At 39.0% G+C, this 63103-nt stretch overlaps 1 protein-coding gene across 1 annotated transcript; it reads left to right on the forward strand.

Annotated features, from left to right (window-relative positions):
* The first annotated feature begins 43529 nt into the window (after positions 1 to 43529).
* On the forward strand, positions 43530 to 44656 carry LOC103008286 (polyadenylate-binding protein 4-like). Its single transcript, XM_057547129.1, is given in 2 exon segments — positions 43530 to 43805; positions 43808 to 44656. Coding segments are annotated over 2 exon segments (1125 nt in total).
* The last annotated feature ends 18447 nt before the right edge of the window (positions 44657 to 63103 follow it).

Genomic DNA, 63103 nt, shown 5'->3' on the forward strand with positions numbered 1-63103 from the left:
TAATCTCCAAAATACACAAACAGCTCATGCAGCTCAATATCAAAAAAACAAACAATCCAATCCAAAAATGGGCAGAATATCTAAATAGACATTTCTCCAAAGAAGACATACAGATGGCCATAAAGCCCAGGGAAAGGTGCTCAACATCACTAATTATTAAGAGAAATGCAAATCAAAACCTCAATGAGGTATCACCTCACACCAGTTAGAATGGCCATCATCAAAACATCTATAGGGACTTCCCTGGTGGTCCAGTGGTTAAGACTCCGTGCTCCCAATGCAGGGGGCCTGGCTTCTATCCCTGGTCAGGGAACTAGATCCCGCATGTCTCAAATAAAGATCCCTCATGCCACAACAAAGATCCTGCGTGCCACAACTAAGACCTGGCTCAGCCAAGTAAATAAATAAATAATTAATGAAAAAAATTTTTAAAGTCTATAAACAATAAATGCTGGAGAGGGTGTGGAGAAAAGGGAACCCTCCTACACTATTGGTGGGAATGTAAATTGGTACAACCAATATGGAGAACAGTATGGAGGTGCCTTAAAAATGAATTACCATATGATCCAGCAATCCCACTCCTGGACATATATCCGGAGAAAACCATAATTTGAAAAGATACATGCACCCCAATGTTCATTAGAGCACTATTTATAATAGCCAAGACATGGTAGCAACCTAAATGTCCATCAACAGAGGAATGGATAAAGAAGATGTGGTATATATATACAATGGAGTATTACTCAGCCATAGAAAAGAACAAAATAATGCCATTTGCAGCAACATGGATGGACCTAGAGATTATCATACTAAGTGAAATAAGTAAGACAGAGAAAGACAAATATCATATGATATGTGGAATCTAAAAAAATGATACAAGTGAACTTATTTACAAAACAGAAACAGACTCACAGACTTCAAAAACAAACTTATGGTTACCAAAGGGGAAAGGTGGGAGCGGGATAAATTAGGAGTTTGGGATTAACATATATACACTACTATATATAAAATGGGTAATCAACAAGGACCTACTGTATAGCACAGGGAACTCTATTCAATATTCTGTAATAAACTATATGGGAAAAGAATCTGAAAAAGAATGGATATATGTATAATTGAATCATTTTGCTGTACACCTGAGACTAACAGAACATTGTAAATCAACTATACACCAATATAAAATAAAAATTAAACAAAAAAGAATATATTTAGTAGTTAAACTCTGTGGAATATTAAGTGTTCTTTTAAAGTCAGAGGGCATGTTCAGGCAACCTACACACCCTGTACTATTAGTTGGAAAAGAGGTCTTAATAACTCTACCTGGTAGAATGCTCAGTAATAAGTGTATTCTACCTCTAGATGGTATTGCCAAAATTAATTTGTAGAAGAGCTCCACTTAATTGGCCTAAACAAACAAGCACTTATATTAAAATTCTCAAAAATATAATAAGAACCCAAAATTTTTTCAAGTTCTAGGATAATCTTTGATAAATAAAAGCTAATTTTAGGTTTTTTGGTTTAATTAATACACGTATGTCTTCAGAGTTACAAGCATTAAATACAATGCAGATAAAAAATTTTGTTCTACCTAGTTTTGCTAGTCAAACGGGCTTAATGTTGTCTCTGTTGCAAATTTTGCCAGCAAAAAAAAACTGAAAGAAAACCTTAAGATAATGAATAGCTGCTTTAATGACTCATGAAATTTTCATAAGTAAACTAAGTATGATTGTTAAAAACAAGTGAATTAAATAGATGTAAATTAGATAAGAATTTTTAGCTGAGCCTTTTAACAATAATTGTTTTATGATATGTCTATTTTTCTAAATTCTTTGGTAATTTAATTTACAACCTTAGAGTTTTGCTAAGTTAGATTAAATGATGGGAATTAATTGAGTGTCTATATCATTTCCAAATAAGATAAAATACAGAAACATTAACTGCTAAACAAGTTTAAGTTTACCTACTTTTGATGTGTTATGTTTGGGTCTATTATAGATATAGCTTGTGCTTTATTGAAATACTGTGCTATGAAGTGGCATATATTTCTAGAAATTATGAAATGTATTTATGTTTGCCAAGCTGCAAAATGTTAATACAGTTCCCAGTTGTTTACTTCTTTATTTCCCCCCAAAATTAAGGATTCAAAGGATTAAGAATTTTAATTAATATATGTAGTTAAAGGTACCAGAAATAAAAAAAGAAGTATTATGTGTTTTGGGCTAAAAAAAGGTAAAGAGGTGCTTTTGTTAAGGAAAAAGAAAGCGATTTTGTCCTAAAGCTGGCTATTTCTAAATGGGAAAGAAAACAAGGGACAAATAAAATGAACATAGAAAATTATAAAAGGTTTATGAAAAAAAGAATCTTTAGGAATTTTATGTGTGATCAGGACTGGCTAAGACTGAAATGAATTTAATTAAGTAAATGAGTTTTAATATCAAAAGTAAACTTGTGCAAAATTAAAATTTGGTGTTTATCTCTGTTAAAAGGACAAAGTTTTCTTAGATTATTGGTCTAGTCTTAATAAGAAATTGTAAAAAAAGTTTTCTTTACCTTTAATCTGTCTAGAAAAACAGATTCTATATTTTGTCTTTATCAGATTTTTGATCACTTAGAAGACACACACACACACAAATCTAAGTCTTTTCAATATTAAAAGAACTAAGGCTTTTTACAACTATTTAACTTTCTGTATTTGCCAGGGATGTCTTTGTCACTTTGATTAAATGGGTAGCTCAGTATTCTTTCAGTGACCCATGATCCTATTTGACCAAGTGTTTTAAAAACGTTTGATATTTTTGACAAACTGCACAAAAAAACAAATTCTAAATGAAGTCTTACTGAACTGGAAATAATTTTGGGGTTTTCCAGAGGGCCCCTGGAACACCTCAAAAATTTATTTTCTCTCCTTATAAAAGAGATACTAAATTAATTAGGCTTACTTTGTATGTTAAATTACATAGGAAGCATTGTCAAGTAAATGATGATAAACCTTCTTAGGTCATATTGTATGGGTAAATGTTATTAACATAAATGTTCTAGAAAATAACTGAAATTCCTAAGCTTTGGATATGTCTTAGTATAACGTTAGCCATAATTCTAGTTATTACCTTAAAATGATATGTGTCTCACAGATAACTAAATTTCTTTATCAGTTCCATTATAATGAATCAGATCTTCAATAATGGACATTTTAAAGTCTTTTATCATCTACACACAGTTACTGTTTTACTCAGATGCTTTTACAAAAGCTTTCTGCAAATGTGTTTTATCTTGAGGGGAATTCATGGAAAGGAATCTAACAAGTATTCTAGAATGTAAGTTTCTGATGACTTTCAAATCATACTTGGGTAAGAATTTACAGAACCCTAATGGAGAAACTGATGGCTTCAAAAAATTTCTAACAGAAGATCAAGTGGAGCAAGAATTAATTATGGGACCAAATAAACTGAGGAAGATAATTATAATTTTTTATGATTTATTAAAATTTGAAACATTGCTGATTTTTAAATTTTTTTGTTCTCCAGATATAAGGAGACTTTTTTCTGTTTTATCTTAAGCTGTGACTTAGAACAATTTGGTCCATTATAGGTTTCTAAGCAGCAGTGGAACATTTATCTTTTTCTCTCTACTGGATCCCTCCAGAATTCAGAAACTCTTCAGTGAGTACTCTTATTTTCTTGGCAATATAGTTATTTGCATAAGTTCAGTAAGAATCTGTTTTTCTTATAACAAAACACAATTGGAAACATTGATTATATAATATTATCAACGCTTTGACTGGAATGTCATATTGGAGAGAGACATGCATAGACTCAGATATGACCGGACAGCTTTGAGAAACTAAGGTTGACTTTATGTAGCCAATAAAGCCTCTTGGAAAAACAGCCTAGTATCTTACTTTCAGGGTTCCCAGCAGCCTTACCAGGTGAATAAGGAGGGTCATTTCCTGGCAGACCCAGGAAATAGTTTATTTTTTGAGGACCTCGTGAAGAGAGGAATTCACCCAAATCTATACCTATTGCAGGGCAAAGTCTGTTGGCGAATGTTTGGCTTGGCTTCTTAGCCTTGAGAGGCTATTAAAAATTCAATCTGAGGGACTTCCTTGGTGGTCCAGTGGTAAGACTTTGCCTTCCAATGCAGGGGGTGTGGGTTTGATCCCTGGTCAGGGAGCTAAGATCCCACATGCTGCACGGCCAAAAACCAAAAACAAAAACAGAAGCGATATTGTAACAAATTCAATAAAGACTTGAAAAATGGTCCACATCAAAAAAATCTTAAAAAAAAAAATTCAATCGGAGATTCCTCATAAAGAGTTCCAGCAAAGCAGATTTAAAATAGTCTATATGGTCAATCACTATTCTTGCTGTACTTATGTAAACAACCAGGCCAAGGTTATTGAATCTAGACTTATTTTGCAAACAAATTAGTCTAATTTGGCTATCTTTGGTAAAACTGGGGTAATTGTAGAGAGAAAATTATGTTTCAGTAGAAACTATAATACACACTTGTAGACACCAAATTCTAGTTCTGTTCATTGTCTTTGAGGGTTTTGTTATTTACCTGTAAACTAGATTATATCCTGAATTCTTCAAGTTTCCTCCTATATCCAGGCTATTACTCTCCAAACTAACCTTTCCAAATTTGTCCTATTTGTTTTTATCTGAAATCACTGAAAACTAAAACTGCCTTTTCTGAAGCCCTACAAACTGAAGCTAGACAACTTGATATAAACTTCAAAAGCTCATATTTAAACAATCTTTGTGCCTGTTGCTGTATGAGCAACTCAGAAAGTTTACCTGAACACCTGATGACATCATCAGACATTTCAAATTGCAAAAGATGCTTTGAACCTGACATCTAGAAATCTTAACTGACTGCCCCCTGGGCTCAGAAACTGGTTTATAATCGCTCCAATCATTAACCTCTGTTTTTCTTTTGTTTCCATGGACATGTCTCTTATTTATTTTTTTAAATTAAATTATTTATTTATTTATTTTGGGGCTTTTCTCTAGTTGCAGCGAGTGGGGGCTACTCTTCATTGCGGTGCATGGGCTTCTCACTGCAGTGGCTTCTCTTGTTGTGGATCATGGGCTCCAGGCACACGAGCTTCAGTAGTTGTGGCACGAGGGCTCAGTAGTTGTGGCACGAGGGCTCAGTAGTTGTGGCTCATGGGCTTCAGAGTACAGGCTCAGTAGTTGTTGTGCATGGGCTCAGTTGCTCTGCAGCATGTGGAATCTTCCCTGACCAGGGCTCGAACCTGTGTCCCCTGCATTGGCAAGTGGATTCTTAACTACTGCGCCACCAGGGAAGTTCCGATATGCCTCTTATTAAACGCCTGATTGCTTGCAGCATGGGCCTAACTTTGGGACCCCACCTGCATCACCTGTAATGAGCTTAACTCATCTGACTTACTGTCAAGTCTGAGAGACTGGTTTAGTGGGATGGAACACTCTATCAGCTTGACTTTTAATATATGAGATTGCCAAGGAAGTTTTAGAAGAGGGAACTGTTGAGGCCCAGGGCAAGCCACCCCAAAATATGCCTCAATGCCATATTAATTATTTTGAATTAAATTTACTTAAGAAAGAGCCTATGCAAGAGTTACACTTTGACCCTCCTCTCTGTCTCCCTGAGAGGAGGAAATAAATCTATCGTATGAAAGATGCATTCCCTGCATCTGGAGGTAGAAGGACACTCTTATCACCAAACATAGGGAATTCAGAGCTGAAAAGCCTGTATAAACAAACCTTGTTACTTCTTTAATTTACTACCCCAAGCCAAAGCTTTTAGATTCTTTACTAATTAAGCTCCCAGACCCTAAGTTTCTTTGTCAATTCCTCACAGATTTGTTTCTTTGCTAAAAAGTATAAAATCTGCCTGCTTTGGTCACTTATTAGGTCCCATTTCTATGAGACCTCTGTGCACAAGAATGAAAATTTCTTTTTCTACTGTTAATCTGTCTTGCGTCCATTTTATTTTTAGTTCAGCCACAAGAACTCAAGATGGGTAGAGGGGGAAATTTAATAATAAATGTGTTTTTATGGTTGTTCGATTTGCAGGGACGATGGTCATGATATTAAGGTAATCCGAAGTGGACCATGCTGATGGACCAGAAAGGAAATTGGAGAAACCACCTTCAACTGCACACTAGATGAACTTCGTTTTTCCCTTTTTCTCTTTTCCTATGTTTCTATGCATGAGATTATTTAACCCATATTTCCTGAGATGAGTTGTGTAAGTGGGCAGTGACTGATAAAACAACAAAATCCTTGTTTTTTGGCTTTTGTCCCTTGAGTTAAGCTTATTGCCCAGGTGACCTATGTATTGCTTTATTTGGTTGGAATAAAATCAGCATTGTATTCAATTACCACTGTTCCCTGTTGAATATCCATTCTCACTCAGCAGCCTCATGTGGCTCATTTCTTCTCAGGCAAAGGTGAATTTCACTAAGGAAGTAGAGTCATTTTTGAGAGGGCAAGGTTTATTCTCCTTCCCCATTTCCCTAAATTTTTTGGATATATAATGTATGTGTAACTGGTACAGTGTTCTGCACAGAGCATATAATGTGAGACACTAGAGCTGACTTTAGCCAGAGCTGGTAGAGTCCAAGAATCATGCAGGTAAAAATACAAGATTCCATATCTCTTTTCAATACAATTTTCCTCCAGGGTTAATGCAGGAATTTGCCTTTTCCCTTCTTTTAGAACACTGATTCTCAACCCTGGGTGATTTTCCCCCAGGGCACATTTGCGACTATGTCTGGAAGCATTTTTGGTGTCACAACTTGAAGGGTGGGTGCTCCTGACATATAGCGGGTAGAAGCCAGGGATGCTGCCAAAGACATCCAGCTCCCAACAACCAATAAATTTTCAGTCCAAAATGTCAGTAGTGCTGAGGTTGAGACATTCTGTCTTAAGAGTTTGATGTAACATAAAGAATAGACATAGGGACTTCCCTAGTGGTCCAGTGGCTAAGACTCTGTGCTCCCAACGCAGGGGGCCCGGATTTGATCCCTGGTCAGGGAACTAGATCCCACATGCCGCAACTGAAAGAATCGGCATGCCGCAACTAAAGATCCTGCATGCCACAACTAAGACCTAGTTCAGCCAAATAAATAAATAAAACATTAAAAAAAAAAAAGAACAGACATAGCAATAACAAAAGTGACCTAAGTTTAATTTAGAAAGATAGCGTTTTCCAGATAGAGGATTTTGAGTCAAGTCCTAGATTTAAATGTATTCTAGGGCCAGGAAACTGTGAGACGTGAGGCAAGAGGTGGCTGGGAGAGTGTGTAGTGAAAAGAACATGGCTTTGGGGGATGGGCTAAACATGAATTTGAATTCTGATTCCAACACTTACTTGAGCTTCTGTTTTCTTATCTGGAAAAGGGGGATAATGCTCTACCCATGGAGCTGCTGTGAGGAAACTGCTCAGCACAGCACTTGGCACATGGAAACCACTGAAATAGTAGCTACTGTTACTTAAGTACCCCTCTTAGGGAGGAAGAAACTGAGGCCTGCAGAGGCAAACCAACTTGCCCAAGGTTATAGAATACATGCAAAACAGTCTGGACTAGAAGCCTTGTCTCCAAATTCCCAGACCTCTGTTCTTAAATGGAACAGAGGCAATGAAGTGGAAGTTGTATAACATAAATGTGCCACAATTACATTATGTCCTGTAGTTATTTTTGGCTTAAAAGTTTTATAAAAGTGGTATATGATTTTCAGAAAGTTAAAAATATTACACAGAGGGCTTCCCTGGTGGCGCAGTTGTTAAGACTCCGCCTGCCAATGCAGGGGACACGGGTTTGAGCCCTGGTCTGGGAAGATCCCACATGTCGTGGAGCAGCTAAGCCCGCGTGTCACAGCTACTCAACCCCGTGAGTCTACAGCCCGTGCTCCGCAACAAGAAAAGCCACTGCAATGAGAAGCCCGCACACTGCAATGAAGAGTAGCCCCCGCTCGCCTCAACTAGAGAAAGCCCACGTGCAGCAACGAAGACCCAACGCAGCCAAAAATAAATAAATAAGTAAATAAATTTATTTTTAAAAAAATATACAGAAATATATTTAAAAAGTGAAAGTCTTTCCCATACTAGCCTCCAGAGGTAACCAATATTAACCTTTTGGAACACAGTCTCCGTAACTATGTGGTATATATAAAATCACACACACACAGAAACACACCCCTGTCCTGTAAACTTGCTTCTCTCCTTATATTTGTGTTTTACGTCAATATATGTAGTTTGTTCTTTTTAAAAGCTACACTTAAAAGTATTTTATTGTGCCATAAGTTACCCAGCTCTATTGATCTGTATTCAGATATTAGGAGTCTCGTGGTTGAAACTGGAAGAATCCCAATTCAAACTAGCCTTAGGTAAGGAGGAAATTGGCCCATTTAGTCATATTTGCAGAATAGTGGAGGGACGGGGGGGGGGGGGGGGGGGGGGCGTTAGCCTCAGAGGGTGCCTGGGACCAGGGCCTCTAACCCATCAGGACTCCTTGTCTCTTCGTGTCTCATCTCTGTTTATTTCAGCATAAACAGCTTCCTTCATAGACTAGCTTTACCCACTGTGTGGGAGGCAGAATTGGCGGCTCCAGATCGTATCCTAGCAGCTTCCTGACCTGACAGGAGATGATTCTTTTGTAACAGCTCCAGGTGAAAGTCTGCCTGAGTCACAGCCCCACCATCTCACTACCTGAAAAAAAAATGACCCTTTTCTGCGCCAAGACAGATCGATTCATGCTGGATCACACACCCACCCTTCAGGCCAATTGCTGTAGTCACAGAAAGTAGGGTGATATGTGATTGGTTCAGCTGAGATGAGCACTTGGGTGCAATGTTCCCAGAGGGAAAAAAGGGAAAAGTTCAAGAAGAAAAAATCAGTAGATGTTAACTATAGGTTGCTTACAGTTTTTAAAGATTATAAAACTATTTGAGAATATCCTTATAAATACATTCTTGGCACTTGAATGTATATATGTATACATACACATGATGAAAATAACTTAAAAATATTTAGAAGAAAGTTATGCTCATGCAGCATACACTAATCATCTGTTTTGCCCAGCAACTCTTCCTTCTTCTGCTCCAAAAAAGCACTGTTTCTGCTTCCCACTCTCCTTCTCCACTCCACTCCAGACTTCTGGCTGAATGGAGCTGCTGCCTTCTTACAGGATCCTGTATCCCTGACCCTGGTGACAGGTTGAAGGGTGAGCACCTGGTCCAAATTAGACCAGTCATGACCAGTAATAATTCCCCCTACCCTGGTCACAGAAGTTGGTCTGCAGTGGGTTTCTGACCATTCAGAGTCCTTCCTCAGAGAAGAGCCCTTTTCCTTTTAGGTGGTGGGATTGAGAGTCTGTCACTGAAAGTTGCTGGAAGCCATGATCCCTCACTACAAAGAAAGACTGCGGTAGGAGAGCATGAGGCCAACATGCCACGGGGAGCAGAGACCCGAGACCCAGAGAGTCTTGGTGGATCCAGCTCAGCATTCCGGTTCCAGGCCTTAGGGTCCCTGGGGCACCCCAGTCGTCTACCTTGCCACGGCTTATGCTTAGTTGGTCAGTTTTTCCTTTGATTCTGTGAATTGGCATGCTGTCCATTCAATATCCACCCCCCCAACACATCTTTTGTTTGTTTTTAGCAGTTTAAGTTGGGTTGTCATCACATAAACTTGGCTACTAATAAATTCAAGCAATTCATAAATGTGTGAGGTGAAATAGTTTCCCTGTTCTAGTCCCATTCTCCTCTCCTAAGTAAACAAAACAATTATTGCCTACTACAGTGAGCATGGAAGACCTTTATGTTCAGGAAAACACTGATAATAATGGTATTTCAAAAAGAAACTCGTATGTGTAAACTTGTATTATAAGGATTTTATTGCAGTATTGCTTTTATGACACTGAGCTATCACTACTTCTGTGTTTTCCATACAAACTTCTATTATAAAACATATACAAATATATATTCTATAAACTTGCTTTTCTCCCTTGTTTTCATGTTAATATATGTAGCTTCCTCCTTTTAAGAGCTACATAGTATTCCATTATATTACTGTGTCATAATTTATCTAGTCTCTATTGATCTATATTTGGATTGTTTATGAGAATTCCCTTGGTTGAAAGTTGAAAATCCCAACTGAAACTAGTCTAAGCTAAAGAGAGAATTGTGTAATTGGATCCTGGATATAGCAGAGTGACTAAGCACATGAGCTCAAAGTCAGGTATCTGTGTTCATTAAGCAAGTTACAATTTGACCCAGTTTCCTCACCTGGAAAGTGAGGATGATAATAGTACTTATTTCATAGGGTTGTTGTGAGATGTAAATAAGATACATGTAAGGAGCTCAGAACACCTGAAATGTTGGCTATATTATACAAAACTATACCTTTAAGGAAAAAAACCCCTGCTTTTTGGCCTTATTCCTGATCCTATAACAATATATCATGGATATTTTCCCAAGTCTGTACTTCATTTTAAAGAGAACAGTATTGTATTCTATTATATGGACATACAATTACGTATTTATGCAATACTCCAGTGATGGACATTTCAGTTACTTTTCATTTTCCACCATCACAGATTATGTTGCATATATATATATATATATATATATATATATATATATATATATATCGTTTTTTATTTGTGCAAGCACTCTGTAGGATAAATTCAAAAGACTAGAATCAGTTAGAAGATTAAAAAAATTTAAATATTGAAAGAAACTGCAAAATTTCTTTCTGAAAAGGCTGTGCCTAATTACATACTCCCTGTGGTAAAGTAGTGCCTAGTCTTCTTTTCATTTTGTGCAATGGAAGCAGTGGTGCCCAAATATGCTCACTCAGAGTTATACTAAAAACTCAGATTTATATCTGTACTTTGTTCAACAAGTCTCTTTTTTTACCCTCTTAAAAATGTTCTCATTATAAAAGTGATATGTAATCATTAGAGTCACCCAAAGTAAGTGGAGAAAAGAAGAGCCCACCAATCCATGGAGAGTTCAGAAATAGAAGCTCCCAGAGGACAGAGATCTTGCCAGTCCTGCTCATCATGGTATCTTCAGTGCCTGGGACAATGCCTAGCACAGTGCGTATTTCTTGATTAAAGGAAGAAAAAAATAGCCCAGGAGGCTTCACAAAATAATGACAACAAAACCACTAACCTCCCCGAATTCCTTCCTTCCCCCCACAACAGGCAAATAAATACACAACCCACACACCACAAAGGAAACAAGGTTCTGACTCTCGGCCAACAGTGAATTGCAATTTTTTTCCTTCATTACTCTGAAAAAGGGAATGAGACTGAATGTCCAGGTGATCTTGAACGATTCTTGGAGCATACCTCAAACTTGGTTTAGGTCTTTTGTTAAGTATCCAGTTTATATCTGATCATTCCCTCAGTTATGCCATGAACATTTGTGGATCTCTATTATGTACCGAGCACTGGGTCTACAGTGATGAACGAAATGTTCATGCAGAGCCTATAGGACCATACTCTTAAGTTCCTCTGAAAAGCAAACAACTCTCACTTCTGGAAACTAAAAACCTGATGTCTGCTATAAACTATAAATCCCATGAGGCTAGAACATTTACCTGTTATCTTCTCTACTATATTCCTAGCTTGACATACAGTAGGTGTTTAATACCTATTTGTGGGCTGGCTAGCTTAAGTCAGTTCTGTTGGCTTCTGTATTGTATGGCCAGATTTAGGAAAGTAAGAGTATTCTGAACAGCAGGAGAGTCTGAAATTCAGGAGGTAAAGCAGGTTGCAATGGTCAGAAAGAAATCACTGTCATTCAACCTCCAGGGACAGCCACTTCCTCACCAGGTGCAGGACGTGCACCAAGGCCATGAGTCTTGACATAAGTGATCTACATCCTAGTTTATTGGAATATTTGATCAACAATATTTATTTTTAAGAAAGTACTGTTTATTTGTCTTTTTTTAAAGGTATAAAGTTATTTTGACACACTGGGTTTTGTTTTGTTTTGTTTTTCTTGGCTAAACCAAACACTTTTTCTGTCTGTGAAGCCCAAGTATAAAATACATATTCCTAGAGTTTGAACTGGTACAGACTGAGGTATAACTGGCCCAATGTCCTTTACAGATGAGTAAACTGAGGAGCAACTGGGTTGAGAGTTGCCCAAAATGGCATTGTCTCTCTGGATCTGATCAGTAGACATCAAGTTGGTAATTATCGCTAATCACTGGTTTGGCATTAGCTTTGTTCTGTAATTTCCCCTTCCCCCTTTAGAAGTTGGCAAGGATGGCAGAAAGCTGGAGTAGATAGATGAGAGGTAAAACTGACAAATTTCCTTGGGGCATGAGGAATTCTTTCCAATAGTCTCTATCACAGTGAAGGTGTTCAACTGAGATGGTAAGAGAAACCACAGGCCAGAAGGATTAGATCTGTGAACCTGACACAGGTACTTGTGGCCTTGGTTGGCTTTCTGCATCCTCAGCTCTGATGAACTGCATCTTGAGAAATGTGGGCCCTATCTTTTGCTCTGCCTTCACATGCCCTAGAGTAGAGCACCCTATGTTACTACTTTTATAAAAAGCTGGTGAAGTAGATCTCTCTGGACCCTTCAGATCATCTCCATAGATGAGTCTAAAATGCAAATCCCACTAAAATATAAGGAATACATATTTTCCACCACGAATTAGATTTGAATATTACATATTTCAAAGAATAAAAGTGGATTTAAGGGGCTTCCCTGATGGCGCAGTGGTTGGGAATCCGCCTGCCAATGCAGGGGACACGGGTTCGTGCCCCGGTCCGGGAAGATCCCACATGCCGCGGAGCAACTGTGCCCGTGAGCCACAACCACTGAGCCTGCGCGTCTGGAGCCTGTGCTCCGCAACAAGAGAGGCCGCGACAGTGAGAGGCCCGCGCACCGCGATGAAGTGTGGCCCCCGCTTGCCGCAACTAGAGAAAGCCCCTGCACAGAAACGAAGACCCAACACAGCCATAAATAAATAAATAAATAAATAAATAAATTTATTAAAAAAAAAAGTGGATTTAAAAAGCAGAGCACCAAAAAGAGGGCACAGATTACAATCATGTTAACATATAGAAATGTATAATAACAGTGATCAGAGGCTTTGAGGTATTATACTTAACTATTTAATATTCAGCAGACTTTTTTGTGAAATTGTTTATACAGTATTGGGGTTTCCCTGGTGGCGCAGTGGTTGAGAATCTGCCTGCCAATGCAGGGGACACGGGTTCGAGCCCTGGTCTGGGAAGATCTCACATGCCGCGGAGCAACTGTGCCCATGAGCCACAATTACTGAGCCTGCGCGTCTGGAACCTGTGCTCCGCAACAAGAGAGGCCGCAACAGTGAGAGGCCCGAGCACCGCGATGAAGAGTGGCCCCCGCTCGCCGCAACTAGAGAAAGCCCTCGCACAGAAACGAAGACCCAACACAGCCAAAAATAAATTAATTAATTAATTAATTTTTTTAAAAAAGTTATACAGTATTATTTTGTATGTATGCATAATAATGGCCATTTGCAATCACCAATAACTGGATCATTTAAATGACCAAAGTACATAATTCCCCATAATCTGTAAAGGCTGTCTATTTTTTTCTGTGTTGAAAGTGGCAATATGTTAATATACATTTTTTTAAGTGATACACAAGAAGTAGGTGGACTGTGGAATGTTTTCCTATAGAAAAAAGTTAAAAAGTGACCTGCGGATCAAAAAGATTGAGAACTCTTGTACCAGGGCTCCTTTCCCCTGTTGCTCCCCAAACCCCCAATCGGAACTGATCCTGACCCGCACTGAAATATTGTCTTAGTCACAGGGTCTCAAAGGAAAATAAAGGATCAGATAAAGAAGCTAAAGGTATGTTGAACTTCCTCCCAGCTCATTCCCGTTCTTGTCCACAGACTGTCTCTGACACCATCGCCCATATTTATATTATATTGTATACACAACTAGATGACACAGACAACAAGATATAGAAGGAAAGCAATTTAGAGACACAAACGACTCATTCTTATCTCCTCCTATAATGCCCAGATCCAAGCCTTTGTTTCTACATTCTCCATAGTTGGGGGAAGCAACATATCTACATGACATTTAGAAATATGACCAATCACATTTGAAAGCACATCTGAAATCACATCTGAAGCATTTGCCAATGACTGGATCATTTACACTGCTAAATTACCATAACTCCCACAGGCTATCTTTAGAACAAGGAGTTTTATTCTTCTGTCTTGAAACTGAGATAATATTCAATTTAATGTGTCTAATAATTGCATTCACTATAGTATTCTTAATCCATAGAACTGAAATTACAGGCAAAGTTTATGAGGTTCTATGATCTAAAATGCTACCCTTTACATTTTAAATTTTGTGAGAAAAAAAGGCAACTGTTTCTTAGTACTCTAGCATATTCAAAAGTTGATTTTCTTATTGTAGAGAAGAGATCATGTTTACACATTTATGATAAATATTAGATTCCATAGTTCTGTGGCTTTTTTTACTGTCTCCAAGTAAAATCAGGTTTCCTTATATGGAGAAAGAAAAAAATTAAGAAGGAAATACATCAAAACATTAACAAAATTAAATAATTTTACACAAATTTTTCTTCAAGGAGTATACACTACTTTGATAATTATAATAAAATATTCCTTTTAAATTTTCTTTTTTAAAGAAAGAAGAAAGATTTTAATTTAAAAAGCCATGAGATGAAAGGAAATTTTATTTGAACAAACAAATCTAAGGGCCAGAAAGAGCCCACCAATAATCTTTTACAGACTTTTGCCAACTTTTGCCAAGTGTTCTCCCCGTCACGGAATAATTCCTGGCCAGTGCTGAGCCACAAGGGGGCAGCAGCTCCCTGGGAACTGGCACTTGCCAGCAAATCATGCAGCTCAGCCTGAAACCAGCTCAGTGATATGTCTCTAGTGCATTGCCACTGGCCTGGGAGAGTCACATTTCACTTGCAAACTGCTTTTAAAGACTCATGCTTTGGGACTTCCCTGGTGGCGTAGTGGTTGAGAATCTGCCTGACAATGCAGGGGACAGGGGTTCAAGCCCTGGTCCAGGAAGATCCCACATGCCATGGAGCAACTAAGCCCGTGCGCCACAACTACTGAGCCTGCACTGTAAAGCCCGCGAGCCACAACTACTGAAGCTCACGTGCCACAATTACTGAGCCCGTGTGCCTAGAGCCTGTGCTCCGCAACAAAGAGTAGCCCCCGCTCGCCGCAACTAGAGAAAGCCCGCGTGCATCAATGAAGACCCAACACAGCCAAAATTAAATAAATAAATAAATTTACAAAAAAAAAAAGACTCATGCTTTGATTCTTTGAAGACACTATTTCTATGAATAACACCGAAAGAATGGTCCAGTTGGAGCTTATGCGGGGTCAAGGAAGGACCTAGGTGAAATGCTGACAAATAAACAGTTTTACCCTCTGGAGTAGGGGTTAGGCAAATGCTCTCAGATTGTGGCTGGAAAGGGTGGAATTTGAAAAGCTGCCAGAGGAGGAAGGTGCAAGCTTAGGTGACATGAGCAAAAAGCTCTGACCCGACAGGCCTAAGAGAAGACCGCTCTTCTGTGGTGGGCAGGTTTATGAAGAAGCTTCCAACCTTTCTTCTCTAGGTTTTCTGCCTCCTGTCCCTCTCTGGTTCAACGTCTTTCATGCTGACTAAAACTTCTGCCCTGGTGACCATATCCATTAATTCAGAAAATCCGTAATATCCAATATTAGCTTGGCTATTTACAGTTTCCAAAGTCTTTCCTACTTTATAAACCACTTTCATGTATGTTTATCACCCACTGTTTGAAATGCTTTGACTTTTGACCCTGACTTAAATTAACTTTTTTTTAAAACTGGAAATAGAGTCCATATACTGACCAAAGGTAATATAAAAAAACCAGTGAAAGGTTGGGGACCAAGTGCTAAGGACATTGCATTGGCCTGGCAACACAGACCAAGCTGCAGAGTAAACAGTGTGATGTGGGCAGAATCGAAGTGTTAGATTCTGGGGTATGGAGCTCAGGAACGCATTCCTTTCTGAAAAGGAAGGGCAAGGTGCCACTGTAGAAGCATTTGCCACTCAAAGACTTTCACAGGCATCCATGCACATGAAATTGACAATGGATAGTTGTGAGACAGATGACCCTAACTTGCAATGTCATATGTTAGTCTTTGGAGGAGTGAAGAAATCCTTTGTTTGCCATAAGGTTGATTTATTAGGAAAATAAATCATAAGTTGCAACGTCTAGGCCATGGAGAAGAGTATCACGAAAGAAGCATGTGTTACATAGTTTTTAGGGCTGTGTTGTTTTACATACTTAATATACATATAATTGGAATTTTTTTGACCTTCGAGAAGGTGTCATTCATCTCTGCCTTGGCAGAGATGACGGGAAGACTGGGACCTCTATCTGTTGGTACATGACCTCTCCCTCTATGTGGTCTCTTCAGTAGGGTAGCCTGACTTATGTGGTGACTCAGGGCTCCCAAAAGTTCAAACATAGAAGATTCCAGGCCTTCTTTAGCCTTAGCTGCATTTTACTGCAACTTTCTGTGAATCTATTTAAAATTCTATCAAGTGGATTACATATTGGAGTTTCAAGCTGTGATCAGCAGTATGGAAGACAGATCCATGACAGAGCTAGGAGTAGGAAGAAAGTTTTTTTACACACAGTATCACTTATCAGGTAGCCTATCTCATATGACTCATTTTTAAAAAAGAAATTGAAATACAATCTATACATGCAAAATCTAGTGTAGAGCTTGAATTTACACACACATACACACGCACACACACACACACCCACACCTATCTTCTTTACCACCTAAAGGATGCCACCTGAAGGTATTCATCATTCTGACTGCTATCACTTAGATTTTGTTGACTGGTCCATTTTTATTTATATTCATCAGCACTTTCAGTGCTAGCTTGGGAAAGAAAAAGAAAACAACTCTATTGATATTGCTGCTTGTGAGAACTCTCAAAGCAAGAAAGAAACCAACCTAAGCAGTGGCACTCTTTCTAAAAAGGAATCAGGTTTTCTTGTTACAGAGGACCTGCTTTCAGTGAGGCTGAGTGAACAGTGAAGCAGCTCTGATGGCCCAAGCCCTGCGCACCAGGCTTTCACATGCAGTATTTGATTCCATTGCTTTCCAGTGCTGGCTGGTGACCATAATGTCTATGCCACATTAAATTTACCACTCAGCTTTTTTTTTTTTTTTAATGCACCAGTGTAAAAGGCTGATTGTACAGCTTCCTCTCACTGTGTCACTGTAGTATAAGTGCAGAATTTGGATGGGCTCCAGTAACAGTGTTGATCAGCTTCTCAAGAACTCAGGCTCTTTCCACTCCCCCACTCCATTGTCCTTAGCTTCACCTAAGGTCGATTTTCCTTAGAGTTGTAAGTTACCTGCCCAAGTTATCAGGGCTACAGTGCTTCCTTGTTGAGGCACACCTGGAGAGAAAGGTGGCACAAAAGGGGGTTGGGGATGTCCTGGAAGCCATCAGGTATGAGACACCAAGTTAAAGGTACAGGAGGATGCAGATGGAACCTCAGTGAGCGCAGCAAAGTCCCTTGATCTTTTGATATCGCCTGTCATCTTCACAGCTGCAGAGATACAGAGCATCTTGTCTGGGGCCTGAAATGTCCGCTCTTCCCAGTGTTTTGGAACATGGCAGAAAGCTTAAAAGTAACACAATTGCTGGAGCTGTATTTATTTGAGCTAACTAGGGGCTTTCCACTCATTTTTAAAATTTTATTTAATTGAAGTATAGTTGATTTACAATGTTGTGTTAATTTCTACCATACAGCAAAGTGATTCAGTTACATATATACACACACACTTTTTTTAATATTCTTTTCCATTATGGTTTATCTCAGGATACTGAATATAGTTCCCTGTGCTGTACAGTAGGACCTTGTTTATCCATTCTATATGTAATAGTTTGCATCTAAGCTAACTAAGCTTCTCATTCTTGAATATTTTAAATCCAAAGGGGCAGAAATGATGCTAACGGGAATCCTCCATTGTTTAAACTTCCTGCAGCTCACTCATTCACAGGTGCACTTGATTGTGCACAGGATCTATAGCCAGGAAATGCCAGGCAGGGCTGCTTTACTCTCTAAGGGGAAAGGTAACTGCCAGAGTCAAGGGTCCTGAGGCCAGGACTGTGCCCCACCTTTGCTGGGTGATAGGCACCTACGACTGACATCAGTCAGACAGATGCCACTGTGCCATCTGCCACAGACAGATGCGACTGACAGACAGATGCCACACCAACAGAGGTCAATGGAGGAGGAGGGTTTAATATAAGGCTATTTACAAGGTGTGGGTAGGGTTAAGAAAACTTAACAAGGGATGCTGAGACCTCTAAGGGCTAGAATACCCCCTACCCCAGGTCTAAAGAGACAGGGGGAGGGAGTAGTTACAAAGCTCAGAGACAACAACTGAGAAGAGGGACTGAACAGCTGGGTCCTTCAGTGGAGGAATGCAGCCAATCTGAAGCCCAGCTGGAAGGGAGCCAGGGCACTAAATACCCCAACCCTTCTCTTCTCCCTCCTCTATCTTCTGCTGTTGCCTCCCATTTTCCTAACCCAACTCAAAGACAGGGCACCAGGGATCCTTGTTGAGAAAGTGGATCTGGTGGGAAAAAATGGAAAATACCCAGCACACGACCGTTTCATTCATCATTGCACAATTGGCATCTGCCCAAGGAGGGGACTTTCTACCCACTGGACGAAAGGAAACAAAGAAAAAATTAAGTACCAGTGGTACCTCTTGAGAATGCCAACCCAGGCTCCCACATATGGTCAAAGTGGATTTAACCTATTTTCTTTTCTGCCTCTGAACCCCCCTGGGTCCCAGCACTGTTCATCACACAGTAGTCGTGCATGCAGGTTTCACAAACAATTCTACTCTATTTCTGGGGGTTACTAGGGTGCCACTGATCAACATCACCATTGCCCAGCCCATATGTCTAATTGTGAGGGCCATTTTAGATTTCAGCTGAAAGTCTATCTCAGGGAAGCTTTCAAGCTAACCCAGGCAACACTGATAAAGATATTAAGAAAAGGTGGTGAACACCCCCACCCAGTCACTGAATACACAAGCCGTGATTAAGGTGTTTACCTATAGTGCAGACAAAAGAAATGGCGTCACTTTGAGCAAAGTGGTGAATAAGGGCATCATGAGGGCTGTTACCTACAAATTTCTCTCCATCCCTCAATCATGAAGAAGTGGACTTACCCCCCCTTGAAGCAATTGCTGGTGCTTGAAATCTCAGACTAGAAAAGGTCCTGTCCTCAGAAATGCACAGATCCTGTCTTCATTTAAAATTTTAATAATTTGTTCATCATGAATTTTTTGCATTAATTTTGATTTGTTAGATTATTGTATTAACATATTATCCATCTTGATTGCTGAGTTTTTTGGCCACCCCTTACTTGCCTCACTCTAATCCTGGCCCTGCAAGGGCCTTGCTTTATGAAACTTTCTGGTGAAGTTTCTTTGGAGAGCTTACCTATTGCATTGTGACTAGGAATCAGTTTAGAAATTTTTCATATAACTTTTCAGGAATATAGCTAGTTTATAACAGAAGTTACAATTCTTTATTCTTTTTTTCTTGGTGTCTTGGATCCCGTAGGTGCAACCAAATACCTCCAGTACCATAGGGTGGGTCTCCAACTCCAGGGCTATCACTGCTTCTCTCCCAGCTCTAAAACTTTGCCCAAGCCAATGGGCATTCTTTATACTGACCAGAACTTTGTTTAACCCTGGGTGGGAATTAAACTCAAGTTATGTAAAAACAAAAAACATTTTCAAGTCTCCCTATTTTACTTTCATCCTGGCCTTTGGTTACTCACAAATACCTTTTTAACAAACTGACAGAAATTGATACTGCAGTAAGCTAAAGCCCAAAACAACCAACCATATAGGAGAAAAAAAAGAAAAAAAAAGAGCACCTAGGTTCAGCCAGAGCAGAATGAACAGACTCCCAGGAAGTAAAACCCATTTCTTTGCACTAAACTCACCCACCTCCATATCTTATCACTGAAAGCCAAATCCTGGCAGTTAGCCCCTGAACCCCTGTCCCAGGCTTTCCATTGTTAACGGTCTCTCCTAATCCAGTGCCAAACCCAAGGCTCCAGAGATGCCAGATTTCATCCTGTGTCCCTCCCCCTTGACGGCCTGAGCAGGGGCTTCACACTAACAGGGCAGAATAGAAGGTTGGGTGCCAAGACACTCCCCAGCTGCTTGAATGTTTGAGGGAGATGCACTGGATTCTCTCAAGCAATAGATCAGTAGGCAGGCCAGCAGGGAAAGAGACAATAACATAATTTGTACTTGTACTTTCTTAAAAGAAAAACAAAAGGGACTTCCCTGGTGGCACAGTGGATAAGACTCCGCGCTCCCAATGCAGGGGGCCAAGGTTCGATCCCTGGTCAGGAAACTAGACCCCACATGCATGCCGCAAGTAAGAGTTCGCATGCCACAACCAAGGAGCCTGTCAGCCACAACTAAGGAGCCCGCCTGCCTCAACTAAGGAGTCCGCCTGCCTCAACTAAGAAGCCTGCCTGCTTCAACTAAGAAGCCCACGTGCTTCAATTAAGGAGCCGGTGAGCCACAACTGAGGAGGCTGCAAGCCACAACTAAGGAGCCCGCAAGCTGCAAATAAGACCCAGTGCAACCAAATAAAATGTTTAACAATGTCAAGCCCATCCAGCCCTACCAGCATACCCTAGCTGCCCGTAGCTCTCAGACTGTTTGATACGCTGGTGCTGCCTGCAAGGCCTGGGTACAGAGGACCCCGCTGCACTATGTCTGAGTATTTTCCCACTGCATAAGCCCCCAGACTGCCAGCGTTCTGCCTCTGGCCTGGTGTACACCCTGGGTCTTTGGCCATTTCCATCCTACATCTCCCAGAGCCCAAGCTGGTTTGAGATGGCACAGGGGTGACCTTTGATACTGGCCCAGGCTGGGCCTGGAACACACCATCCAGACCCAAAATCAGCCTGAAGGACCAAGCTGCCTGGGGTTGGGCAGTGAAGCCTTGACAAGCACCAAGCTGACTATTCCCCCAGAGGCAGAGCAGGCTGCAGCCCTAGAGGCCAAGAGTTGAGTCCCTTGGAACAGGTTGACCTGTCAGATTAACAGCTGCAAACTAGGAGGTGCAGGGAGCCTCTTCTGGACCTCCTCCAAGCCAGCCACAGGCTTTGTGTACTGGTCTTGTTACAAACTGTTCAAATAGTAAAGTCTTAGGGTGTTCTTGCCTCTCCTGCTAATGCAGGATCCCAGCCCCCTGCAACGTTCTCCCCACTCCTCATTTTAAATAATTCTGGATGCCCACAGGGACTTTCTCTTGGGTCCTTAGGATTAAGTCAGCTCAGTTACAATGTTATGTCCCTGGACTCTGCTGCCAGCATCCTGCACTGTCCCCCTGCACTACTGAGGTGCAGGGCAAAGCAGGGGGAGAGCACCTCATTCCCCACTTTAAATTTTACTGTTATTAGGGTATTTAAGAGTCATGTAGTAAGCCAAAAAATAGCCCCCAAAAGATATCCACATCGAATTCCTGGAATCTGTGAAGGTCTTTGCCAATGTGATTAAATTACCAATCTTGAGAGGAGGTGCTTATCCTAGTGGGCCCTAAATGCAACCATATGTGTATCCTTATAAGATAAATACACAGAGGAGAAGAGCCAGACATACAGAGGAGAAGGTAACAGGAAGAGGGATTTGGAATGATGAGGCCACAAGCCCAGAAATGCTAAAGGCAGCCATCAGAAGATGGAAGAGGCAGGAATGGATTGTTCCCTAGGGCCTCCAGTGGGAGTACAGTCCTGCTGACATCTTGATTTCTGACTTCTGGACTCCAGAATTGTGCCACAATAAATTTCTGTCGTGTTCATCTACCCAGTAATGGTAATTTTTTACAGCAGCCTCAGGAAATGAATACAAATAGTGTTGCTTATATTCTCTCACTGTCTGACAGAGGTTTTTGTTTTAATTGAGTGAGTGTTCTTTAACTGAAAGCTCTTTTAGTTGTTGCTCCCAGCACTCAGACATGAATATACGGGGATCCTGGGATGAGACACCAAGCTGATTAAAAATTCCTACATGGAAAAAATACCTTTAATACAGTAAAAGACCCTAGAAAAATACTTAAAACAATTATGACAGACAAAATGCTAATTTTCTTCACATAAGAAGAACTCTTACAAAACGATAAGAAAAATACCAACAGAAAAAGAAACAAAATGGATGAAGGCTATGAATAGGCAGTTCACAGAAAAAGCTTTTAAACGTAGGAAGACATGCTCAAATTCATTCATCATTAAAGAAGTGCAAATAAAACCAAAGTATCATTTTTTCACCCATCATACTGGCTAAGAGCTGTACTGCTTGATTCTTTTTACTGCATCTATATTTCTCTGTCAATAAAATATTTTAAGAAAACCTACATGTTAAAAATAACATATAACAATAGACTCTGAAACCAGAAACCTGGTTTCAGATCAAGACAAATTTTCTCATTTATTCAAAATTTACCTAAAACCTTGCTTTATTTCAACCCTTCTGAGATCCTTAGGTAAATGAACTCTTCCTGCTATAATAAGTCCATGAGTATTACACAGAATATGCTTTAAGAGAGGCAAAGCCACCCCCTCCATCATCTTTCTCCTCTTCCCTGTGCTGCCATCAAGAAGAAAGTTGTCATGGATTGTTCAAATTCTAGGACTCTTATTGGGTCAAGTTTACTAGCAATTAATGTACATTAAAACGTCACTCATTTTGGGTGTGGGAAGACTGAAACTCTTTCAGCATTCTCTTCTCTCCATGCTGAAGAACTGGAAGGTGTCAGGGCCCATTCCTAGGGGGGGGTGTGTGTGTGTGTGTGGGTGTGTGTGTGTGTGTGTGTGTGTGTGTGTGTGCGCCCCAGGTTGCAAAATAGTGAGTGGACATAGGGTCTGCTTCTCCCAACACTACCCAAGGTCAGCCCAGCCATCCCTTGTCTCTTCTCTCCCTTCTATCACTGACAGGCCAGAGTCTGTTCTCCTTCCTGCTTCCCTTTTGCACAGACACACACAGTGCTCACTACCCCAGCAGTTGTCTAAGCCAGCTCAGTAGTAGGCAGTGAAAACAAGTACCTTCTATCTTGCTGCCTGTGTGCTTCTTTCTGAACACTCTCTGTGTCTTGCTGGATGTGTCAGATTGGCTTTTTGCCTGAAGGTTCTTAGTCCTAACCAGACTGGCCAAAAAGGACTGATGCACGCATTTCAGTTCAGATCACCCAAGCTCTTCTCACTGAGTTCCAGGTCCAAGCCCAGTCAGCAACGAAGGCACACCAGCTACTCCTGGGTGTAAAGCATCAATGCAACTTCCAGACCCTACTTGCCAAATGGGGAGGGGACTTGTTTAGATGTGGCTAAATGGTCAAGAGCAGCTGGCCTGCAGCTGAGGGGACTGAGGAACATAGAAGTGGACTTGGATTTGACTTAACCCACTGCCAGGGCATAGCAGGGGCTCAATAAATGTGGACTGAGGTGATGACTGAGGTTGGAAAGACAAAAGAAACACATAGTGAATACTGTTTTTCACAATATAAGAACATGTCATCAAATACTACATTATGAGACGCAGCCGAATTTATTAGGAGATTTTACTAGTTAGGATAAAGACTATGCTACTGCAACAAAAACATCCACAAATCTGACTGGAAGAGGATAGAAGTTTATTTCTCTCTGGTATAATAACAACCATTTAGTCTAGGCTACCGAAACAGCGCTACTCTGCGAGGTCATTCAGAATCAGTGCTTCTTCCACCACTGCTTAGGGCTACAGTTCCCAAGTTGTCCCAGAGAGCCTCAGTGAGCTCACAGGAGCACCATGGGACGTGTCAGATTTTTGAGAAAAACACAGTAATCCTCAACATCAGATATACACCACATAAACTACTAGCTTGAGGTACTTCACAGTTTCAACAAGAGATAGCACTGCTTTCCTTTTGATGACATATTTCTGAATCTAGGTTTTTGGTGGTTGCTGTGATAAAAAGCAAGTCCTCTAAGAAAATCAATGTAGAACAGGGGATGGGGTAGTGATGTCCAATCTGATTCCAAGGTTTGAGGAGTTGTGCAGTGCCCCATAGGTATACACATTCCATCACCAAGTGACTGCAGTTGTTTAAAGTAAAATATTTTTCTTTCAGTTTATGCATATTACTTATTATAAATGTCTACTAAATGTTGGGAGACAGTTCTCCATGGATCTCTCATGGTTTTGCATATGTTGTAAGCAGAGGCAATGACTGCCTTTGATCCAGGCTATCTTTTCAAGGATGCTTGTACAGGTGGTCCTCAAACAACATGGGGGTTAGGGGTGCCAACACCAGTGCAGTCAAAAATCCATATATAATTTTTGACTCCCCCACACCTTAACTACCAATAGGCTACTGCTGACCAGAAGCCTTACCGATAATATAGTCAATTAACACATATTTTATGTTACTTGTATCAATATTATATACTACACATATACTATTATATAATAGTACTATTATATGATAATAGTACCATTATACAAAATACATGTACACTATATATAATATTATTGTACTCTTACAATAAAGTAAACTAGAGACTGTACCAATACAAGTTAATGTCATCTGTTTATGAGATTATCTGTCAGTACCTAACATCCATATTGTTGTATATGATATGAAACACTGTAGATACTATATGAATTACTAACTCTAGACATCACAAATGAAAAGATAATGTATAAAAACAAATTCATATTTATATACAGATATAATATATTTATATACGTATATAATAATACAGAAGCAGCAATATGATTACTTCATGGTAAGCTTAGTGTAACTGATACAATTGCTTCACAATAGCTTAGCTTATACAGTGAATGAATCCTTATAAAAATTTTATGGCATACAGTATTACAGTCATATTCATAATACAGTGTTGGAAACACTGTTACATTTTTAAAAATCCACTTACCTATGGTGACATCCTGATACACAGTTTCTCCAATTAGGAGGGAAGAGAGAGGCATACTGTATGGTAATGTATATAACTTTGAAAGCAAAGTTATAGAACAGTAGGAAAACTAATACATTATTAATTTTATATTAAGTATCACTTACCTTATTCCTATATAAGGTAGGCTAGCCACTTCAATACAAGTCTTGCACCTGATATTCTACATGATGATATTTAGGCAATGATGATGATATGATGGTGATGACACAATGTCTCATGGTTCTTGCAGTAGTTATTAGATTTTCATAGAAAGACACTCACACACATACATAACAGATAAGTTTATTAACTGTAGCACATGATGACTGTCTACTATTCATTAAGTAGAAGCGGATCATCACAAAGGTCTTCATCCTAGTAGTCTTGGTTCACATTGAGTAGGCTGAGGAAGAAGAGAAAGAGGAAGGGTTGGTTTTGCTGTCTCAGTTGTGGAAGAGGTGAAGGAGGTGGGAGGGGAGGCAGGAGAGGTACGCACACGGGGTGTAACTTGACAAAAATACATCCTAATTCCTTTTTTTATTTTATTTTTTTTTTTTTTAAAAGTCACCTACTTTATTTATTTATTTATTTTTGGCTGTGTTGGGTCTTCGTTTCTGTGCCAGGGCTTTCTCTAGTTGCGGCGAGTGGGGGCCACTCTTCATCGCAGTGCGCAAGCCTCTCACTGTCACGGCCTCTCTTATTGCGGAGCGCAGGCTCCAGAAGCACAGGCTCAGTAGTTGTGGCTCACGGGCCCAGTTGCTCCACGGCATGTGGGATCTTCCCAGACCAGGGCTCGAACCCGTGTCCCCTGCATTGGCAGGCAGATTCTCAACCACTGCGCCACCAGGGAAGCCCCTAATTCCTTTTTTTAAAATGTAGTATAGAGGAGCTATTTATTTACTTTATTTATTTATTTTTGGCTGCGTTGGGTCTTCGTTGCTGTGCACAGGCTTTCTCTAGTTGTGGCGAGCGGGGACTACTCCGTTGCGGTGTGCAGGCTTCTCATTGCAGTGGCTTCTCTTGTTGCAAAGCACGAGATCCAGGTGCACGGGCTTCAGTAGTTGTGGCACGTGGGCTTAGTAGTTGTGGCTTGCAGGCTCTAGAGCACAGGCTCAGTAGTTGTGGCGCACAGGCTTAGTTGCTCCGCGGCACGTGGGATCTTCCCGGACCAGGGCTGAAACCTGTGTCCCCTGCATTGGCAGGCGGATTCTTAACCACTGTGCCACCAGGGAAGTCCTTACATCCTCATTTCTATCTGAGTTTTTTGCTTTTATATTTTTCTAAAAATGTTTCTATAAAGTACTAATCCTTCTTCCACTGTGTGCTTTAGTTTCAGCACCAGTATCATAGAATGGTCCATGTCGTAAAAGAAGTCAAAAGCAGTTTTTAATTATCAGAACCCTTCTGCCAAAGTGTCTAATGTCAATTTGTTTTCTGGCACTACTTCTCCCATGTCTTTTTCCTCATTGTCTGGCACTGGTTCAGATGCACTCCTGTCCAAGTCATCTCTTGTTAAATCCTCTGGTATGGTGTCTATTAGCTCTTTTTTTTTTTTAAGATTTATTTATTATTTATTTATTTAATTTATTTTTGGCTGCACTGGGTCTTAGTTGCGGCATGCAGGCTCTTCATTGTGGCGCGTGGGCTCTTTGTTGTGGTGTGTGGGCTTCTCTCTAGTTGTAGCGTGCGGGTTTTCTCTTCTCTAGTTGTGGCGCACAGGCTCCAGGGCGCGTGGGCTCTGTAGTTGTGGCACGGGGGTTCCAGAGTGCATGGGTTCTGTAGTTTGCGGCACGCGGGCTCTAGCTGAGGCACGTGACCTCATTAGTTGTGGCACGCGGGCTTAGTTGCCCCGCGGCATGTGGGATCTTAGTTCCCTGACCAGGGATTGAACCCTGCATTGTAAGGCGGATTCTTTACCACTGGACCATCAGGGAAGTCCTGTCTATTAGCTCTTGAATTTCTCTGAGATCCCTATCTTGAAACCCTTCACCGCCAACCTTTTTTTGCCATATCCGCAATCTCTTTCATGATTTCTTTGATTGGTTCTGTCCTAAATCCTGTGAAGTCGGCACCTCTGGACACAGTTTTCTCCAGCAGGAATTTATTGTTTGGGGCTTGATGGTCTTCACAGCTTTTCCTATAATAACAACAGCATCTTCAATGGTATAATCCTTCCAGACTTCCATGATCTTTCTCTACCATAGCACTGACAATTTTTTCCATGGAGTACCATGTGTAATGAGCCATCAAGGTCCTTAAGATCCCCTGATCTAGAGAATGAATTAGATGTTGTGTTTGGAGGCAAGAAGACCACTTCAGCGCCTTCAGTGTTGAACTCATGGGGTTCTGGGTGGCCAGGGGTATTGTACAAATCAAATAAACTTTAAAAGGCAGTCCTTTACTGGCAATGTAATTCCTGACTTCAAGGACAAAGCATGGATGGAACCAATCTAGAAGAAGGGTTCTCAATGTCCAGGCTTCCTTGCTGTAGTACAACCAAAAGACTGGCATCTGGTGTTAATCTTTTCGCTTCAAGGCTCGGGGGTTAGCAGCTTTACAGATAAGGGCAGTCCTGATCCTAAACCCCACTGCATTTGTGCAAAACAGGAGAGTTAGCCTATCCCTTCCTGTCTTAAATCCTAGTATTCGCTTCCCTTCCTTACTAGTAAATGTCCTTTGTGGCATTTTTTTTCCCAAAATAGGGCACTCTTGTCTACATTAAAAACCTGTTCAGCCTATTGTTTCTCCTCAGTGATTTTCTTAATCGTGCCTGGGAACTGGTCTGCTGCCTCTTGGTCATCCTCCTGTTATCTTGACATTTTTTTTAAAGCCAAACCTCTTTCTAAAATTATCAAACCAACCTCTGCTGGCATTAAATTCTCCAGCTTTAGATCCTTCACCTTCCTTTTGCTTGAAGTCATCATATAATGACTGCTTTTTCTCAAACCATATTAGTAGGTATGCCTTTCTTATAGCAATCCTACACCTATATAAAAGCTCCATTTTCAATATAAAATAAAAAGTTATTTCACAAAAAGTACATTTTCATGCATACTGGCATAGGTGTAGTGATGCTTTCACGTATTTCCTTTTCTTTTCTTTTCTTCCTTTTTTTTTTTTTTTTTTTTTTTACAGTGGTCTTTATGCTGGATTCATTTATCCTGAAATGGCTGGCAACCGCAGCTACAGATCTCAATCTACAGTATACATCAAGCAATTCAGCTTTTTCTTGAAATGTCAAGACTTTGCTTCCTGGGAGCACTTCCAGCATCACTAGTGGCACTTCTAATGAGTCCCATAGGGTTGTTCAAGGTTTACAGTATTGCACTAAACATGAAGAAAAATATGCAAGAACTGCAAGAAATCACTTTTTACTGTGATAAGCAGTTTAGTGGAAAGATGAAGTGCTCACGTGGAGATGATTAGTGTCACATGGCATTTTAAGTGGATACCCACAAAACTTGAGCTCGCCACAATATTAAAAGGAGGTTAATTATTATAATAGTACAATATGCACTATAGTTAATTTTATGCAGTTATGATTCAATACTGCACATTTATGTTTGTTTATATTTCTCTCAACTGCAAATGTGCCATGTACTATCTGTAAGTCTTTGCATAAGTTTTTATAAATTTTAACTCTTATTAATAGATTTGTGTATATTTTATGGTAGAAAATGATCAAATAGACTAGTATCTATACATATTTCATACATTCATGACATATCTTTTTCTTATTTTTTTCAATATTTCTAGGCTACATGGTTAGTCTGTGAATTTTTCAAATTGTTGCAAATCTCCAAATAATTTTCCAAAATGTTTACTGAAAATAATCCACATATAAGTGGAACTATGCAGTTCAAACTTATGTTGTTTAAGGGTCAATTGTATCTGATAATTTCTTATTTTGCCTCTCTGATAATTATACATACTTCACTCTGTAACCTTTCAGTATCCAGTCCTATATCACTCTGCCTTCATCAGGCTTTCCCAGTTATAAGCCTGACTTCTCAAAATTGCCTATCAGACAAATGGCTTCTAGCCTAGCTGTCTAATACAGCAGTAACTAGCCACATGTCACTACTGAGCACCTGAAATATGGCCATTCTGAAATGAGGTATGTTGTTAGTATAAACTACACACTGGACTTCAAAGACAATATCTCACACACACACAAATATAAAATTCTCATTAATAATTTTTATGTTGATTATATGCTGAAATAATATTTTGGATGTATCAGGTCAAATAAAAAATAATATTAAAATTACTTTCATCTATTTCCTTTTTTTAAATATAAATTTATTTATTTTTGACTGCATTGGGTTTTCGTTGCTGCGTGCAGGCTTTCTCTAGTTGCAGTGCACGGGCTTACCATTGCAGTGGCTTCTCTTGTTGCAGAGCACGGGCTCTAGGCACACGGGCTTCAATAGTTGTGGCACATGGGCTCTAGAGCGCAGGCTCAGTAGTTGTGGTGCACGGGCTTAGTTGCTCTGCGGCATGTGGGATCTTCCTGGGCCAGGGAATGAACCTGTGTCCCCTGCATTGGCAGGCAGATTCTTAACCACTGCACCACAAGGGAAGTCCCATCTATTTCCTTTTTACCTTAATATGGCGTCTAGAAAATTTTTAATTGCGTATGTAATTCACATTATATTTCTACTGGATAGTACTAGAAAATATATTCCGTGAAAATATCAAAAATATTTTGGGAAAATATGCAATATAGGACATAATAGTTATTAAAAGCATTTCAGATTTTGAGGTGCCTATATATAAAGGTATAAGTCAAAAAGTAAACAAACTAAGAATTTCCAGTGAATTATCTACATCTAATGTACAATCGTGGAAGTCAACTAAGAAATGAATTGCCAGTTAGTTGGGAAATGGAAAAATAGATTGGTATTTCTCCACAAAAGTACTTTAAAAAAGTAAAATCACATCTGGACACTTTTATTTTAAAAAAGATCAGGTTTATTTAAGAAAGGAAAAGCTTTGGCTTACTCAGTTTAAAAACAATAGTAAATCATAAAAGGTTGATCAAAAACATCAAGTTCTCCCAAAGAGTCAGAAGTCAAGAAACAGAAAATGCCCCACATTCTTAGCCCACTTCCTGTCCTTAGAAAACAATCTAAGATGAAACACTGTTTGTGAGCAAAAACAGCATGAGTGACATTCTCAAATGCTTGCCTTCAATCCTTAGAGAATTCCTAATAGAATATAGAATATTGTATTACAATATAGCTAATAGAATATAGCTCTATTGTCTTAACAGGAAGACATAAACTGAGCTGTGTCTTCTCAAAGGCCAAATAGTATCTTGTGTTCCAAAGGAAACAGGTGTTCTTTAGTGGGTCTAGAGAGGACTACTGACAGGAAACCCTACCAGAAACAGGCAAAATGAGAACCTCTGGTTAACAGAAAATATGAAGTAAAAGAACACTACTAGACTCCTGAAAAATACAATTTTCCCACTCAGAAAATCCCAATAACACTCCCCAATAGAAGATTAAAGAGCCTAGTCCAAGGACACAGGATCCACTTTATAGGTTCAACAAACACACACTCAGTGTCAGACACTGCATGTCAGGCACCATTCTCAGAGCTGAAAATACAAAGTCATATTAAGACATGTTCCCTGCCTCTGAAAACTGAATAGTGTAGTGAGTGAGGCAGGCATGTAAATCAACAGTTACTATCTGGTATACACATTCTGTCAGAAGTTATTTAAGGAGAATATGCCATATATAGTCACAAGGATAGATCTAAATCAGGGGCTCAGCGAACAGCCTGCAGGCCAAATCTGCCCTCAGCTTTTGTAAATAAAGTTTTATTGGTTTACGTATTGTCTATGGCTGCTTTTCACTACACAACAGAGTTCAACACACAACAGGTAAGGTAAACAAAGACTAAAATATTTAATATCTGACCCTTCAGAGAAAATGTTTGCCAACCTCTGATCTAAATCAAATTGAGGGATCAGGTAAGGTATCCTGAAGGAGAGTAGAGTTAATATAAGTTTTGCAGAATAAGTGAGATTTACCTGAAAAAAGTAATAAGCATCCTTCTCCCTATTACCCATTTTTGAGGAGGCATGGGTGACAGGGCATTCCAGGTTGAGGGAATGGGCCCATGGAAAGGTAAAGAGGTCTAAAACAGCATAAAGAACTCAATTTTACCCTAGAGAACACAGGAAAGCTGAAGGCAGCTCTCAGCAGAAACACATGGCATTAACAATGAGTTCTCAATCATAAAAAACACAGCCAGTGTTGGTTCTTAGGCTTTCTCTTAGCCTTGCCTGCCCTCAGGTGCAGCATGCTGTTCCTGACTTCAAGCTAGGAATACACCCGAGTCAAAACCCAGGGTCTGCCTGCTTTGGAGCAGCCAAACCTCGATTCTCTGCTTTGCTACGTAGACAGGAGGCCAGCTCTGGCTAAAGTGTGTTACGGTTTCTCTCCAAACCTACTTTCACCTAGACAGACCCCAAGGTGTATATCTGAGAGAATCAAAAGCCTGAGCCCTATCCCTCAATACAGTACACTAAAAGCAAAAGCCCTATTTCAGGGAGTATTAGAACTCATACTCTATTTTAATGATTAAAAAAAATTCATCCTAATCCCAGAGTACTTCAACAGCCTCTAAACATAAGAAGATCTAATAGAGGTGTATCACATTTCATGAATGAATCTCTGGAATCAGACAAAGGAGAAATCAGAGATGCTCATTCCCTTTTTAAAAGCACTGTTGTCACCTTTACAAAAAGATTCTCAATGCATATAGATGCATATATCTAATGCATTAAAGCAAGGAATACCTTATAATTAAATTTAGCTCAAAACATCACCGATAATTTTGACAATATACTTTACAATTGAAAGGAAACCGGTTCAAGAAAGATACCAATGCAAAGATAACTTTCACTAGTCTTATACCTCATTTGGAAATCTCACAGATCACATGGTCTTAGTTAATTAAATACTCTTATTTCAGACACAGTGATGTCCACCTGATGCCACAATTTCCATAGAGTGTTCATAAGTTGTTCAGGATCTTTATGTATTCAAACCCAGCAGCCATTAACAAAAATCTTGGTTGCACTAAAATGCAACACCAAAAGCATTTTGTACTTAGTAACCCTATAATAAGCTATAACTAAAGATTAACAATAGTTTTTGCATCTATACACACTCAGCAACAGCTGCAGGAGAAATTTCTTCTAAATTTCCATACTCCTTTCTTCTAAAAATACCAGAATTGGAGAAGGTTGAGCTCCAACTGAAACATAAGCCATCAGAGCTAAATTCTTCACAAGTCCTAGAGCATGGCCCTTGGAATAAATAAAGTACATATTACTCATACTGATTTAACATGCCTATCGAAATTCTTTTCCAAAAATATTTTTCTTTCAATTTGATCTCAGGATGTACTCTTACTTCCTAAGAACAAAATTATAAATAATATCTTAGTTCTAAACTACACTACATAACAAAAACTTGCTTCTAAAAATAATTATACCCTACATAATTACTGTCACACTTTTTATCCTGAACATAAATTCTAATGCATTACCTCTGGAGTCTCAGCAGGACACACCATTCCCCACAACATATTACGTAACTGTCTTGGTTTTGCTAGCTTGCCATCTCTACCAATGGAAGGATTTAAACAACACAGGTGAGAAAGAGTAGATGCAAAAGTCAGGCAGTTTAATACCTAGAAAACAATAGTAAATCTTTAAAGTTTGGGTATTTCTGTTACTCAAACTATCATGTTTTTGGCAAATACTAGAATGAAGCAAAGTCATATTTTTACATATAATCCACTCAGTGTTCAATTGTCCCCATCCCTCCTTTCTCCATTCTGCCCTGGATAATCTTATTCACCCCTGTAACTTAACTGACCCTTAGAGCAGGGATGGCAAATACATGACATATAGTTCTAACATACCACGTAAATGTTTTGTTTATGGTCTATCTCCAACCACTAGGATGTTAGTTCCACAAGGGTGGGGAATTTTTATTTGTTTGTTTCATTCTCTGTTGGATTTAAATAATCCATTTGGGTCATGTAACCATATCAATAAATACTCTAATAACTAAAATATACTCCACTTTCTAACTCTGTGACCAGTGTTTGGTCTACATTTTACCTTACTTCTCTGTAGTCTTAAAGACTCTGGACAATTCAGGACAAATTTAAGAATATCAATTACTCCTGAGACAAGGATCATCAATGGAAAAAATTGATAAGGAAATGCATATTTATCTAGACTCAACAAACCTTTCCACAAAAATAGTAACTTTACAGTGGACAAATCTAACAGATGCCACTGTGAAGTTAATATTACCAATAATGGGACAAAATGACATCCTGTGACTCCTGATGTGATGCCCTGGGAAGCACACAATACGATCTCTGTATGTGTCCTGCCAAAAAACGCATAAATTGAATCTAATCATGAGGAAATATTGGAAAAGCTCAAATTGAGGATACTCTACAAAATAAATGGCCTATCCTTTTCAAAAATTTCAGTGTTTTGAAACACTGAGGATAAAGACAAGGGAAGATAGGGACTTACCTGGTGGCACAGTGGTTAAGAATCTGCCTGCCAATGCAGGGGACACGGGTTTGAGCCCTGGTCCAGGAAGATTCCACATGCCACGGAGCAACTAAGCCCGTGCACCACAACTACTGAGCCTGCACTCTAGAGCCCGTGAGCCACAACTACTGAGGCTGCATGCCACAACTACTGAAGCTCATGCCCCTAGAGCCCGTGCTCTGCAACAAGAGAAGCCACCGCAATGAGAAGCCCATGCACTGTAACGAAGAGTAGCCCCCGCTCGCTGTAACTAGAGAAAGCCTGCACGCAGCAACAAAGACCCAAAGCAGCCAAAAATAAATAAATAAATAAAGACAAGGGAAGATAAAAAGAGACTAAAGAGGCATTAAAAACAACATGCAATACATGATCCTGGACTAGATTTCTGGACCGGAAAAAAAAAATGCCATTAAGGACATGATCAGCACAACTGGCAAAAACCTGAATAAGATCGCGAAGCTAATAGTGTTGTACCAAAGTTAAATGTCCTGATTTGGATAATTATACTACAATTGTGTAAGTGAATGTCCTGGTTCTTAGGAAATATACACTGAAGTATTTAGGAGTAAAGGGGCATGAATGCCTGAAATTTACTCTCAAGCGGTCCAGAAAAAAATAAAACGTATATATAGATAATAGAATCCTAAAGTAAATGAGGCAAAGGTAACAACTGGTGATTCTGGGTGCAGAGTATAGGAGAGTTATTTGCAACTTTTCTATAAATTAGAAATGATTTCAAAGTAAAAGGTTTAAAAAAAAAAAAGGTATCAACTACTCTTTTTCCCTTTATACTAAATAGCACCAGACTAGTATGGTTTTCCTGACTACTGTTTCTTCTTGTTGATGTCAATGAACTCTGGCTGCCTCTAGGTTTCATGTCTATTTTACAGAGAATTGTCAGGAGAGAAGGTAAGGCAGGGCTGAAGGATTGCACTACACAGTAAACAGCATGGGGTTTGCAACAGCTAAATTGATCTTCAGAGCAGCTTTGTACTGTGTTTTAGGATTAGCAACAGTCAGTAACTTTAAATCTCATGAAAAATACTATGAATACATTTTGCTTGCGCAATACCATTTCCATCATCTCTGGATCTTCAAAATCATGAATATGCTCTGAAATATCTCTGTCAGACACAAAATCTAATGCTCTAAAAAAATTAATGATGAAAATGTCTGGGTTAATATATGGTAGGGTTGCCACAATGTGCTGACCAATAGCACTCTTTTTGCACCCTAGGAAAAAAAAATCATTAGAATATGAGGACACAGAGATCGTAGCCATATATAAACATCATAAGAACCATTTTATATACATGCTCATTATATGTATCTCAAAAGAAGCATGTCTCTCATATTTTAAGGAATGTCCTATGGCTGCTTTTCAAACCAATGGAACAGGTTTACTCATCTGATGGACAGGCTGGTCATTTGGACCTGAGAGAACTTGCATTATCTACTCTCTCTGTCTGCCAAGATCCTCTAGAATTCCCCAAGACTGTATTTGGAAATGACCTTTGGCTGCAAAACACAGACCCCCAAGTCCTTTCCCGCAACCAAAAAAATTAAAAACTTTGGAACAAAGAAATAAATGAGGGCAAAATAAGAGAGAATATGGATACACAAATGTGGGAAAAGCTAAGCACAAAATGAAAAATAAATATTAACTCTTAGTTGGTCTGTGAGGTATCGCCACATACAAACAATGTTGCAAAATTAACAAACAGCCTCTCTCATATAAGCTTCTCTTTTCCAATTTTTCCCCCTTTAATTGCAACACAGACAGAAATGAAATAAAAGCTACTAACTTACACTGCATTACACAACACCTGGTTTCTCAGTTTTAATCAAATTTCTTTCCTTCAATATCAAATTCTATCTTCTCTTGGCCTCATAACCCTACATTATCATGGTCCATCTAATAACAGTTTCTGTTGTCTTCCTCCTCCTACTTCAGGCCTCCTTCCTTAGAAACCTTATCCCATCTTACGGATGTTCAGTAACAACTTTACATAAAGGATACGCAAATCTTCATCTTGATCTTTTTCCTGTACCCTCAACCCTCACGTCTCCAATTGCCATTTCATTCTTTCAACTTAGATACCAATTATTCCATTCAGTCTATTATTTGTTTCATCAAAAAAATTTTTCTGAATAAGCAAAACATTAAAGCAGAATGCCTACATCATGCACCACCCAAAATCTTTTGTCTGAAAATGAACTCACTAGGTTCTCTCTAAAAACCAATTCTTAGAAGTTCTCTATTTTATCTAGGACCTCAGAGTAAGAACCATACAATCTTAATTGACTCATTCTCATATTATATCAAACTTATCACTATATCTGGATGATTTTCCTTTCTCTGCCGCTAATTAATTCATTTTGCCCATAGCTGCCATGATAATCTCTCTAACATACTGTGTTCTTACTTTGCCCTCCATAATCCAGGCCAATGCTTATCAACAAAGAATGCACATCAGTCACCTGGGGATCTTTTCCAAACACTTGTGCTTGGGCCCCGTTCTACCCCCATTCACAAGTAAAAACCATTTTAATTCTTTAAAACACCTATTCTACATGGGATTTTAACTTCAGGCACTTAAATGTCTCTAATGTTCAAGACTCCTTCTTTATAAAACTTATAAAAGTGATATTAGACTCTGCAGAACTGTTTGTAAGAGCACAAGACTGGAAACCTAAATGTCCATCAAAAGAGAAATGGTTCAAAAAATTATGCTACATCTACACATGGAATATCACAGCTCAAAAACAATGATCAATTGCTGATCTAAATATATTTTTAAAGGATACCAGCAATCTTCAAACAGGCATATGTTATGCTCCCATTTATAGTTTTGTGTTAAGACTATTTATGGATGGATTCATGAGAAATTATCAAAAACAGCTACCACGGGACTTCCTTGGTGGCGCAGTGGTTAAGAATCTGCCTGCCAATGCAGGGGACACGGGTTCAAGCCCTGGTCTGGGAAGATCCCACATTCTGCGAAGCAACTAAGTCCATGCGCCACAGCTACTGAACCTGCGCTCTAGAGCCCGTGAGCCACAACTACTGAAGCCCGAGCACCTAGAAGCCTGGGCTCTGAAACAAGAGAAGCCACAGCAATGAGAAGCCCACGCACTGCAACCAAGAGTAGCCCCCGCTCACCGCAACTAGAGAAACCCCACATGCAGCAACGAAGACCCAATGCAGCCATAAATAAACAACCAAACAGCTACTGATCGGGAAGAAATCTGGGGATCAAAGGAAGATTGATTGATTGATTGATTGATTGATTGATGGCTGTGTTGGGTCTTCGTTTCTGTGCGAGGGCTTTTCTCTAGTTGCGGGAAGTGGGGGCCACTCTTCATCGCGGTGCGTGGGCCTCTCACTATCGCAGCCTCTCTTGTTGCGGAGCACAGGCTCCAGACGCGCAGGCTCAGTAATTGTGGCTCACAGGCCTAGTTGCTCCGCGGCATGTGGGATCTTCCCAGACCAGGGCTCGAACCCGTGTTCCCTGCATTGGCAGGCAGATTCTCAACCACTGCGCCACCAGGGAAGCCCCGAAGACTACTTTTTATAGTGTACCCTTTTTTGTAATTTTTGGAACTATTTTAATGTGCACATATGCCTTATTCAAAAAAATTTAATAAAAAATTTACATGAAATTAAATAAGAGTTGATTACAACAAATTCCCAATATAGTTGTAAAGATTAAATCAAGCAAACTGAGTAACATAATTGGCACATAGCAAATATTCAAGAAATGCTAGCTGTTATTATATTACATTACTATAAGCAACATGCCTAGGGTAGGCAGCTACTAAGATAGTGCCTGATGATCCCTGCCTACTATTACTGCCTTGTATAATCCCCTCCCTTGAGTATGGACTGGATGTGCTGACTTGCATCTAATAAATAGAACTTGGCAAAAATTATAGGATGTTGCTTCCAAGACCAAGGTATAAAAAGATGGTGATTTCCAGGAATTCCCTGGCAATCCAGTGGTTAGGACTCGGCGCTTTCACTGCCAGGGTCTGGGTTCAATCCTTGGCTGGGGAACTAAGATCCTGCAAGCCTCGAGGCGCAGCCAAAAAAAAAAAAAAAAAAAGGTGACTTCCATCCTGCCCTTATGCTCTACAAATTTTCTTAATTACTCTCTCTGCCAAAGTGAGCTGCCATGTTATCAGTTACTGTATGGAGGGGAGCCAAGCGGCAAGGAACTGATTCCTGCCAACAACCAGGCAAACGAGCCTTAAGATGATGACTGCAGCCCAGACAAATAACTTGACTGAAGCCTTGTGAGAGACGCTTAGCTAAAGGACCCAACTAAGCCACATCCAGAAACTGTGAGATGATAAATGTTGCTACTGGAGTGATTTATTACACAGTAGTAAGTAAATAATAAAATGCCTAGCATATAACACTGATAATATGCTCCAGAAAAACTTTTTGACTAAACATGCAGTCTGGTAACTTACAAAACTAGGCCAACAGGAATAAACCCAAACAATATCATGTAATAGTCCATACCTGTCCTCCTCTTGCCAGCATGCGAACCCAGATAGTGGGTCAGAAGAATTCTCCAGACATGATCTACACTCTCCTGTGTACGCATATTTAGAATCCTTTTTGGCAAACACAAAGATTATGTCTGTTGCCATTTTCTCTTGAGCAATCAGAACCTATATGGACAATAAAAGTTACAGCCCTAAAACCCACAAGGTCCTTGAAGTAGAAAGAAGAGTGAAATCTGCATCTTAATTTAATCTCATCATACAGGCTCACTGAAACATCAATTCTTGAACTTTACAAACTCCATTTTGCAAAAATGCTCCATAAAAACATACAAGTTCAAACAACTGACCAAATTTCTAGTGCTTATTATATACAGCTAAATAAAACTTTGGTTTATATAAATTCAGCTGTCACCCCCCTAAATAATTCAACTACCACTTTCAGATTATTCTGTAGAAAAGCTTACTTTTTAATTTCAACTTTCATAATTTAAATCGTAATGATAATTGTGTAATTTTTTAAAAATAATGCTACTAGGGCTTTCCTGGTGGTACAGTGGTTAAGAATCCACCTGCCAATGCAGGGGACACGGTATCGAGCCCTGGTCCGGGAAGATCCCACATGCCGTGGAGCAACTAAGCCCGTGTGCCACAACTACTGACCCTGCACTCTAGAGCCCACGAGCCACAACTACTGAGCCCACACGCCGCATCTACTGAAGCCCGTGCACTCCAGAGCCCGTGCTCCACAACAAGAGAAGCCACCGCAGTGAGAAGCCCGTGCACTGCAACGAAGAGTAGCCCCCGCTCGCCGCAACTAGAGAAAGCCTGTGCACAGCAATGAAGACCCAACACAGCCAAAAATAATAAACAAATAAAAATAAAATAAATTTATAAAAATAAAATAAAATAACGCTACTATACCTTTTCTGATCCATTAATAATGAAGTAGCCATCAGGATCCAAGAGGCATCCATTTAACTCACAAAGATCATGATCTGCTAAGCCATTTAGTAGACAGTAAATTGAATGCAACATAACTGGAACTTTACCAATAAAAGTTTTCTGATGCTGCATCTGAAGTTGTTCTTCACCTTCTTTAATGACTGTTGCTGTTATAAAGTGGAGCAGAAAATAAAAGCATATCACAAGTTAATACTAAGGTAATTGTTAAAACTTTCAACTGGTTAAAATTGCATTTTCTAAACTGTATTTCAATATCAGCTGCTGGAATAACTCTTTCTTACGTGAGATTTCTTAATCTGGCTTCACGTGGCAACACTGGTGAAGCAGCACAATCTCTTATGGGCTTGGAGAGGTAAAGTTGTTCAAACTTCAGCAAATATCTTGGCTAAAATGAAACCAAAAAACATGAAGAGGGTAAATAATTTTTTTCTATAAAAGTTTTGATGATTCCATTTAAACCACCATTAACATTTTGAGTAGAAGAAACTCTATAAACCGACTAAATCAATCCACTTTAATATGGGTACTCTCCAAAGTCAACAGCCATGTTCCATATACATTGTTTTATACTTCATCACTTTCTTAAGGTGTAAGACAAAAAAAGCTAATATATCACAAGTAAGTAAAGACTATACACGTATCATATGCTCTGAATTTATATGAAACAATTAAAATGGATTTGCACTAATGATCTACACAGCCGTTTCATGTGCCCTCTCCTTCATTCAGGTCAGAAGTACAGTTCCCAGAAAAAAAAGAAAAGATAAATTTGGACAATTAGAACTATACTCTAATCTCATCAATAGAACATAGAAAAAGTAAACCTAACTCTTCAATTAAACATACAGAAAATCCTAATTACTACTCTACATAAAGGACTGAACACTTCTAGCCCTGGCTGACTATAGCTCAGCCCTTAGCAGGAAAAAAAAAAGTTTTCAATAACGTATCTATTTGTTGCCCAATAAAACAAGACCCATGAAAACTTTCCAGTAATAAATGGATAGTGTATTTCTCTCTAGATCAATTCTCAGAGGAGAAGATGTGAGTAAGCAGACCATTAAAGGTAAATTGTTGACACCCAAGCTTCCCAAACTGGAGTAGAAAAAAGCATAGAGAACTGATGGTGATAATGAGTCAAAGGGAAGCCAGCCATCCAACTACTCATTTCTACTATCACCCTAGTCTAGGACATTATTATCTGAAACCCAAGCTATACCAAGATTTTAATCTGACTCCAGCCTCTCTCCACGCCAAGTAAACATGATCTCCAAAGTAACCTTTCTAAAATAATGCTTCATGCACATTCTCTGACAATCCTTCCACAATTCCCCTTGACATCCAATGACATCCAAAGGCTGTGACAATCTGGTTTCATCTTATCTTCCACTAATACCCATCAAAAACAAATCAAATCAAAAATCATATACTGACTGTTACGGTCCCTAAAATCTATCCCCAAGCCAAATATTGATATACCAAGTATTTTTTTGCTGAAATGATTAAGTACCTTTTCTCTACTAAGACAAGTCCTACCCTGCCCTTCAGAGTTAGTTAAAAGTCCATCCCATCTCTTCCTCTAGGCTCTGACAGCCCAGCTTGAGAGATCTCTTCCTCCATAAGTACTTATGACACTGGCACTTTGAAAATGCTACATTATAATATTGTTGTCTCTCTTGTTTTGCAAAGACCATGAAGAGAAAATGCTCTAAGTATAAAAAAGGCATTTTATGCCCATTTTCCAACACAGTGCCAGAAGTGCCAATTATTTTTGTTCTTAACAGCAAAAGTCTGTGCAGCACCTCCAGCCAAAATGAGAATAATACATCAGCCCTTACAAGATAAGCTACAGAAAAGAGGGACTGAACTGGCCAGAAGTAATATTCTCTCTTTCTGTCTAATTCTATTTCTGGGGCTCTCCCTACTTCCCCTTGTTTTTCAGTTTTCCCTGTCCCTTAAGGCCCATCATGCTGCTTCTCTACCCAAAATCTGGGGTCAGTCATTATCATTCATGTAAAACTAGATTCTAAAATTATAGCCTTAGGACTTCCCTGTTGGTGCAGTGGTTAAGAATCTGCCTGCCAATGCAGGGGACATGGGTTTGATCCCTGGTCCGGGAAGATCTCACATGCTGCAGAGCAACTAAGCCCATGTGCCACAACTACTGAGCCTGTGCTCTAGAGCCTGTGAGCCACAATTACTGAGCCCACGTGCCACAACTACGGAAGCCCGCATGCCTAGAGCCTGTGCTCTGCAACAAGAGAAGCCACCTGAATGAGAAGCCCGTGCACCATAACGAAGAGCAGCCCCTGCTGACTGCAACTAGAGAAAGCCCCCATGCAGCAACAAAGACCCAATGCAGCCAAAAATAAATAAATAAATAAATTTACATTAAAAATAAGTTAATTAATTAAATAAAATTATAGCCTTGCTATGATTTTAACAATGTTAAAAAAACATGCATATGTGAAAACAAAGACTACAATGAACTTAGAAAAATTAAAACAGCTAATATGATTGATGGTTTTCCTTTATTATATCTCCTATTGTTATGATAATGTATTTCATGCAACAAATAATCAAGGGAAAAAGTCCTTCACATACTTTTTCTTTTATGATTCCTTACACTGTGAAAGAAAAAAGTGAGGTTTTTCTGAAGCAATATAACTATTTCTGGCTTGCTTCTCTTAGTAGTCTATCATATCTCTGAGTTCTGTCTTACTAGCTATTAAATACTTACTATCTGAATAAGGATTAGGGTTTTACATTACTTGCAAAAATGCATCTCTCCATTAGTAAGAATAAATCAGGAGCTGATTGATGATGCTAGAAGAACACTACTAAAAACACCTACAGACCCTCTTCTTTTTTTTTTTTTTTAACTGTTAGGCCAGATGAGTTAAGGACTGAAATTTCAAGTCAATACTCTCATTTATGTTACTTTATTAGAATAACCATTTTACTGGTTCTTCAACTTCTCTACTAGCATGCTGTTTCCGCTTATAGGTCTATAGGTGGAGCATCTTCCACAATTCTTTGAACAGACATCTGAATAAACTCATCAAAAGCATCCAGCTGTTGTCTGACCACGCCTTTCTTGTCAAAATGGGAACTGGGAAAATAGTTGAGTTCATAATCAGTTACAACTCAGTGATTTTTTTAGCATATTTCCCCATTTCCGTTATTATTAAATTCAATAAATACTAATCATTAAATACCAACCACTCTATACAAATCATTACAAAAAATACTATGTGGTATCCAAAAAAGGAATAAGTCTAAGAACGCTTTCTCTGTAGAACTTAGTTAAATTTGGGGGAAAGAGAAATATTGGTAAAATAATTCAAACAGAACTTAAGAACTATAAGTAAGCCCTAATTTACAAATGTCCTTTATATATCAATTTCATCCAACATATTTGAAACATTTCTTGAAAAAAGTGTCAGGAGATAAAACTAAAGAAAATGCACAAAGATAAAAATAAGTATGACAACATGAATGGACCTTTAGATAATTATGCTAAGTCAGATGGAGAAGGACAAATACCATGATTTCACTCATATGTGGAATCTAAAAAAAAAAACCCCAAACCCAAACCAACCAACAAACAAGAGAACAGAAAAACAAACTCACAGATATAGGAAACAGATTAATGGTTACCAGAGGGGAAGGGAGTTGTGGGGTAGTTGAAATGGGTGAAGGGGGGTCAACTGTACGATGATGGATGGTAACTAGACTACGGTGGTGATCACTCAGTTGTATATACAGATGTTGAACTATAATGCTGTATTCCTGAAACTTACATAATTTTAAAAAAGGATTAAAAAAAAGATAAAATAAGAACTCTAGGCGGGGTCTGCAGGGAGGAGAGCGGCCGGGGTTGGTCAGGGCGCGCGCGGCAGGCGGTGCCTGCACAACCCGCTCCCAGGCGGTTCGGGGCTCCGGGGCCCCGCGCCCGCCGCCCGCGCACCGCGTCCCCGGGCCGCCGCCTCAGACGCCACTTGTGGAATTCTTTCCCCGGCGGCTGTAACTTTAAACCGGCCTGAGCGAGGCCTGTTTTTATTCAGAAACCAACCACCGGAGAATGGCTGCGGAAAACGCCGAGATGCAGGGCCAGCCCACCACTTGAAGATTCCTCACCAAGTGGCCGGGAAGCATCGGCTTTACCTAGGAATCTTTCTTTGAGATTTCAAGGTTCTGTCGCCCCCTTCCAGGGTTGGCCGGACTGGTTGCTGAGGGGCTTTTGATTGAGGGCGCTGCCCGAGCCTGGGGAGCTGTGCATGAATGAACCGCATCGCCTGGCCTCAAAGCGCTGACTCCGAGGCCACCACGCGTGAGCCTGGGCCACCCTCATGCAGAAATCACTCCAGGAGCTCCTCGGGGACCGGCTTGTGGTGGTGAGGAGCCAGGAGATGCATGTAGCAGCCACGTACCGCCAGGCCTCCCTGTACGTGGGTGACCTCCATGCGGACGTCACCGAGGACCTGCTGTTCAAGAAGTTCAGCGCTGTGGGGCCCGTGCTGTACATCCGCATCTGAAGGGACCTGGTCACCCGCCGCTCTCTGGGCTATGCCTACGTGAACTTTCTGCAGCTGGCAGATGCCCAGAAGGCCCTGGACACCATGAACTTTGACCCGATAAAAGGCAAATCCATCCGTCTCATGTGTTCTCAGCGTGACGCCTTCTTGCAAGGAAATCTGGAATTGGGAACGTGTTCATCAAGAATCTGGACAAATCCAATGATAACAAAACCCTTTATGAACACTTTTCATCTTTTGGGAAGATCCTGTCCTCCAAGGTGATGAGTGATGATCACGGCTCCAGGGGCTATGCGTTTGTGCACTTTCAGAACCAGACTGCCGCCGACAGGGCCATCCAGGAGATGAATGGGGCACTGCTTAAGGACTGCAGGCTGTTTGTTGGCAGATTCAAAAGCCGCAAAGATCAGGAAGCCGAGCTCCAAAACAAAGCCAGTGAGTTCACCAATGTTTACATCAAAAACTTAGGAGATGACATGGATGATGAGAGACTGAGGGAAGTTTTCAGCAAATATGGAAAAACCCTGAGTGTTAAGGTGATGACAGATTCCAGTGGGAAATCCAAAGGCTTTGACTTTGTGAGTTTTGATAGCCATGAGGCTGCCAAAAAGGCTGTTGAAGAAATGAATGGAAAGGACATAAATGGACAACTGCTTTTTGTAGGCCGGGCACAAAAGAAAGAGCGACAGGCTGAGTTAAAGCAAATGTTTGAACAGCTGAAACAGGAAAGATTTCAGCGGTGCCGGGGGGCAAAGCTCTATATTAAGAAACTGGATGAGACCATTGATGATGAAAAGCTACGGAGGGAATTTTCTTCATTTGGATCAATTAGCAGAGTTAAGGTAATGCAGGAAGAAGGGCAAAGCAAAGGGTTTGGCTTGATCTGCTTCTCCTCTCCTGAGGAGGCCACTAAAGCAATGACTGAGATGAATGGCCGCATCTTGGGCTCCAAGCCGCTCAACATCGCCCTGGCCCAGAGGCCGTAGGAGAGGAAAACTTAATGCACCAGCCAGTGTTTGTAGCAGCTTGGGGGATGTTAGTGATCTCTGCCTGAATCGTCCTCAGTAAATTTCAAATCCCAGCTGATGGCTGCTTAGTTTAGTAAACATTATGATTGAAGGTTTTGTATACAAAGCTATTTATTTTTCTTTGGAGGAAAAATAAGTGAATCTTAGAACCTCGGTTCTTTTCATAGAGGCATACCATCTAATTATAATATGGTATATTTTTCTGATTTTGATGTAGTGTTCATAGCAATAAGTATAATTAGATATATTTTTACTGCATTTTGAACCAACTGAAGTGTGGTAACTGTTTGCATTTATTGCATACTTTTTATTTTAATAATATTGCTAGCTTTAATTTCTTCCATGAAAATATGCCCAAAGTAGTTCTTATACGCAAGAATTGCAAAGTAATTTATTTTTACAAACAGAAATTTTCTAATTTCTCATCTATTTTTTTTTTAAAGAAACCAAAGTTTAAAAATTGCTACTACAAACTCAATATCTAATTTCATTTTGAATTAATGTTTAAAATACTAGGAAATAGTTGAATCTCCTTTCAATTTATATCCTGAAATGGTGTTTTTCTGATGGCTGAAATTAATGATGGAGTTTTTTAATATTGCCTACAAACCTGCTTTATAGGATATTTTACTGTTCTTTCCATTGGTTGACATAATCCAGGTGCTTGCTGGTTATCAAAATTGTGACTTGAATAGTAAAACCTTAACTTCCACATTCCTTAAGATATAAGCCTGTATCATTTCAGGTCAAAAAGTTGGCCTAGTCTTAATTCTCTTCATACGTATACAGCATAAAATTATGCCTTAAGTTTTGAACCAGGTACCAACATTATAAAAGTCATATATAGAAAACATAGACATTCTGTTTAACAACTGTGTTTTCTAATCTCTGTTATATGTTGTAACACGTAGTGATATTGTCTCAGGGTTCAGAACAGTAAAAGTTTATGTTTATGAACTCCACGTCTCCTTTTATTAGACTTTAAGAGCTATGTAACCCATGAAGGCTCACTTTTAGCCTTGATTGATCAGAAGTTCACTAATTGATTTTCTGATAAATTGAAGTTACATCACTTAGCCTGCTTTCCAGCATGATTTTTATTTCAGTCCCATTCCCAGATCTTTTCTTCTCTCCTGCCTTTCCTCTATATTACTCAGCTCCTCTATACTTTTTAAAAAGGGTTTTATTATACTGACTTTTACTGTGTGCTGTTTGGAATCCACTTTGGAAATAGATGCAAGAGTTATTTATTTACATTTAAGTAATTACTTTTAAAATTCTGATTCTCTCATACCAAAGGTGTCTAGAAAATGGTTTTGTTGTTATTTTTTTTTTACTCTGCTTCATTGTTTCCTGTAACCATATATTCAAGTCTTCTGTTTCATATATTACCAGTACAAAAGAAATATTAAAGTATTTCTGTGGCCATACTTTAGCTATGAAAGAATGAGAAAATCTGTTTCTGTTTTTTTTGTATGAACTATATGTATATTCATTGCACATTTTCTAAATTTGAAATCTCTTTAGACAATGAAAAAATTATGGACAATGAAAAAATTACAGCAACACATAATCCTATTATGCAGACAGATCTTCTGCTAAAATTTCTTGTATCTCCTCCCAAATTTTTCTCTATACTTATACCATGATTTAACAAAAATGGAATCATGCTATAAGCCTTGTTTGAAACTGCTTTCTTAATTTGACAATACGCCATAGTCAACTTCCAGGACCACAAATAATTATTTGCACTATAATTTTAATGACTTTTATCTTTCCTTTAATGTTCGTACCATAATATAACAATTTCCTCTTGATAAACATATAGGTTGCTAGATCATTTCCTCCCTTTTTTTTTTCCTCTATCATAAACAACTTGGAGATAAACACCCTTTGCAAACTCTTATACGCTGATGTATATAATTATTTTCTTCAAAAAATGTATGATTCATTGGAATTAATGTTTAATATTTAAATTGCCCAAATGCTGTTCAGAGATTTGTGCCACTTAACATTTCTGTTATGAGTATGGAGGATTGCTCATTTCCGTATACTCTAAGAACAAAGGATTTTGTTTAAGTTGTTGTCTGATTCAACATGACATGTAAAAACAGAATATTTCATTGTTATTTTACTTTTTTATTACCTCAAAAGTTAAACAGCATTTCTTGTAAAAAAAAAAAACAAAAAAAGCCCTCTAATTTGAATGAGCATGAGGATGATGCTATCAATGACTAAAATATGGAATGGGTAAGAATTTCAACTTTAGGTTAAAATTATTCTATTTTGAATATGTTAAAGGTAAGATGAGAGTAAGTCACTGAAGTGAAAATATTCAGCAAATGACTGATGATAACAAATGGAGCAAGGGTGAGAGATCAGAATTAGTAGTGTAGATAGAGAAATCACAGAATGATGCCTTAAAGAAGAACAAAGAAATCTAAAAGAGTAGATGTACTGTTTACAAGGAATAGACACTTGTTCATGTCAGGGATGGGGAAGGAGATATACAATGAAGATACAAGTAGATATAAGTGCAAGAGGAATCTCTCCCCTCACCACCACACAGGAAGAGCTGCATAGCTGGACTCAGCTTCTAGCCTCCTCTCCTTAGTAACTAACTCCCCATCCTCAGATTAATTTTCTGAAACAACATGTGTAGCCCAACTAATCATCAGCCTCCCATTCTGACATCATCAGATCACCACACAAGTTACTGGCCAGCCTACAGACTGGCTGGCCTTGGGTCAAAGTCCCACCCTGATTCAACCCACCATGGTCACCAATATTAGAAGTCAGGTCCTATGGTAGAGAACACAGTACACAATCATCCCTGTACAAGGTATGGCCTCAAGAATGGTGGGGGCAATTTCCTTCAGTAGAGACTGTGAGCTGACAGGAAAGAAAAATTTCTCACAATGATCTGGGTTAGCCATCGATATGTAAGAAGCACCTAGAAGGCACTGTCCGTAAGATAAATAGCAATGGTTTTTATGGACAATTTACAATGAAAAATCTTTACAAAACTATGAACAAGTTTCAGTCCCCCAGAAAGCTGAACCATAGATACTTTCCCCCAAATCATTAGAACAGTATTACTTCTTCATTCAAATGCTATTCTTTAAACACCTAAACTCTATGAATAGTTCATATTTATGCTATCTACCATGATAATTGTACAAGAAATCATCTTACTGAAATCACTGGTGATATTAAGTAATATCACATTCACAATGCTTGGGACAGATCACTTGATGTTAAATAGTGAAAAAACAAAATGTCATCTCACAATAGCCAAAGCACCTATAATCAATTCAAGTATAAGCATCTAATAATTTATTTTGTAACAAATGTTAAATGCAATGACTGGTCAAATAGGGTATTTTATCCTTGAGCAACCTGTCACATACATTGAAAACAATTCTCTTTTGGCTAAGATCAAAATATTCTTTCTCCCTAGAGATTACAGAATATAGGCATACCCTACAGAATATAGGCATTTCCTAATAAAATGTCTGTTGGTGTTTAATACTCAAACATCATAGAAAATACAAAATATCTCAGTAAGAAGTTTTTATACCCATGTTTAATAGGGAAAATAGATATGTACTTACACCCCCAAAACTCAATAGATTTTTAACAAAACAATGTTCAAGAAAGGTTCACTTATCCTCCAAATACAACTAGTAGAATGTCAGAAGCATGTGTTCTTTGAAAAAGGAGAGAGGGTCAACCGAGAGGATGTGCATCTTGGAGATGGCAAGGCTCAAAGAGGAATCATAATGTTACTATATACAAAGCAACTGTCAGTTTGGTAAGAGAGGAGAGTTTTTACATTTTACATCCCATAGCAGGATGTTACTTTATTTAGTTAAAAGTTACTCTTCTTACCTATATGTAAGGCTTCTTACTGACTTTTATTAGAGTTAATTATACTCACAATTGAATGGGAATTTGGGTTGAAATACTACCACCTACTGTAACTTCATCCATTTAAAATAATGAGAAAACAAAGGAATCAAATTAATAGCACCTAATAGGCATCATGTGCCTCCTGATATAATGCACTAAGAGCAGGAAATTCAATGTTTCCAAAAGTAATCATCTGAATCTAATTATGAGGAAACCCAAACTGAGGGGCATTCTAAAAAGTAACTGGCGTGTATTCTTCAAAAATGTCAAGGTAAGGAAAAACAGAAAAAGAGTGAGAAACTGTTGTAGATTATGGGAGACAAAAAAATAAGGCATGAAAACTAACTCCACTATGCGCTCTTATGTTGGATCCAGGATCAAAAAACCTTTTTTTATTTTGTTATAAACAACATTAGTAGGACAACTGGCAGAATTTGCATATGGTTTCTAGATTAAATAACTGTATTAATATTAATTTCCTGATTTTGATGAGTTCTATTATGAGTATGTAAAAGAATGTTCTTATGTAACCAAATTACTCCCAAATGTTTCAGAAAAAAAATATATGTAGAGAGAGAGAAAAAGGAAAAGACAAAGAAAATGTAATATAAGGTTAACATTTATGGAATCTGGGTGAAGTACATACATGATTTCTTTGTGTAACTTTTGTGTAGGTCGGAAATACTTCAAAAGTTAAAGTTAAATATTTAAATAAATAAATAAAATGAGAAACCAGCTCTCATGTAGCATATTCATATAGAACATTTAATTTTCAAAATCAGAATTAGCAGGAAATTCCTGTATAGCTTATAGTGCTTTTTAAAGTTGATTCAGTTTGGTCTAAAAAGTTACCTGATTACAATCCAGCATGCCTCTTGCCACAAATCTGGGGGATTTCATCCTCCTCCTCATCATACTGCATATCTACAAAAAACAAAAATATTCTCACTTTCAGTAAAATGCAACCAGTTAACATCTGGCTCCTATGATATGATGTAGAAGAAGCATATAACTATCTGCTAAGTAAAAAACAATCCTTTTACCCCACTTTTCTAAAATTTCAGTCAATTACATTAACTGAATTGTAATGAAATAATATTCATAGGTCTATATATACATATGTCTACGTCACACAGGTATTCTCCCAACACACTAAGTGGCTTCATGACAAAGGTTCAGTGTAAATTGTGTGAATTTTAAGTATTCCATCTTCTCCAGAAAGTCCATGTAATTCTCATTAATAGCTAACTATTGATAACTAGGAACAAGGTCATAGTCCTCTGACCAACAGGCTCCTTGGAGACCTTTGGGTAAGAGGGTACAGCCAGCAAAAGACTCCAATAGCTGGGCAATACCTTAAGGTGGGCTGTCTATTACAGCAACATTTCATACATGGACAGGGATAACAGGCTGTATTTTCCAAAGATGATCACAACCATATCGTCCATTTCACATGCTCCTTTATAATAATAAAAGTGGTCTTGACACTCCTACTACCAAGATATGAGTCTATCTTTTCTTCCCTTGAATGTGAGTGGATTTTTGACTCTCCTATAACCAAGAGAATACAGCTAAAACAATGCTACATGACTTTAGAAGCTAGGTCAGGAAAGGCAATGTGGTTCCACCTTGTTTGCTGAGACACTTTCTTCTGGAGCCCTGAGCTGCCACTAAGAAGTTCTACTACTCTAAGGCTGGTATACTTGGGTGAGGAAGCCCAAACTACACGGAGAGGCCACTTACAGATGCTCTAGTCAGCAATCCTAGTCCTTGAGTTTTCCTAGGCTGGATGCCAGACATGTGAGTAAACACTCTAGGATCACCCAACCCCCAGCTGTCAACACTCAGCCTTTGAGACTTCTCAGTTCAACCACTGACATCAGGCAGCAGATGAGCCATTCCTACTATGCTCTGTCCAAATTCCTGACCCACTGAATCCATGAACATATTAAATTAATTTTTGCACAGCCAAATTTTGGGGTAGTTATGCAATAATAGGTACTTAAACAACAGGGCATTTGAAAAATTAGGGTGCACTGGTCCTAGCATTAGTCTCATCTTCTTATGTAAAAGAATAAGTGTGTTGTGAAGATAAGGACGAGATGGGGGAGTAGAAGGACTTGAGCTCAACTCCTCTCACGAAAACACCAAAATCACAACTAACTGCTGAACAACCACTAACAAAAAAGATGGAAACCTAACAAAAAAGATGGAAACCTAAGAAAAAAGATATTCTACATCCAAAGAAAAAGAAGAAGCCACAATGAGATGGTAGGAGGGGCGCTTTCACGATATAATCAATCCCATATCTGCCAGGCGGGCAACCCACAAACTGGAAAATAATTATATCACAGAGGTTCTCCCACAGGAGTGAGAGTTCTGAGCCCCACATCAGGCTCCCCAGCGGGGGACTGGCAATGGGAGGAGGAGCTCCCAGAGCATTTGGCTTTCAAGGTCAGCAGGGATTGAGTGCAGGAGCTCCACAGGACTGGGGGAAATACAGACTCCACTCTTGGAGGGAGCACACAAGTTTTCACATACACTGGGACCCAGGGCAAAACAGTGACTCCACAGGAGTCTGGGCCAGATGTAACTGCAGGTCTTGGGGTGTCTCCCGGGGAGGAGGGGGTTGGCTGTGGCTCACACCAGGGGCAAGGCCACTGGTGGTAGAGGTCCCAGAGTGAGCTCTCCCGAGGTTGCCACTTTGGCACCAAGACCTGCCCCACTCGAAAGCCTGCAGGCTCCAGTGCTGGGACGTCTCAGGCCAAACAACCAACAGGGTGGGAACGCAGCCCTACCCATCAGCAGACAGGCTGCCTAAAGCTGTCCTGAACCAACAGCTGCTTATAAACACAGCACTGCCCACCAGAAGGATAAGACCCAGCTCCACACACCAGTGGGCAGACACCAGCCCCTCCCACCAGGAAGCCTGCGTAAGCCCCTGAACCAACCTCACCCACTGGGGGCACACACCAGAAGCAAAAGGAACTACAGTCCTGCAGCCTGAGGAACAGAGACCACAAACACAGGAAGTTAGACAAAATGAGATGGCAGAGAAATATGTTCCAAAGGAACCAGAAAAAAACCCAAAAAGAACTAAGTGAAGTGGAGATAGTCAATCTACCTGAAAAAGAATTCAGAGTAATGATAGTAAAGATGATCCAAAATCTCAGAAAAAGAATGGAGACACAGACTGAGAGGATACAAGAAATGTTTAATAAAGAGCTAGAAGATTTAAAAAACAAAGACATAGAGATGAACAATACAATAGCTGAAATTAAAATACACTAGAAGGAATCAATTGCAGAATAAACGAGACTGGAAAACAGATTGGTGGAAATCACTGTTGTGGAACAGAATAAAGAAAAAAGAATGGAAAGAAATGAGGACAGTCTAAGAGACCTCTGGGACACATTAAATGCACCAACATTCACATTATAGGGGTCCCAGAAGGAGAAGAGAGAGAAAAAGGGCCTGAGAAAATATTTGAAGAGATAATAGCCGAAAATTTCCCTAACATAGGAAAGGAAACAATCACTCAAGTCCAGGAAGTGCAGAGAGTTCCATACAGGATAAATCCAAGGAGGAACACTCTGAGACACATATTTATCAAACTGATAAAAATTAAAAACAAAGAGAAAACGTTAAAAGCAACAAGGGAAAAGCAACAAATAACATACAAGGGAATCCCCATAAGGTTATCAGCTGTTTTTTCCCCCAGAAACTCTGCAGGCCAGAAGGGAGTGCCATGATATATTTAAAGTGATCAAAGGGGAAAACCTACAACCAAGAATGCTCTACCTAGCAAGGCTCTTGTTCAGATTTGACAGAGAAATCAAAAGCTTTACAGACAAGCAAAAGCTAAGAGAATTCAGCACCACCAAACCAGCTTTACAACAAATGCTAAAGGAACTTCTCTAGATGGAAAAGAAAAGGCCACAACTAGAACCAAGAAAATTACCAATGACAAAGCTCATCAGTAAAGATAAACATACAGTAAAGGCAGGAAATCATCCACACACAAATATCAAGTCAAAATCAGCAATGATGAGAAGAGAAGAGTACAAATGCAAGATATTCAAAATGCATTTGCAATTAAGAGACCAGCAACTTAAAGCAATCATATATATAAAAATATATAGAGAGACTGCTATATTAAAAACCTCACGATAACCACAAACCAAAAATCTACAATAAATACACATACAAAAAAGAAAAAGCTATAAAACACAACTCTAAACATAGTCATGGGACTTCCCTGGTGGCGCAGTGGTTAAGAATCCGCCTGCCAGTGCAGGGGACACGAGTTTGAGCCCTGGTCCAGGAAGATCCCACATGCTGCGGAGCAACTAAGCCCATATGCCACAACTACTGAGCCTGTGCTCTAGAGCCCACAAGACACAACTACAGAGCCTGCAAGCCACAACTACTGAAGCCTGCACGCCTACAGCCTGTGCTCCACCACAAGAGAAGCCACTGCAATGAGAAGCCTGCGCACCACAACAAAAAGGAGCCCCAGTGTGCTACAACTAGACAAAGCCCGTGTGCAGCAACAAAGACCCAACACAGCCAAAAATAAATAAATAAATTTATATATTTAAAAAAAAAACATAGTCATCAAATCACAAGAGGGAAGAACAAAAGAGAAGGGGAAGAAAAAAGACCTACAAAACAAATCCAAAACAATTAACAAAATGGTAATAAGAATATACATATCAATAATTACCTTAAATGTAATTGGATTAAATGCTCCAACCAAAAGACACCGACTGGCTGAATGGATACAAAAACGAGACCTATATATATGCTGTCTACAAGAGGCCCACTTCAAATCTAGGGACACATACAGACTGAAAGTGAGGGGATGGAAAAAGGTATTCCATGCAAATGGAAAGTAAAAAAAAGTTGAAGTAGCAATACTCATATAGACAAAACAGACTTTAAAATAAAGACTGTTAGAAGAGACAAAGAAGGACACTATGTAATGATCAAGGGATCAATACAAGGAGATACTGCAATTGTAAATATACATGCACCCAACATAGGAGCACCTCTATCACACCCAACCTTCTGAAACTATTCCAAAAAACTGCAGAGGAAGGAACACTCCCAAACTCCTTCTAGGAGGCCATCATCACCTGATACCAAAACCAGACAAAAATATCACAAAAAAAGAAACTTACAAGCCAATATCACTGATGAACACAGATGCAAAAATCCTCAACGAATGCTAACAAACCGAATCCAACAATACATTAAAAGGATCATACACGATGATCAAGTGGGATTTATCCCAGGGATGCAAGGATTTTTCAATGTCCACAAATCAATCAGTGTGATACGCCACATTATAAATTGAAGGATAAAAACCATACGATCATCTCAATAGATGAAGAAAAAGCTTCTAACAAAATTCAACACACATTTTTGATAAAAACCACCAGAAAGTGGGCATAGAGGGAACCTACCTCAACATAATAAAGCCATATATGACAAACCCACAGCTAACATCACACTCAGTGGTGAAAAGCTGAAAGCACTTCCTCTAATATCAGGAACAAGACAAGGATGCCCACTCTCGCCACTTTTATTCAACATAGTTTTGGAAGTCCTGGCCACTGCAATCAGGGTAGAAAAAGAAATAAAATGAATCCAAATTGGAAAAGAAGAAGTAAAACTGTCACTGTTGGCAGATGACATGCTACTATACATAGAAAATCATAAAGATGCTACCAGTAAACTACTAGAGCTCAAGAATGAATTCCGCTACACCAGTCCCTCCCATCAGGAAACTTGCTCAAGCCTCTTAGATAGCTTCATCCACCAGAGGGCAGAGAGCAGAAGCAAGAAGAACTACAATCCTGCAGCCTGTGGAACAAAAACCACATTCACAGAAAGACAGACAAGATGAAAAGGCAGACGGCTATATACCAGATGAAGGAACAACATAAAACCCCAGAAAAACAACTAAATGAAGTGGAGATAGGCAACCTTCCCGAAAAAGAATTCAGAATAATGATAGTGAAGATCACCCAGGACCTCGGAAAAACAATGGAGGCAAAGATCAAGAAGATGCAAGAAAGGTTTAACAAAGACCTAGAAGAATTAAAGAACAAAAAAACAGATGAACAATACAATAACTGAAACAAAAAATACACTAGAAGAAATCAATAGCAGAATAACTGAGGCAAAAGAACGGATAAGTGACCTGGAAGACAGAATGGTGGAATTCACTGCTACGGAACAGAATAAAGAAAAAAGACTGAAAAGAAATGAAGACAGCCTAAGATACCTCTGGGACAACATTAAATGCAACAACATTCGCATTATAGGGGTCTCAGAAGGAGAAGAGAGAGAGAAAGGACCCCAGAAAATATCTGAAGAGATTACACTCAAAAACTTCCCTAACATGGGAAAGGAAATAGCCACCAAAGTCCAGGAAGCGCAGAGAGTCCCATACAGGATAAACCCAAAGAGAAACACGCCGAGACATATAGCAATCAATTTGGTAAAAATTAAAAACAAAGAAAAATTATTGAAAGCAGCAAGGGAAAAATGACAAATGACATACAAGGGAACACCCATAAGGTCAACAGCTGATTTCTCAGCAGAAACTCTACAAGCCAGAAGGAAGTGGCATGACGTACCTAAAGTGATGAAAGCGAAGAACCTAAAGCCAAGATTACTCTACCCGACAAGGATCTCATTCAGATTCGATGGAGAAATCAAAAGCTTTACAGACAAGCAAAAGCTAAGAGAATTCAGCACCACCAAACCAGCTCTGCAACAAATACTAAAGGAACTCTTCTAAATGGGAAACACAAGAGAAGAAAAGGACTTACAAAAACAAACCCAAAACAATTAAGAAAATGGTCATAGGAACAAACATATCAACAATTACCTTAAATGTGAATGGATTAAATGCTCCAACCAAAAGACACAGGCTTGCTGAATGGATACAAAGACAAGACCCATATATATGCTGTCTACAAGAGAACCACTTCAGACCTAGGGACACATACAGACTGAAAGTGAGGGGATGGAAAGAGATATTCCATGCAAATGGAAATTAAAAGAAAGCTGGAGTAGCAACACTCATATCAGATAAAATAGACTTTAAAATAAAGAATGTTACAAGAGACAAGGAAGGACACTACATAATGATCAAGGGATCAATCCAAGAAGAAGATAGAACAATTATAAATATATATGCACCCAACATAGGAGCACCTCAATACATAAGGCAACTGCTAACTATAAAAGAGGAAATCGACACTAACACAGTAATAGTGGGAGACTTTAACACCTCACTTACACCAATGGACAGATCATTCAAACGGAAAATTAATATGGAAACACAAGCTTTAAATAGCCACAATAGACCAGATAGATTTGACATTTATATGACATTCCATTCAAAAACAACAGATTACACTTTCTTCTCAAGTGCGCATGGAACATTCTCCAGGATAGATCACATCTTGGGTCACAAATCAAGCCTCAGTAAATTTAAGAAAATTGAAATCATATCAAGCATCTTTTCTGACCACAATTCTATGAGATTAGAAATCAATTACAGGGGAAAAAAACATAAAAAACACAAACACATGGAGGCTAAACAATACAGTACTAAATAACCAACAGGTCACTGAAGAAATCAAACAGGAAATCAAAAAATACCTAGAGACAAATGACAATGAAAGCACGACGATCCAAAACCTATGAGATGCAGCAAAACCAGTTCTAAGAGGGAAGTTTATAGCTATACAAGCCTACCTCAAGAAACAAGAAAAATCAAATCTCAAATAAACAATCTAACCTTACACCTAAAGGAACTAGTAAAAGAAGAACAAACGAAACCGAAAGTTAGTAGAAGGAAAGAAATCATAAAGATCAGAGCAGAAATAAATGAAATAGAAACAAAGAAAACAATAGCAAAGATCAATAAAACTAAAAGTTGGTTCTTTGAGACGATAAATAAAATTGATAAACCATTAGCCAGACTCATCAAGAAAAAGAGGGAGAGGACTCAAATCAATAAAATTAGAAATGAAAAAGGAGAAGTTACAACAGACACCAAAGAAATACAAAGCATCCTAAAAGACTACGACAAGCAACTCTATGCCAATAAAATGGACAACCTGGAAGAAATGGACAAATTCTTAGAAACATATAACCTTACAAGAATGAACCAGGAAGAAACAGAAAACATGAACAGACCTATCTCAAGTAATGAAATTGAAAGTGTGATTAAAAATCTTCCAACAAACAAAAGTCCAGGACCAGATGGCTTCACAGGGGAATTCTATCAAACATTTAGAGAAGAGCTAACACCCATCCTTCTCAAACTCTTCCAAAAAATTGCAGAGGAAGGAACACTCCCAAACTCCTTCTATGAGGCCACCATCACCCTGATACCAAAACCAGACAAAGATAGTACAATAAAAGAAAATTACAGACCAGTATCACTGATGAATATAGATGCAAAAATCCTCAACAAAATACTAGCAAACAGAATCCAACAACACATTAAAAGGATCATACACCATGATCAAGTGGGATTTATCCCAGGGATGCAAGGATTCTTCAATATATGCAAATCAATCAATGTGATACACAACATTAACAAATTGAAGAAGAAAAACCATATGATCATCTCAATAGATGCAGAAAAAGCTTTTGACAAAATTCAACACACATTTATGATAAAAACTCTCCAAAAAGTGGGCATAGAGGGAACCTACCTCAACATAATAATGGCCATACAAAACAAACCCACAGCAAATATCATTCTCAATGGTGAAAAACTGAAAGCATTTCCTCTAAGATCAGGAACAAGGCAAGGATGTCCACTCTCACCACTATTATTCAACATAGTTTTGGAAGTCCTAGCCACAGCAATCAGAAAAGAAAAAGAAATAAAAGGAATACAAATTGGAAAAGAAGAATTAAAACTGTCACTGTTTGCAGATGACACGATACTGTACATACAGAATCGTAAAGATGCCACCAGAAAACTACTAGAGCTTATCAATGAATCTGGTAACGTTGCAGGATACAAAATCAATGCACAGAAATCTCTTGCATTCCTATACACTAATGATGACAAATCTGAAAGAGAAATTAAGGAAACACTCCCATTTACCACTGCAACAAAAAGAATAAACTACCTAGGAATAAACCTACCTAGGGAGACAAAAGATCTGTAAGCAGAAAACTATAAGACACTGATGAAAGAAATTAAAGATGATACAAACAGATGGAGAGATATACCATGTTCTTGGATTGGAAGAATCAATACTGTGAAAATGACTATACGACCCAAAGCAATCTACAGATTGAATGCAATCCCCATCAAATTACCAATGGCATTTTTTATGGAACTAAAACAAAAAATCTTAAAATTTGTATGGAGACACAAAAGACCCCAAATAGCCAAAGCGGCCTTGAGGGAAGAAAACGGAGCTGGAGGGATCAGACTCCCTGACTTCAGACTATACTACAAAGCTACAGTAATCAAGACAATATGGTACTGGCACAAAAACAGAAATATAGATCAATGGAACAGGATAGAAAGTCCATAGATAAACCCACGCACCTGTGGTCAACTAATGTATGACTAAGGAGGCAAGGATATACAATGCAGAAAAGACAGTCTCTTCAATAAGTGGTGCTCGGAAAACTGGACAGCTACATGTTAAAGAATGAAATTAGAACCCTCCCTAACACCATACACAAAAATAAATTCAAAATGGATTAGAGACCTAAAAGTAAGACCGGATACTATAAAACTCTTAGAGCAAAACATAGGAAGAACACTCTTTGACGTAAATCACAGCAAGATCTTTTTTGATCCACTTCCTAGAGTAATGAAAATAAAAACAAAAATAAACAAATGGGACCTAATGAAACTTAAAAGCTTTTGCACAGCAAAGGAAACTACAAACAAGACGAAAAGACAACCATCAGAATGGGAGAAAATATTTGCTAACGAATCAACGGACAAAGGAGTAATCTCCAAAATATATAAACAGCTCATGCAGCTCAGTACTAAAAAAACAAACAACCCAATCCAAAAATGCACAGAAGACCTAAATAGACATTTCTCCAAAGAAGACATACAGATGGCCAAGAAGCACATGAAAAGCTGCTCAACCTCACTAATTATTAGAGAAATGCAAATCAAAACTACAATGAGATATCACCTCACATCAGTTAGAATGGGCATCATCAGAAAATCTACAAACAACAAATGCTGGAGAGGGTGTGGAGAAAAGGGAACCCTCTTGCACTGTTGGTGGGAATGTAAATTGATACAGCCACTATGAAGAACAGTATGGAGGTTCCTTAAAAAACTAAAAATAGAATTACCATATGATCCAGCAACCCCACTACTGGGCATATACCCAGAGAAAACCATAATTCAAAAAGACACATGCACCCGAATGTTCATTGCAGCACTATTTACAATAGCCAGGACATGGAAGCAACCTAAATGCCCATCAACAGATGAATGGATAAAGAAGATATGGTACATATATACAATGGAATATTACTCAGCCATAAAAAGGAACGAAACTGGGTCATTTGTAGCGACATGGATGGATCTAGAGACTGTCAGAGTGAAGTAAGTCAGAAAGAGAAAAACAAATATCGTATATTAACGCATATATGTAGAACCTAGAAAAATGGTACAGATGAACTGGTTTGCAGAGCAGAAATTGAGACACAGATGTAGAGAACAAACGTATGGACACCAAGGGGGGAAGTGGCGGGGGGCGGGGGGGAGGTGGTGGTGGTCTGATGAACTGGGAGACTGGATTGACACATATACACTAATAAGTATAAAATGAATAACTAATAAGAACCTGCTGTATAAAAAAATAAATAAAATAAAATCGAAAAATTGAAAAGACTTAATTCTGCTAAAGTTGCGGAATACAAAATATATACATAGAAATCTCTTGCATTTCTATACACTAACAATCAAAGATCAGAAAGAAAAGTTAAGGAAACAATCCCATTTACCATCACATCCAAAGAATAAAATAACTAGGAATAAACCTACCTAAGGAAGCAAAAGATGTGTACTCCAAATACTTTAAGACACTGATGAAAGAAATGGAAGATGACACAAGCAGATGTAAAGATATATCCTGTTCTTGGATTGGAACGATCAATATTGTCAAAATGAGTGTACTATCCAAGGAAATTTACAGAGTCAGTGCAATCCCTATCAAATTACACATTTTTATGCATTTTTCACAAAATTAGAACAAAAATTATTTTTAATTTGTACGGTAACAACGAAGACCCCGAACAGCCAAAGCAATTCTAAGAAAAATGCCACTGGAGGAGTCAGGCTCCCTGACTTCAGACTATACTAGAAAGCTACAGTAATCAAAACACTATGGTACTGGCACAAAAACAAATACAGATCCCCTACCCTTTCCCCCAGATTCTCACCTTTGCTCCGTGTCTCCAGCTGATTAGCGTCAGACTTTTCCTTCATTATTTTTCTTTTGTAAATACAAAGCACTAAGTTCAAAAAACAAAGAAACAAAAAAAAAACCAAATACAGATCAATTGAACAAGACAGAAAGCCTGTTGGGCATATAAAAGTTATGTTTATACTATACCATAGTCTATTAATTATGCAATAGCATTATGTCTAAAAAATTATGTAGATACCTTAATTAAAAAATACTTTTTTGTGAAAAAATGCTAACCATCATCTGATCTTTCAGAGACTCATAGTAGTAAAATCAAAGATCACTGATCACAGATCACCATAACAAATATAATAATGAAAAAGTCTGAAATATTGCAAGAATTACCAAAACCTGATACAGAGACATGAAATGAACAAATGCTGTCTAAAAAAATGGCATCAACAGACTTGCTCAATCCAGGGTTGCCATAAACCTAAATTTGTAAAGAATGCAGTAATGTGAAGCACAAAAAGAGGTGCAAAATAAAACAAGGCACACCTATAAATAGTTGTCAGCTCAAGGCAAATTCAAGTTTTCCTTCCTGGCACTTTCTTCCCAAATATTTTCCATCCGAGGTTAGTTAAATTCCCAGATGCAGAACCTACTGATATGGAGGGCTGACTGTACTCAGAAGTCATCCACATATGGAAACTGAAGTGATGGAGAAGGGATGAAATCATCCAGGGATAATGTGGACAGCATAAGATAAAGAGAAAAAAGGCCACAAAGGTAAGAAGAATTAAGTGAGAGTGATGTTGCACACTGAACGAATGACTTTCCATGAGAAAGTCATCAACAGTGTTGACTGCCACAGGGTTTAGATAAGGTTTAAAAAATGTCCATCTGATTTATCCATTGAGAAGTCACTTATTTTCTCAAAATATTGGAAGAAAAAGGAAATAAACCATTCAACTTGCTTTCTTGAGGACAAGAGAGATCTAATATTTCACACAGAAAGAAACCAGCTGAAGAAAAAGTGTCTAAAAACTGATGAGGGCATATCAAATGATGATCAAAGGACACAAGCAGGAATGGAATGGAGACTCAATGCTGGAGCAAACTTGGTAACTGAGATAACGTTAACTCTTTTCCCACAGGATTATTATACATTGTTAAGAGAATATTAATTAGCACAATCACTACAGTGGTCACTTGGCACCATTTAGCTAAATGTTAGTATTTTGTGTAACATGTGTACATTATCTGACCTGACAATTCTATACTTAAAAATTTATCCTACAGATATACTTGTATTGGACATAATGATATGTACAAGATTACTCATTACAGCATTGTTTGAAGCAGAAAAAGACTGGAAATAACCCAACTATCCATCAAGACACAACTTTAGTTATGGTATATCCAGACAAACTAAGCAGCTGTGAAAAAAAATTAGGATGCTCTCTATGTACTGATATGAAAATCTCCTGGATATAGTAGATAAATAAAGCAAAAAATAAAAGTGCAGAAAAATGTGAAGTTACTTTTCGTCTGTAAAAAGGGGGAAAACAGAATACTATATTTGTAGGGACTTCCCTGGTGTCGCAGTGGTTAAGAATCCACCTGCCAATGCAGGAGACACGGGTTCGATCCCTGGTCTGGGAAGATCCCACATGCCGCGAAGCAACAAAGACCGTGTGCCACAATTACTGAAGCCCGTGCGCCTAGAGCTCGTGCTCCTCAACAACAGAAGCCAACGCAATGAGAAGCCCACACACCTCAACGAAGAGTAGCCCCCGCTCGCCACAACTAGAGAAAGCGTGCGCAACGCAGCCAAAAATAAATAAATAAATAAGCTTTAAAAAAAAAATACTACTATACTTGTATTTCCTTGAATATAAATAAAGCATCTGGAGAGCTAAGAATCTAAGAACAGTGGTTACTTATGACTCTAAAGAACAGTGGTTACTTATGATGGAGAGGGCTCACACAGGAGAGATGGTGGACAAGAATAAGACCTTACACTTTACATTTTCATGTCTTGTTGAGCCATGAGAATATATTACCTACTCAAAAATGAAGCTAAAAAACTTTCAACTTTTTTTCCAACACAGAAGTTAAGAGAATGTAAAAAAAAAAAAAGAGAGAGAATATAATAATGATGCTAATAAATTAGACTCAAGATTAAAAGTGACGTAAGTTTAAACAGTAGAGTTTAAGCTTCTGCTTCTACTTTCTCCACGAAGCAGCTGAGAAAATAAGGAGAAATGTGAGGGGTGAACACGGTATAAGGAGCTAGAAGAAAACGACGTAGAAATAGAAGCTGTAGAGAATGGAATTGGGAGCTTTAAAACTACATCATGAAAATACACTAAACATGACCAAGAATCCTACATATAAAAAGAAAAAAAAAAGATATATTAATCCTGTTCAGTGAAACACACGCCACCTAGAACTGTGTCATCTTGTGGAAAGAGGAAATGGAAAAGTCATCTTTTACGATAATTTACTTAGGCATATGACAGCACGAAGGAACGCCAAAACAGACTAATCCCTGCTCCCCTCCCCTCAATATTCTTTATCCCCGGTGTATTTCCAGAGCCTAGCACAATACCTGGCACAGGCTGACGCTCAAAAATTCAACTATTCATAAATTCCTTAACTCTGGCCTTAAGGGAAATCAAGAAAGGAGTCCTTTGCTTCAAAGTCGGAACAACAGAACCTGTCGCGTGGTTCTGCGCGCTATTTTCAACACGGGAAGAGAGTGTCAGATTCACCCAGGGGCAGACAGATGAGAGAACAACAGTCACCCTGACCAAGATGATAAAGGCTACGTTCCCTGCACCCTCCACCTCTCAAAATCCCGGATTCGTTCGCGGCCTCGGGAGTGCGGGGAAACGACTGGGGCAATGGTGCGGCGGACCGGGGAGGAGGCCGCAAATCCTCAATTCGTCCAGCTACCCGTTTCCCCCCCTTAGATGGGTCGCCGCGGAGTGTTCTGAGTGGTCACCTACCCTCGTGTGCGTCACACATATTGACAAACGGTTCGCGAGAAGCTAACTCTCAAAACCACAGA

The sequence above is a fragment of the Balaenoptera acutorostrata genome, chromosome 5 (genome assembly GCF_949987535.1).
Source record: "Balaenoptera acutorostrata chromosome 5, mBalAcu1.1, whole genome shotgun sequence".
Taxonomy (NCBI): Eukaryota; Metazoa; Chordata; class Mammalia; order Artiodactyla; family Balaenopteridae; genus Balaenoptera; species Balaenoptera acutorostrata.